Source organism: Castanea sativa, chromosome 6 (assembly GCF_040712315.1).
Source record: "Castanea sativa cultivar Marrone di Chiusa Pesio chromosome 6, ASM4071231v1".
In the NCBI taxonomy this organism is placed as follows: domain Eukaryota; kingdom Viridiplantae; phylum Streptophyta; class Magnoliopsida; order Fagales; family Fagaceae; genus Castanea; species Castanea sativa.
Genome location: NC_134018.1, coordinates 38,648,915 through 38,721,003, shown reverse-complemented (window position 1 = coordinate 38,721,003; position 72,089 = coordinate 38,648,915). Strand labels below are relative to the sequence as shown.

The window sequence follows — 72,089 nt, the reverse complement described above, 5'->3', positions numbered from 1 at the left end:
GGGTGAAAATGCAACAAAAATGAGCACATTTCACTCACTCCAGCACTATCCTGGAATCTAATAAGTTGTATATGAGTAGCAAATAGCAACTTCCCTACACTATGCCTGTTGAAAATCTAAAGTCACCGTCGGGCACTTGAATACTGATAAGCTGAATTAATAAGTGGTGTTGAAAGAGAGAGAGTTAGGGCAAACTTTTTACGCAGTTATATAAGTGAGTGAGTTCTTAATTTATAGGAAAATGAAATAATAATTGATACAAATATAGAGAGATTAAGATTGGTTTTGGCGGAGCAGAGAGAGAGAGAGAGAGAGATAGAAACTCACTTGCTACGAGTAAAACGACGACGTGCTGTGGAATTTCCTTTCTCCTAACCCGGAGGGAGCCAAGCTTTTTCTTTTGTGTATCTCTCCTCTGAAGAAGGCTCCGATCTTATTTATTTATTTATTGTCTACGACTACGACCGCCTCTACCAATGAAACGACCACGGATTATCCAGCTCTGTTTTCTTTACGTATAAACCGGCGTCGTTTCTTATACACTTCTCCACACTCTCTCTCCTTCTCTTTTTCTTCAATAACTTGCACACCGCAGTTTATTCGTCCCTCACTCACCACGGCAAAGAATTTTTTATTGTTTATTTTTTAAAATCACCGAGATTGAATATAAAAAAAATTTTTTCCTGGATTTTTATTTTATTTTTATTTTTTATACACACAACAACAAGAATGGAGATGTACATGGGATTGGCTCGAAGGTGTGATATTGTGTAAGCCCAATTACTTTTTTTTACATAGGCCAAGCCCAAACCTATGAAATGGAAATTTTGAAGGGAAAGAATAGAGTATGGCCTATTTGAGCTTATCCATAGCCCCAGAGGTGGGTTTTGCCAAGTGGATTTGGATCAGGTGCAATACCTCTGGTGCAATTCACTTATTTCCTCTCATAATTTTTTTTACTTTTTAACTTTAACTCTTTAACTCTCTTTTAATATATTTTATTTAATAGTTGAGATTGAAAGTTACTTTTTTAACCTTCAATCTCAACCCTTAATTACAATTGCACCTGATCTGAACCCTTGCCAAGTGGGCTTAAAATACTTAGCAAAATCCATGAGCCGATGAGTAGCCCATTTGCAAGCTACAAAACGTGAAAAAACAACACATATATAACCTTAAATAATCTGTTATATGTCCCTCAAATCTGGGCCTAATTACCCAAGCCATGAAAAAAGCTTTCTAACTGACTATGCCCCCCAATTCAAATTTCATGGGTTCCAAATGAATGGTTTTTCCTGTTTCAGGCTCAACAAATCTAGATTGACAGAATTTGGTAACAACTAGATTGTTGCAATTAAAAAAAGGCCATTGCTCAAGGTAGTTGTTCTCTCACGTTTATAAGTATTAACATGGAGCCCATGCATATGTATAGGTATAATTAAAAATAATCACACTTATATATTTTTTATTTTTAAAAGAGATTCAAATTATACATAATATTAGCTTATATTTTTTTTTAAATCATATATTTCTAAAATATATAACGGTTTCTCATTATATATATATATATATATATATGATCTTAACTCTTTAGTTTTTTTTTTCCCAAAAATTAACTTGCCACAAAAATTAAAAAAATAAATGGAAACTGATAGTACTGATTTTGCCTATCTCCAAGTCGTCCATAACCCGGCTGAAATTGTAAACACCCTCGGAAACCTACCTACAACTACCTCGTCCAAGGAAAGAGAGCTCTGGACGAGATAAGCACCACTAGAGAATGAGGCACTCGTCCAGAGTGCTGACAATCTCGTCTTGAAGGGATTTGTCTGTTAGACGAGACAGCCCCTGCGCATGTACCAAAGCACACTCAACTAAGGAATTTCAGGACGAGGGTATCATACTTAGGAAAATCTCCGAATATGATGTGATGATTCCTTATCCCATGCATAACCGCCAGGTATCCGTTGTGAAATAGAAGCATAACTCCTAAACGGTTATGCAAGTTACGTTTAATTCCTGCGCCTCTTTGAATCCAGGAGAGGTTCCAATTTCGATAACCGTCTATGAGAACACTATATAAAGGCTGATTCAGACAAGGCGAATGTATGTTCATTTTTTACTCCCAGAAAGTTGGAACTCCAATAATATAGAGAGAAAAACTAACTTTGTCATCGGAGGGTTTTCGGCCAGTAGCCCCGGTCACCTTTGATTCGCTTTTCTTTCTTTCTTCAAGCTGCAGAGAGAACAAGTAGTCCTTTCAAGTCCGAAGCATCCAGCCTACTGATCTTCTTTACATCATCAAAAACGTAGCAAAAAATTAGACTCCAATTTAGAATCTAATTAGATTAGGATTCTTTAATTTTCACACTCAATAATTCAATTGGCACAAAATTAAAAATTAAAAATTAAATAGGACACGTGGTGCAAAATTGAGAATTTAATTAAAATTTAATTGAATTTTCTCTCTGTTTTGCCTAATAATATATAAATATAAATTACTAGAGGTGTGGAACTTTACAAACATAATATGTTCCAATGCTCGAATCTATCCTGTGTGGATGTGGTAAACCAAACTATAAATGAATTAAAAGAGCCAGAAATTACAATGTTTTTTGCAACTGACTCGATGATTTGGTCATTTGGAACAAGTAGAATGAAGCTCTCCTAGGCATTCCAAGGCCTGACCCTACATCCCTAACCAGAAACGCTACTTCTCATTGCTTTAGAATATTTAGAGGCTAATTTTGTTGGTCTTACTTGAGTTTCTAATATTTTATAGGAATTCTTTCTTTTTTTTTGTTCTTTTTTTTGTTTTCTATTTTAGCTGTATTAGAGAATTAGATGGATATAACAGCTGCTTTAGATATAGCAGAAGCCTTTGTATTGTTGTCTCTTTTGTTGGTTTCGATTGGAGGTGTTTCCTCTAGCTTGTACCGGCTGCTCTAGTTGTATACTTTTTGTGGTTGAATGATGACGATTTATCCTCAAAAAAAAAAAAAAAAAAAAACAATAACAACAACAACAAAAATTGAGAATCTAATTAAAGTAAAACTTCGACTTTAATGGTGAATTTTCCTTTGGAGATAGGGTTTAATTCCTGATGTGTGTTTTTTTTACCTTTGATTGCATCCATTAATTTTTTACATTGTTATCAAAAAGACTTGTGTCAATCTTTATTGCTTTATTGGTCATTTTGTAACATATTTTACTGTGGTAAATCAACTAGAAATTAAATTTTGATCGTGTAATCAGGTAATGTACAAAATCGATTTTATTTATCTAAAATCAACTAACGAGGTCTAGTCTTTTCAGCCACAATTTGACAGAAGCAGCTCTTCAGAGCTTTTGCAAAAGTCAATGCGCGTTCACAATATTACCATTGAGAGGCTGTCTTCAATTACCAAATTGTCCAAACATTTTATTGAAAACCCAATTTTACCCTTTGATAAATCAAGGGATAACACCTCTCTGTAGCTCACCTCACACCAGATTCCTCTCATCTCATACTCTCAACCAGTGTTTAAAGAAGTACATCTATAAGAAAAAAAGTGAGTACATGCATGGGATGACTAAACCCAGCCAATTGATTTGATATTTGGCAAGTAAGATAGGGCATTAATCCAATGAATGGTTTATTCAGCAAAAATAAAAAGTACAATGAATGTTTTAGAAAAATATAAATCCCACAATAAGTTATGTGGTGCAACAATAACTTACTTTTACAAGTATGATCGATTAAACTTGCCTCCATAAGAATGCGCCAGTAGTTTTACAAAAAACAGAGGCAATGTATTGAGAAGAATCTCCACAAGAGTAATAACATCCTGGGTAGGCATTGTGCACAAATTGTTCTAGAAGTTGCAACCTGCTCTAGTTAGGCACTGTAAAATTGGAGGGAGAAACACTGAAAGAAGTCAGAAGGGCTCACTAAAAGAATCGTCAAACAAATCTACTGTTAATTAAAACAAAGAATACTGATATATTATCTGCATAGACCTAGGTTTTAAACCAATCACTTAGAAACCAGAATGATCGATGCAAGAGAACAGAAGCAGTCTGTGCTTCTGATAATGCACAATTGCACAATAGAGAAATTAATTTTACTTGACACGGTTATGAGGAAAGGTGTTGCATACTTACCTAACTTTCCAACATTGAAGAAATGGTTTTGATGAAAGTAACTTATTTTTTAGCAAATTGTGATAAATAATTAACAAGCTTGACTTCAACTAGGAGTTCCTTATGGAAGATTATTATACAGGAATAACCCATATCATTGACAGGCGCAAACATCATCATAATAGTGGCAAGAAAAAATATAATCCTGGAAACAATTCAACAACTAGGGATCACATTTATTGAGAGAAAAACAACTAGGTTAAGCACAGCTAGCTAAAAAAATAATGGTATTTCAAAACCCTTCTTCAAATCTTCCCTCCCCTAACTATCGAATTATCCAAAAAAGAAATGAAAGGCACATCCAACCTCTAGATTTTCTCACTTGACACCATTTGTTCTTCTTGGGATAATAATTGACTACATAAAATGCACAAAACAACACTTTAAATTTAGCAACAGAAACCACAAAACAAGGTGAATACAATAGGCGCCATGAGACCTGAAAATGAAACTTCAAAAGTATTAACAAAGATTGAGCAATGCTCTAATGGAACACTAAAATGATTTCATTATAAAAGGGAATGTGGGAGGTTCTTCTCAAAGCAATTGCCTCTAGAACCCGCAGTCCTCAGACATTATATACCAATAACACTGAAAGTCTCTGGGCATTACTTATTTCAGGGAAAAAAAGATGATATTTTTTCTTAGCTGTACCTGCCATGTTTAAATCTAGTGGTGTAGAGATAATGGACAAGCAAAGAATGGACCAAAGATTCTGCCCCAACTTCCCATGCCACATCCTTTGGGAATCACCCATTTCTTAAAGGCAAAGTGCACTCTTCCCTTTTTCTTAAAATTTCAACCAAGATGAGAACATTGCCATAATCGCATTAGGGAAACATGAGAAGAATTTGAAGCCAACAACTAAAGTTGCTTGATGATTATCTTCTAATGTCTTGACCTGAATTAGCTTTATTACTAGATAGTAGATAGCAACCATTGGTAGAGTTTGAGAAGGATGTAGCCAAATTGAGAGAAAATATTTTTTGTTAATGAAAAATTGATTTTATCCATAATGATGCTTAGCCATGACTCCGTGAAAGACATACAATATAGAGAAGAATCTCTCACACACCAAGTGGACTCAAAGACGCTCTGGAAACATAAAATAACTCTATAACTGGTAGCTAGAATTAAATTCTAATATAAACAAAATAACAGAATTTTTCAAAAATTCATTTCTAACAATTATAGCATAGTGATGAACCTCAAATAGCACACTATACGAGAAATGCCTAATAGTCAATGTCTGCTAATTAGAGAATGAGATTGTAATTCACGTGTTAGTAAAATGGCCAATTGCAGAAGCTGTTTGGAATATAGGGAACCTGTTGCTATTGGATGGCCAGATGGAGGATTTTACTGACCTTGCTGAGCAGATTATGAATTCAAATTCTTCAATTCAGAGGCAGTGGGATCTTTCTTATTTATAGCTAGGGCACTATGGAAAAACATGAACAACATAGTTCATGAGGATGGAAGTGGTTTACCACAGCAGATACATAGTGAAGTGCAAGTGCTATTGTGTGGATTATGTCCTATGGTAACGCAGGCCCAACCTTTCAGTATCAATCAGGGATGTTCTTGGAAGCCCCCTCCCTTGGATTGGTATAATGTATACATTGATGGTTCTTTATATGAACATGATCAATCTTCTGGTATTGTACTGGTATCATTGTTTGATTCCAAAGGAGATGTCATGGCAGCTATGTGTAATAGAATTAATGGGGTTTTCCAAGTACCAGAAATTGAAGCTCTGGCAATGGAAATAGGAATGTTGTTCGCTTATTATATGGGTTTTCGTCGTATCATGATGGAAGGTGATTGCATTTGCACAGTGAGGTTTTCTCCGCTGTAAAAGAATTTGGAGAATGTAGGAGCAAGCTACAGCCATCTAGTTTAAGGAATTAAAAAAGAAAAAAAAAAAAAAAGCAGCTTCTTCTGCATTTTCTTTCAATCTGATATGAAGGGAGGCTAACCAAGCAGCATGACTAATAGCCAAGCACATACAGTATGGAAACAGGGAGAAAGTATGGCCTGAAGACACACCACCTTGTATTGATCCACAGATTTTTCATGATAAAGCTCCGTGTATTTCTGCATAAAGGGCTGCTATGATGTGTTGTATTTCAGTTTATGTTTAATGAAATTATAAGAATTTTATTGCCAAAGAGAGAGAGAGAGAGAGAATCAGTCACGAACACCAACTAGAATAGCACCAGAAATCCAAATTGCAGACCAAGTATCTGATGTCTCCATGGTCAGAGACTTTGACACAATTGTACTCCAGGAGGCCATTCACTATTATCTATAGAGCAATTTGAGCATAGTCTTCTACAAGCCACAATGTTGCAGACCAATGCCTATGCAGATCCTAACTGATGTGCATTACTAAAGCAATTATTATTCTATGCCTCATCTCCAGGAAATATTGCGTTCCCTTAGCTAGCATGAGAGACAGAGAGAATATGTTCTCCCAAGCAACTAAACCACATTTGATCTCTGAGATAAGGTAAATGTTCAAACCACCATTTCTATAGCAATTATGTAAAATCATAACCCTTTTAAAAAAAATCTAGTCCAGTTTCATAAATGAGATCAAGTCTCCTAAAGAAATCTATAAGCAGATATCAGCAAAATTGCCAAGCTGTTGTCTTTCTACCCTGACTTTGAACCATGTATAAACACAGTATGCAGCTCATTGTAAAGCTTTGTTCATATAGCATCTATAATGTTATTGACCTTTCATTGGCTAGGACTTGTTTGCAGGGAAAATATTGCTTCTCGATATTGTTTAATTCAAATCAATGTTATCATTCATCAACAGAAGCTTAATCAAATGGGTTTGTACAAATTTGGACAAGTCACAAACGTCAATTGCCAGGGCCCAATAAATTCACTATAGATATATGAAACTGCCAGCAGAATTTATTTATATTCGGCCACAACAATGAATCCTTGTCATTATACCTATCTTATTTCTGCCTCCGAACCTTATATACAAAAGCAATTGCCAATCTAAAAAGCTACCAATCCATTCGTTCACGCATAACTAAGCAGATATAGTTAATTTCAAGGCCCTTACTCAAACAAAACAACAATGGCACAAATCAAAATTAAAAAAAAAAAAAAAAAAAATTAGAACCAAATGCAAACCAAAAGAAAAGGGCATGAATGAACCATTTACCTCAGGAATTATTACCCTCCTCGATTGAAATCGAACTCTGCATGTAATCTAAAACTTGTAACGATCCCTTTACGCCATCAACATGAAGATTTCTTACTCTTGAGTGAAAGGGTCACACAAAACCAGCTGCGCCTCTCTGTTCTCCACAAACAACTGTCCGTACTTCCAAAACCCCAATGGCCTTTCCAAACCAAAAAATCCTTCTATCCTCACAAGCCTAGTCCATGACTCCTTAACACCAAACTCAAACAAAACCCATATATCAAAAAAAAAAATCTCCTCTTCTTCCTTCTTAGGAAAAATTATCATAGCAACCAATTCATTTAGCACCGTGAGAGTCCTCCCATACTCAAAGCGATTCCCAGCAAGGCTAATAGCATCCGGCAACGGTGTCGTTTCTCGTCGCTCACGTCGAAAGCAACAACCTTCTCGTCGTTAAAACCACACCAGAAACAAACCCCATTTGCATAAGCCCAGCTGGGAGTTGAAGAGCAAGGCACCTCATCATTGTCTACCACATTGATAAGCTTTCTCCATGAACAACCACTGTTTAGACTATACACCTCGGCTTCCCGGTTCAGACGAAGAACCTGAACTTCCCGGTCCGTTTGAAGAACCGGCGGTTCACGTATTGGAACATAACGAATCCTCATGACCTTAAACTCGTTACGTTTGGAATCGAAACCGAAACAGACATTGTCCACGTAGGACGCGGGAGGGAGTGCCTTGAGCTCTGACGTGGCGGGGTTATAGACAAAGATATCATGGTCAAAGAGACAAAGCAAGCCATTACAAGAACCCACGATCTTAGGCTCGCGTGGGGTTTGTGGAAGATCAAGAACTGTCTGAGACAACAAGGCAAGCGTGTGGTAAGAGCGAGTTTGAGTTCTGGGTGTGGATTCAACAGTGCGTTTTACGAGGAGGAGTTGATGGGGCGTGGTGTTTGTTGTGGTGTTGTTGATAATGGAATGGTTGAAAAGATAATTGGAGAGGAAATCTGGTGCGCCAATGAGAAAGAGCCAAGATTTGCATACGCGTCTGAATCGGAGAAGAGATTTTGCGGGTAACATGGAGAGTATTTTGAGGACCATATCCTCGGGAAGATACGTGGACATGGCTCCGCCACTCCCCAGGAGCCACCACCTCTCCTCCGATCATCCAAATTAAATTGAAACAGAGGGAGAGTTTTATTGCAGAATTTTGCACAAATGTCACTCCATTATTGATTTTTATACCGCTGATGTGATGTGGTATTTTAGAGACATCATAATATTTTTATAATATGAAAAAATTTAACAACTATTATTATAAAAATATTGTAGTATTGTTTTTTTTTTTTTTTTTGTACTAAATACTTTCCCATATTTGGACACAAAGTCCCATCCTCGATCCACGTGAATATAATTGATGATACTATATTAGAAAAGTTGCCAGCTTCACTGTTTCATAATTTTTTTATTGGATTGTTATTTGTTATTTTTTTCAAAATATATTGAGATTTGAGAGGAATGAGGATTTTAATTATATTATCCTGTTTTGTATTTGATACTTAGCAAAATATTTAAAATGATTGGGGATTTTTTTTTATTGGATTGTTATTTGATTTTTTTTTTTTTTAAATATAGAAGATTTCAATTATCTTATCTTGTTTTGGATTTAATAAATTATGTTGTAACTCTTTAGAGTATTAGCATCCACTATTTTCAAACTATTATATTTTGTTATTTCAAAAGCAACTTTATTTATTACTAGCCTCATCACATGCGCTTCGTGCGTGCGATGAGATTTTTTTTGTTAAGTAGTCCTATTTTGTAAAAAATAAAATAAAATAAATTTGTTTATTTTATATATATACTTTTTATTTTGAAAATGTAATTTATAAATAAATAAGTCAATTTAAAAATTAATAGGAGAGTAATCTTATTTTTTAGGCAATATTTTAGTAGGAGTTAGAGTTACATTTTTACCGAATTGTCTTTTAATTTCCTCTTTACTTAAACATAGGGGTGTAGGAACATTTTTGAACTAAAAAAATGAGGAATCCAAACAGGAGAAGCCCCTTAAATAATAGTATAGATATCATACCATTTTACAATACACTCAACATCCCAACTTTTATTTTAACATAAGACACATTAAAATAATATAAATTATACAATAAAATAATAAAAACACTTTCTGTCACTGTCTCTCTCTCACAACCACACCACCACCACTGACAAGGGCACCACCACACCAAAACCCACCATCATAGCAAACCCACCATGACCCAATACCTATATAAAACCCAAAAACCACCTGCCACTATCATCACCACTGTGAACAATCCCCCACCTCCACCATTAAGAACCCACAGATGACCTATAACAAAAACCCACCCCACCACCACTACTAGTCTTCCACGGCAACCCCCACCCTTACCTCCACCACCATGAGCCCACAAAAAAAATCCATCCCACAATCAAATCAAACCCATAACAAAATTATATGTAAAACATAAGTTTTATAATATGTAATAATTTTTTCACAAACTTGGTGTAAATTAAATATTATATATGGATTTAAAAATAGTATTTAATTAGTACATTACTTCTTTAGCGACTCATTTTCATTGCATATTAAAGTAATATTAAAATATTTATAATAAAAATTAAAATACTAACAAAATTATTCTCCAACTTGATACTATAACTTTCTCTCAAAAAAAAAAAAACTTTGATACTATAACTTTATTATAATTTATTAATAAATATGTAATAAATCATATTTTTTTATTCAAATGTTATAATTGTAAGTGCACAATTGCACCTGGACCCAAAGAAGATTATGGGCTCAGGCCCAATGAGCCTTAAACAATAAAATTCGTAGAGTGTGGGCTTGAAACCTAGGTTAGAAGTGCTGGGAGCTTGATAACAGGCTTTTATAAACAAATACAGATAAATAACGAACGAAAATTGCAAACAGATCTCCTCGGACCCTAGCCGAGGACTACTTCTTTATTATTTCTCTTTCTTTCTTATAGGTTACAATCCTTAATTTCTTTTCTTGTTCTTTAGAGAGAGAGAGTAAACGAGAGAGCCAAAAAGAGAGATCCCCCTATTCTTTTCTATTCCTCCCCCTTAAATACCCCTTTTTTAGATGCCTTTTGGGACCCTGACTAGAAGTTTCTGCCCTACTGTTTAGGGGTCACTTCCCCATTAATGCGGCCAGGGAGGTAGGTGCAGAGTCTTTAATGCGGAGGTGGCAGCCTTTGCTCTAGATATTTTCCTTAATACTGGTGTATCGAGAAGGTTCAGGGTTTCCCCCTCTAACCATTAGTCTTTCTAGAGTTGAGCTTTGACCTTCATAATGAAGCTTTGAATTCTCTTGGGCTTGTCTGAGGAGAAGTTCGTCCTCGGCTCCACCCTTGGACCCTCGGCGTATTGGCCAATTCGTAGAGTTTAATTCTGGAGCAGGTCGGCCCCTTATGCTACAGTCCAAAGGCCCATATGCCCATTTGGGTCCTTTCACCCCCCACAATAGCCCCTCAAAACTCTATTTTTCATCATCCGAGGAGAAAAAATAAAGTTTTGATCCAACGGACACTTTACCCACACTTTCTATAAATAACTACACAGGTGAAAACCGTTTCGCATTCCAGAGGATGCCACTTGGCGGTTTTATTTTCAAAAACGCGCGCATTTATCACCGTAAGTTATACCTTGTCTCTCACGTTCAACGGTGAGATGAGCATCCAACGGTTCTTGTTACTCCATGAAAATTTGGGCGGGACAAATGTAATTTCAAGGCCACTTCCCGCACGTCGTGACGCTTCGGGAACCTGCGCCTTCATTTATTTCTCCAGAGGCTAATCCCATCAAAACATCAATGACTACCTTTTGTCTGCACAAATCCGTGGAAACTCGCACAACTTCAAGTCTGTAAGTTCCTGTTCCTTTTTTTCTCATAACCCTTTCTCCTCGGACCCTGTCCTCGGCTAACCTTGTAACCATTCTCTTTCTTAGTACTTAGCCTTTCATTTCTTTTCGATGGGTAAATTTAAGTGTCTAGTTGATATCGCCGCGGGGATGGAGGGTTTTAGAGCCAAATATCATATTCCCAGCGACGAAGGTCTAGAATACTGCCCGGTGGAAGCCGTGGCCGGTGCTAGGAAAACCGGAGAGGTCATCATTCCAATGGTCGCCTTCGTAGAAGGTGGGATGACCCTCCCAATGAAACCCGTAACCAGGGAGTATCTTCGCAACCACCGATTGTGTCCTGATCAGTGCGCTTCAAACGTTTTTAGAGTTTTAGGAAGCGTCGATGCTCTAAATGAGCAGATGGGTCTGAACCTCACCTGGCATGATGTCGTTTTTATGTACGAATGCCACAAACTCACTGGAGTAGGTTATTACATCAAATCCCGCTCCAGCGTAGTTAGGTTGATCTCTTGTTTGCCAAAATCCAATAAAGGCATGAAGGATGACTATCTAATCGTCTCTGGCAACTGGCACGACGGCCCCCACTGTCCTGTTGAGTGGGGAGATCCATGTGCGACACCTTAGGATTTAACTTCCCCTAACTTCCTAAATAATCTAGGAATATGTATTGACATTTACTTGAGCGTCTGACTTTAATTTATTATACGTTCTACGTATCTGACCATGTTCACTTATTTTGATGTTTCTCTTTGCAGAAAAGCAAAACGTGCGCCCCCGCTTAAGCCACTGCAACGTTGCCGATTTGAATCGAGTACTACGCTCTGAAGTGTTCGTCAACGAAGACTTACAACTTAGGGCGGCTCATTTGATTCTTGGGTACAAGCCAGTCTCCTCGGATTTTCAAGAGATCGAAAACGCAATAATCGCGGGTGACCGAAGGCGAAGAAGGATCCATGTGGCCAGGCCGCACTTCTTAGCTGACCAAGAACTTCCCGACGACCCCAACACCATTTTGTACAACCGTCCTATCGCGGCAACCCCCCTCTCAACACACTCCCAAGCAACTGCCATCCCGAAGGAGCAGGTGTCCTCTTCACATACACTCGACGACGAAATAGACAACTTCAACCTTGAGGACATCGAAAGACCTCGAGGAAATCTATTCGTCGTACTTTCTGACAAGGACGAAGAGCCCACCGAGGCCTCAGGAGTTGAAGGGTTCGTTGTTGCCCACCCCCCAGTCAAATCCGAGGAGGACATGGACAGACTTCACGGCCTTCTGACCAAAAGAGGCGAAAAAGTCGCCCAGAAGAAAACAGGAGGGTCCCAAGCTCTTCCGTCCTTGCCACCTCCCCCTCCTCCAGCCGAACCCAAGCTTCCAGCTGAAGAGCCAAGAAAGAAAAGGAAGGGGGAGGCCGAGGAGACTGCCGGCGAAAAACAAAAAAGACCGAAACAACAGCCGCAGCCAACTCAAATAGCCAGGCTAGATAAAGGCAAAGGCAGGGCTCGCTCGGTTGAGAGTGGGAGATCCGTGATGTGGCCGAAGTGCGCCGAGCACCGGCCACATGGTCTCTCGACCTTAAACCGGACGGTGCACAATTTCTGCCGATCTAGTATTAGGGCAATCCAACAATGCCATGCCCACCACACAGCCGATGCGTTGGAGCGCCCACTTCGCCCCGCAAGGATACGGAAACCTTGGAGAGAATGAGTCAACCCCAACAATTCTGTCCTTAAAAAGGAGTTAGCCACAGTAAGTTTTAATTTTTCATGAACATTTCCTTCTTCATAATACCGGATCAATGAGAAGTGTTTTGCTACATCTAATTTCTTAACACTTTATGTAGGCCGTTCAAGAAGTCTTTGTAGCCGAGAAGTTTGTAGAAGACTTCTCGGAAGAAGGCCGACCGGAGCTTGACATTCGAATGGGCGAAGTCCCTAGGCTAAGCCCTTGCAGAAAATGAGAAACTCGTCTCCTTAGGTGGCTGATCTTAAAAGAGAAAGAGATGGTGCCGAGGCCAGCCGACGAAGACGATGAAGACTCAAATAGAAGGGCAGCGCAAGCTTCTCCGGGGCAAAGATGACGACTAGCCCAAGCCGAGAGGGAGCGCTCGGAATTGGAGAGGGAGCTTGCGCGCCCGAAGGAAGAAGCCGGCGCATTCAAACGCTCTATGGAGGCCGCCAAGCGGGCGAGTTATGAAGAAGGGGTAGCTGCTGCAACGAGGAGGAACACTGGACGGAGGCTTTCGCGGCTTTGTGCCGGGAATGCGTCGGCAAGTCTACGGGAAGCCCTAAGTGTAGCGGTGTTCCTTCGGCCTCGGAGGCCGAGGAAGTCCGAGAACATTTGGCTTCCCCCGGAAATACAGGAAATAGAAGAGACTCCTACTGTTGCTCCTGCCCCTGAGGCAACTCTTCCTGCTCTTCCTCCTACTGCCCCAAAGCTCGTTCCAGATCCTACAGAGCCTTCAGGTTCCAACAAAGAGATGGAAGGGAGTGGGGATGCCGAGAAAGGCTTAAGCCAAATTGTGGAGCTCAATGCCCCTCCAACAAATGCAATAGACAAAGGGAAACAAGTTTTGTCTTCCTTTGAGTTGGAGCTAAGAAATATCGAGGCGTCCAGCACTTCTCAGCAAAATCCCCCTCCAAAAGTTTAGGGGCTCGCCTAGGACTTCTCTTTCTTTATAACCAGAATTTAGCATGTAATGTATGCCAAAAATTATTAATAAAAGACAATCTTTGTACAACTTTCTTCTATTTTATATTTGTTCTACCCCCTTTTTTATATTTATTTATTATTTTTTTTTGTCATGAGAATTCTCATGAAGACACAGTTAAAGGCAGGGATTGCACAATTATAACCCCCATACATTCATGCGCATGTTTGCCTGGCATAGAAAAATACTTAAGAACCTGATAGAGGGTGACTTAGTTTGGATACCAAGCAATGCCTTAGTTAAACAATGCCTTATAATCTGTGGCATCGTTTTTAATGGGATGCAAGGTCCGAGGACCATTCCTTAGATAAATTTACTTAACATTTAAAGACACAGAACTTAAAATCTGAATTATTGAATAGTAAGATGCTGATTTCCACAAAACATGTAATAGAAACAAGAACCGTAACAAGATATTAAGAATAGCAACTTTAACTATTAAATTTATCAAAGTAGAAAGTCCGAAGACCCGGTATAACTAAAGTTCTGGCTGACAGATGCTAAGATATCAATTTCCACAAGGTTTGTGGTCCGAGGACTATAGTTAACCAAGTTTCTGTTTGATTCTTAAGAACAGTAACTTCAAATGTTAATTTCCCCAAAGTAGGAGGTCCGAGGACCCGGCATAACTAAGGTTCTGTTTAACAAATGACAAGACATCAATTTCCACAAGGTTTGTGGTCCGAGGACTACACTTAACCAAGTTTCTGTTTGATTCTTAAGAACAGTAACTTCAAATGTTAATTTCCCCAAAGTAGAAGGTCCGAGGACCCGGTATAACTAAGGTTCTGTTTAACAAATGACAAGACATCAATTTCCATAAGGTTTGTGGTCCGAGGACTACACTTAACCAAGTTTATGTTTGATTCTTAAGAACAGTAACTTCAAATGTTAATTTCTCCAAAGTAGGAGGTCCGAGGACCCCGCATAACTAAGGTTCTGTTTAACAAATGACAAGACATCAATTTCCATAAGGTTTGTGGTCCGAGGACTACACTTAACCAAGTTTCTGTTTGATTCTTAAGAACAGTAACTTCAAATGTTAATTTCCCCAAAGTAAGAGGTCCGATGACCTGGCATAACTAAGGTTCTGTTTAACAAATGACAAGACATCAATTTCCACAAGGTTTGTGGTTCGAGGACAACACTTAACCAAGTTTCTGTTTGATTCTTAAGAACAGTAACTTCAAATGTTAATTTTCCCAAAGTAGGAGGTCCGAGGACCCGGCATAACTAAGGTTCTGTTTAACAAATGACAAGACATCAATTTCCACAAGGTTTGTGGTCCGAGGACTACACTTAACCAAGTTTCTATTTGATTCTTAAGAACAGTAACTTCAAATGTTAATTTCCCCAAAGTAGGAGGTCCGAGGACCCGGTATAACTAAGGTTCTGTTTAATAAATGACAAGACATCATTTTCCAAAAGGTTTGTGGTCCGAGGACTACACTTAACCAAGTTTCTGTTTGATTCTTAAGAACGGTAACTTCAAATGTTAATTTCCCCAAAGTAGGAGGTCCGAGGACCCGGCATAACTAAGGTTCTGTTTAACAAATGACAAGACATCAATTTTCACAAGGTTTGTAGTCCGAGGACTACATTTAACCAAGTTTCTGTTTGATTCTTAAGAACGGTAACTTCAAATGTTAATTTCTCCAAAGTAGGAGGTCTGAGGACCCGGCATAACTAAGGTTCTGTTTAACAAATGACAAGACATCAATTTCCACAAGGTTTGTGGTCCGAGGACTACATTTAACCAAGTTTCTGTTTGATTCTTAAGAACGGTAACTTCAAATGTTAATTTCCCCAAAGTAGGAGGTCCGAGGACTCAGCATAACTAAGGTTCTGTTTAATAGATGACAAGACATCAATTTCCACAAGGTTTGTGGTCCGAAGACTACACTTAACCAAGTTTCTGTTTGATTCTTAAGAACAGTAACTTAAAATGTTAATTTCCCCAAAGTAGGAGGTCCGAGGACCTGGTATAACTAAGGTTCTGTTTAACAAATGACAAGACATCAATTTCCAAAAGGTTTGTGGTTCGAGGACTACACTTAACCAAGTTTATGTTTGATTCTTAAGAACAGTAACTTCAAATGTAAATTTCCCTAAAGTAGGAGGTCCGAGGACCCGGCATAACTAAGGTTCTGTTTAACAAATGACAAGACATCAATTTCCACAAGGTTTGTGGTCCGAGGACTACACTTAACCAAGTTTCTATTTGATTCTTAAGAACAGTAACTTCAAATGTTAATTTCCCCAAAGTAAGAGGTCCGAGGACCCGGCATAACTAAGGTTCTGTTTAACAAATGACAAGACATCAATTTCCACAAGGTTTGTGGTCCGAGGACTACACTTAACCAAGTTTCTGTTTGATTCTTAAGAACAGTAACTTCAAATGTTAATTTCCCCAAAGTAGGAGGTCCGAGGACCCGGCATAACTAAGGTTCTGTTTAACAAATGACAAGACATCAATTTCCACAAGGTTTGTGGTCCGAAGACTACACTTAACCAAGTTTCTGTTTGATTCTTAAGAACAGTAACTTCAAATGTTAATTTCCCCAAAGTAGGAGGTCCGAGCACCCGGCATAACTAAGGTTTTGTTTAACAAATGACAAGACATCAATTTCCACAAGGTTTGTGGTCCGAGGACTACACTTAACCAAGTTTCTGTTTGATTCTTAAGAACAGTAACTTCAAATGTTAATTTCCCCAAAATAGGAGGTTCGAGGACCCGGCATAACTAAGGTTCTGTTTAACAAATGACAAGACATGAATTTCCACAAGGTTTGTGGTCCGAGGACTACACTTAACCAAGTTTCTGTTTGATTCTTAAGAACAGTAACTTCAAATGTTAATTTCCCCAAAGTAGGAGGTCCGAGGACCCGGCATAACTAAGGTTCTGTTTAACAAATGAAAAGACATCAATTTCCACAAGGTTTGTGGTTCGAGGACTACACTTAACCAAGTTTCTGTTTGATTCTTAAGAACGATGGCTTGAATGTTAATTTCCCCAAAGTAGGAGGTCCGAGGACCCGCATAACTAAGGTTGTTTAACAAATGACAAGACATCAATTTCCACAAGGTTTGTGGTTGAGGACTACACTTAACCAAGTTTCGTTTGATTCTTAAGAAACTCAAATGTTAATTTCCCCAAAGTAGGAGGTCCGAGCACCCCATTATAACTAAGGTTCCGTTTAACAAATGACAAGACATCAATTTCCACAAGGTTTGTGGTCCGAAGACTACACTTAACCAAGTTTGTTTGATTCTTAAGAACAGGAACTTCAAATGTTAATTTCCCCAAAGTAGGAGGTCCGAGCACACTGCATAACTAAGGTTTTGTTTAACAAATGACAAGACATCAATTTCCACAAGGTTTGTGGTCCGAGGACTACACTTAACCAAGTTTCTGTTTGATTCTTAAGAACAGTAACTTCAAATGTTAATTTCCCCAAAGTAGGAGGTTCGAGGACCCGGCATAACTAAGGTTCTGTTTAACAAATGACAAGACATCAATTTCCACAAGGTTTGTGGTTCGAGGACTACACTTAACCAAGTTTCTGTTTGATTCTTAAGAACAGTAACTTCAAATGTTAATTTCCCCAAAGTAAGAGGTCCGATGACCTGGCATAACTAAGGTTCTGTTTAACAAATAACAAGACATCAATTTCCACAAGGTTTGTGGTTCGAGGACTACACTTAACCAAGTTTCTGTTTGATTCTTAAGAACAGTAACTTCAAATGTTAATTTCCCCAAAGTAGGAGGTCCGAGAACCCGGCATAACTAAGGTTCTGTTTAACAAATGACAAGACATCAATTTCCACAAAGTTTGTGGTCCGAGGACTACACTTAACCAAGTTTTTGTTTGATTCTTAAGAACAGTAACTTCAAATGTTAATTTCCCCAAAGTAGGAGGTCCGAGGACCCGGCATAACTAAGGTTCTGTTTAACAAATGACAAGACATCAATTTCCACAAGGTTTGTGGTTCGAGGACTACACTTAACCAAGTTTCTGTTTGATTCTTAAGAACGGTAACTTCAAATGTTAATTTCCCCAAAGTAGGAGGTCAGAACCGGCATAACTAAGGTTCTGTTTAACAAATGACAAGACATCAATTTCCACAAAGTTTGTGGTCCGAGGACTACACTTAACCAAGTTTTTGTTTGATTCTTAAGAACAGTAACTTCAAATGTTAATTTCCCCAAAGTAGGAGGTCCGAGGACCGCATAACTAAGGTTACATTTAACAAATGACAAGACATCAATTTCCACAAGGTTTGTGGTTCGAGGACTACACTTAACCAAGTTTCGTTTGATTCTTAAGAACGGTAACTTCCAAATGTTAATTTCCCCAAAGTAGGAGGTCCGAGGACCCGGCATAACTAAGTATATGTTTAACAAATGACAAGACATCAATTTCCACAAGGTTGTGGTCCGAGGACTACACTTAACCAAGTTTCTGTTTGATTCTTAAGAACAGTAACTTCAAATGTTAATTTTCCCAAAGTAGGAGGTCCGAGGACCCGGCATAACTAAGGTTCTGTTTAACAAATGACAAGACATCAATTTCCACAATGTTTGTGGTCCGAAGACTACACTTAACCAAGTTTCTGTTTGATTCTTAAGAACGGTAACTTCAAATGTTAATTTCCCAAAGTAGAAGGTCTGAGGACCCGGCATAACTAAGGTTCTGTTTAACAAATGACAAGACATCAATTTCTACAAGGTTTGTGGTCCGAGGACTACACTTAACCAAGTTTCTGTTTGATTCTTAAGAACAGTAACTTCAAATGTTAATTTCTCCAAAGTAGGAGGTCCGAGGACCCGGCATAACTAAGGTTTTGTTTAACAAATGACAAGACATCAATTTTCACAAGGTTTGTGGTCCGAGGACTACACTTAACCAAGTTTCTGTTTGATTCTTAAGAACAGTAACTTCAAATGTTAATTTCCCCAAAGTAAGAGGTACGATGACCTGGCATAACTAAGGTTCTGTTTAACAAATGACAAGACATCAATTTCCACAAGGTTTGTGGTTCGAGGACTACACTTAACCAAGTTTCTGTTTGATTCTTAAGAACAGTAATTTCAAATGTTAATTTCCCCAAAGTAGGAGGTCCGAGGACCCGGCATAACTAAGGTTCTGTTTAACAAATGACAAGACATCAATTTCCACAAGGTTTGTGGTCCGAGGACTACACTTAACCAAGTTTCTGTTTGATTCTTAAGAACAGTAACTTCAAATGTTAATGGTACTTATTACTTTGAAATGTTAACCAACAAAAGCACGTTTTATTAATAATAATACCTTCTAAGGTTATTTACATTCCACGGACGTGGTACAATTCTTTCATCTAGGTCGGCTAGCCGATATGACCCTATGCCTGCTACTGAAACAATGCGATAGGGGTCTTCCCAGTTGGGTCCTAGCTTACCCCAAGCTGGGTTCTTAGAAGTCCCTACAACTTTTCTTAGTACAAGATCACCAAGTGCAAGTGGCCTTAGCTTCACATGGGCATCATATCCCCGTTTTAGCTTCTGTTGATAGTAAGCCGTTTGGACCATAGCTGCCTCACGTCGTTCCTCAAGTAAATCAAGACCTTTCTCCAAGAGTCAATTGTTATTCTCAGGGCTAAAAGAGCTCGTCTTTAGGGTGGGAAAACCATATTCCGAAGGTATCACCGCCTCGGCTCCATAAGTCATAGAGAATGGCGTTTCTCCCATGAACCTGTGCGGTGTGGTCCTATACGTCCACAGAACATGAGGGAGTTCTTCTACCCATCTGCCTTTCGCATCGTCCAACCTTTTCTTGATCCCGCTGACTATGACCTTGTTAACGGCCTCGGCTTGCCCATTTCCCTGAGGATAAGCTGGGGTGGAGTATCTATTTATGATACCCATGTCACCACAATATTGCCTAAAGGCCTTGCTGTCGAATTGAACGCCATTGTCTAAGATAAGCGTGTGTGGTATACCGAATCTAGTGACAATATTTTTCTAGACAAACTTCTTGGAATCAACATCTCTGATATTTGCTAAGGGCTCGGCCTCAACCCATTTAGTGAAATAGTCCGTTCCCACAAGAAGCCATCTTTTGTTTCCTGCAACTCTCGGAAATGGCCCCACTATGTCTAATCCCCACTGCATAAAAGGCCAAGGACTGGAGAGAGGGTTAAGAACTCCACCAGGTTGATGAATATTAGGGGTGAACCTCTGGCATTGATCATACTTTCTAGCATAGTCCTGAGCCTCTCTCTGCATATTGGGCCACCAATAACCCTGAGTAAGAGCTCTATGGGCTAAGGACCTTCCCCCAGTGTGGCTTCCACAAATCCCCTCATGCAATTCCTCCAGTAATGCTTCCGTTGATTCAGGGTGCACACACAACAAATACGGTCCCGAGAAGGATCGTTTTGTACGACACGGTCCTCGGACAACCAGAAACGTGGCGCCTTTCGACGTATATTTTCGGCTTCAGATTTATCCTCAGGAAGGATATCATTCTTAAGAAAAGATATGACCGGGTCCATCCAACTAGGTCCAAGCCTTATTAGATGGATGCGAGCCGCCTTGGCGGGGATAAGAGTTGGTTCTAGCAAATCCTCCACAAGGATAATCCTGGGCAAATCCTGAGCCGAGGACGTTGCTAACGTAGCCAAAGAATCGGCGTGGGTGTTTCCACTCCTAGAGATGTGAGCTAAGACAAAGGAGTCAAATTCTGCTTGCTGACGCTTGACCTAAGCCAAATATTCCTGCATTCTTGGGTCCCTGGCCTCCATGGTCCCCATGACCTGGCCGACTACCAACTGAGAGTCCGAGAATGCATGGACTTCCTTTCCACCCATCTTACGTAACATGTTCATGCCTACCAGAACGGCTTCGTACTCGGCTTCATTATTAGTAGCCGAGAATGACAGCCTTAGAGATTTTTCAAAGATAATTCCCTCAGGGGATATCAGAACAAGTCCGACACCAGCCCCTCTCTTATTAGCTGCCCCATCCACATACAGCTTCCAAGTCGAAGGCACTGCAGCTGTGATCACACCAACTGATTTTTCATCCATGTGTGCTTCTTTAAGAGTTTCTTCTAGCAATGGTTCAGTAAACTTTACCACCAAGTCAGCGAGGACCTGGCCCTTGACCGAGGTGCGAGGCTTGTATTTAACGTCAAAAGCTCCTAAAATGGTTCCCCACTTTGCCACCCTACCAGAGTAGTCGGCGCTGCGTAACACTGCCTTGAGAGGCAATTGGGTCAGAACCATTACAGTGTGAGACTGGAAATAATGAGGAAGCTTGCGCGTGGCATGAACTATGGCCAGAAGCGCTTTCTCCAACAGCAGATAGCGCACCTCGGCCTCATTCAAAGACTTACTAACATAGTAGACCGGTCTTTGCACCCCGATGTCATTCCTTATAAGGACCAGGCTGACCGCGTGGACGACGGCCACGCAGGATAAGCAAACAAGACCTCGTCCGCCTCGGGGCGAGACAAGATGGGTGGCCGAGAAATATATTGCTTAAGCTGCTGGAAAGCTAATGCGCAGTCCTCGGTCCATTGAAACCCTTTCCACTTATTCAACAATTGGAAGAAAGGACGGCATCGGTCAGCTGACCGAGAGATAAATCTATTCAACGCAACAATCATTCCGGTCAATTTCTGGATCTCTTTTGGGTTCCGAGGCGGCTGCAAATCCTGAATAGCCTTGACCTGTGCTGGGTTCACCTCTATGCCTCTGTGAGTAATCATGTATCCCAAAAACTTTCCGGACCCCACGCCAAAAGAGCACTTTGAGGCGTTAAGGCGCAGCTTGTACCTTCTTAGCACCTGGAAGGTGTCGGCTAGATCTTTGACATGTGAAGGTATCGTTTTGCTCTTTACCACCATATCGTCAACATACACCTCAATAGTCTTCCCCAATTGCTGTTCGAACATCCTGGTCATCATTCTTTGGTAAGTAGCCCCAGCATTTTTCAACCCAAATGGCATGACCTTATAGTGGTAGTTCCCCGTTGGAGTAATGAAAGCCATCTTCTCTTGATCCTCCACCGCCAAGGGAATCTGATGGTAACCCTGGAAGGCATCCAAAAAACTCATCCGAGGATGTGCGACAGTAGCGTCCACTAGTTGATCAATACGCGGCATTGGGAACGAATCCTTGGGGCAGGCCTTGTTCAAATCCGTGAAGTCCACACATACTCTCCATGTTCCGTTCTTCTTTTTAACTACAACCATGTGCGCCAGCCACTCAGGGTAGAAAACTTCTTTAATAGCCCCAGCCCTCTTAAGTTTGAGCACCTCTTCCTTTACAGCCTCGGAATGTTCTTTAGAAGAACGCCGAGGTGGCTGCCTTCTCGGAACAATGGCAGGGTTGACATTCAAACGATGGCAAATGAAGCTCGGATCTACACCTGGAGCCTCATACGGGTCCCACGCAAAAACATCAATATTGCCCTTCAGAAATTCCAACAACTCAATTTTTTCCTGGTGTGGCATATGTATGCCGACTTGGAAGAACCTCTCTGGATCATCGACTATTAAAAACTTCTCTAATTCCTCACAATGAGCCTCCTCTCCTGTCATCATTCCAGATGAAACAAGAGCGGTTAACTGCTATAAGTCTTTGGTGATCGAAGCCGACAACTCGGCTTCTGCCGCATGCGGTCGACATGCTGCCCGGCCACCGATTGCCGAGGATTTCTTCAACGATTCCCCGAGGGAACTTAACCTTAACATGCAAGGTAGAGGAGACGAGGGCCAGCGTACAGTATGGCACAACGGCAAGGATGGCTGTGTATGGAGAGTACGCGTCGACCACAATGAAATCCACCTCAATCGTTTCTGAGCCGGATTGAACGGGCAAACGGATCTGTCCCTTCGGAGTCATAAGGAGTAAGATCTTCCAGCTTCAATTTTAACCCCTTAAATAGATCAGGGTACATGATATCTGCACCGCTGCCCTGATCTACCATAACCCTCCTCACATCATAGTTCCCTATCCTAAGTGTAACTACAAGAGCATCATCATGGGGTTGGATAGTCCCCACCTTATCCTCTTTGGAGAATCCCAAGACGGGCAAATTTAGCTTCAACCTCTTCGAACTGCAGCGCAAATCCTCGACCTGAGGATGTGAAACTGTCAACACCCTGGTGGGAGCCGAGCCGGTCCTGCCAGGTGCAGCAAAAATAACATTAATTGTTCCTAACGCCGGTCGAGATGAATTATTCCTCTGATTGTTTGAACCGGATTATTGCCACGCCCCGCCGAGGTTGGCACGGAGTCTTCGCCGATTTTCCTTCAACCGACAAGCTTGCTCCAAGTGGTTCCATAGGGTCCGACAGTTCTCAGTAATGTGGCCCACATCCTGGTGGTACTGGCAAAAGAGGTTCTGATTCCTCTTCGCAGGGTCTCCCGCCATCTTATCAGGCCATCTAAAGAAGGGCTCCTTACGAACCTTCTCCGAGCCGATGTCTTGGTTCTCGGAACACGGTGTTCACCGCACGAGGTGCTGCCGAGCCGGATCGCCCAACTTAATCTCGCCTCGGCTTGTTATTGTGGTACTTGTCCGACCCGAAATCCCTTCCTCTGCGGGATAACCTTCTCCTTACCCTTTCCTTCTGTTGGTCTTCCTCCACTCTTTTGTACTCGTCAATTCGGTCCATGAGGCGACGTACGCTGCGGACAGGCTTTTTAGTCAAAGACTTTCTCAGTCGTGATCGCAGGGAAGACCTACCTTAAAGGTATCGAGCGCCACCTCATCAAAGTCACCATCTATTTCATTAAACATCTCCCGGTAACGGTCGAGTATGCTTTCAACGTCTCTCCATCCCTCATAGTCATGGATAACGAGCGAGTCCAATGGCTTTGCGAGGTACTGCTACACGTAATGAACCGCGAGCGAATGCTATAAGCTCCCCCAACGAACCTATAGACCTTGATTTAAGGCCGTTGAACCACCTCATAGCAACAGTCCCAAGCGAGGGAAAACTTTACACATCAGGGTCTCGTTGTGAGAGTGCACCGCCATCCTCTGGTTAAAGTGACTCACGTGCTCCACCGGATCAGTCCGGCCATTATAGATGGTAAAAGTGGGTTGAGTAAACCTCCTGGGGAGCCTCCCCTTCTCAATCCTCCGTGAAAACGGAGATTTGGAGAGTTGGTGCAACGCCCGACTCATAGCATCGTTACCTAAGCCCCTAGAAGGAAGCTTCTTGCGTCTGCGAGCTGGCTGGTCATCCTCCTCACAAGAGGACATTGCACTGGGGGGTGAGCATGACCTTGAGCTATAACTACCTCCCCGGGCTTCCTCTGAAGAAGGATCAGATGAGGACGGCAAAGGCTTATGTCTGGCGCGGCGTAGCTTTCTTTTCAGACGACCAATCTCCCTCTGCATGGCCCTAGCACCATCCTCGTGGGTGGTGCTCCTCCCGCCCTGAGTATGGCTAGCCCCAGGGTATTCTGTATGGACACTTCCCTCACGATCCCTTTGACGCTCAAGGCGCTCGAAATGATCCTTCGGTTGTGATCCCTGTGACTCTGCATGGTGAGAATCTAGGCCTGCCATGGTATCCCAACCTTTTCTAGACTAGATTCCCCACAGACGGCGCCAATTGTAAGTGCACAATTGCACCTGGACCCAAAGAAGATTATGGGCTCAGGCCCAATGAGCCTTAAACAATAAAATTTGTAGAGTGTGGGCTTGAAACCTAGGTTAGAAGTGCTGGGAGCTTGATAACAGGCTTTTATAAACAAATACAGATAAATAACGAACAAAAATTGCAAATAGATCTCCTCGGACCCTAGCCGAGGACTACCTTTTTATTATTTCTCTTTCTTTCTTACAGGTTACAATCCTTAATTTCTTTTCTTGTTCTTTAGAGAGAGAGAGTAAACGAGAGAGCCAAAAAGAGAGATCCCCCTATTCTTTTCTATTCCTCCCCCTTAAATACCCCTTTTTTAGATGCCTTTTGGGACCACGACTAGAAGTTTCTCGCCCCTCTTGTTTAGGGGTCACTTCCCCATTAATGCGGCCAGGGAGGTAGGTGCAGAGTCTTTAATGCGGAGGTGGCAGCCTTTGCTCTAGATATTTTCCTTAATACTGGTGTATCGAGAAGGTTCAGGGTTTCCCCCTCTAACCATTAGTCTTTCTAGAGTTGAGCTTTGACCTTCATAATGAAGCTTTGAATTCTCTTGGGCTTGTCCGAGGAGAAGTTCGTCCTCGGCTCCACCCTTGGACCCTCGGCGTATTGGCCAATTCGTAGAGTTTAATTCTGGAGCAGGTCGGCCCCTCATGCTACAGTCCAAAGGCCCATATGCCCATTTGGGTCCTTTCACCCCCCACAATAATGTTAAAGGAAAGTATAAGTGGGTTATAGTTAATTTAACTGGTAAAGTTTTTAATGATTAAATAATCAATAGGTTGAAACTCAAAAAAAAAAAAAGAGTATAAAATTCATATTTATTATAGTTTGATCTAACCTAGGATTCCGCTGCACATATACGGTGAACACCTACCTTTTTAATTCAAAAATCATATCAAAATAATGGTTTCAAATTGGAAAGACCAAGAAGTAATACGTTTTTTTTGTTTTTGGTATCTATCCATATAATTGGAATAAAAATCTTTTGCGTTAGTTTTAGATATTTCAAAAATAATTCTATTACTAATTGATTTTTTTTTTTTGTGGAGAATCTATGACTAATCTATGACTAACTGAGAGAAAATTCAATTAGATTTCAATTAAATTCTCAATTTTATGCCACGTGTTCCATCTAATCTTTAATTTTTGAGCTAAGTGAATTATTGAGTATAAAAATTGAAGAGTTAAAATTCAATTAGATTCTAAATTGGATTTTAACTGAAGTCCAATATTGTGCCACATGTGCATCTAATCTATATATAATAAGAGAATACATTCGGTCAGGCTGTGGCGTAAAACTAGTGTTTTACGGCAGCCAATAGAATCCTGCCACGTGGACAATATTAACTTATCACTTAAATCCCTCTCCAAACAGACTCCAAATAGAGAATGAATTAAGAAAAGAGAAATGATATGTTCACAACATTTTTACAATATTTTCACAATATTTTCAAAACAAATCATAAGTGGCAAATTGTTACTGATTGTTATTGTTGGGATAAAAAAGTAATCTTAGTGTTAAGTTCAAATTTGAATCAGTAACAACTAACTACTTATAATTTGTTGTGAAAATATTGTGAATATAGCACCTCTCAAAAGAAAATACATTCCTCAGAAAAAAGCTTCCTCCCTCTTCCATCTTTACTTGCCCAAACCTCCACCACACCACACATCGAAGCTCACCGCCACAAAGTTTGCCAAAGCTATGTGTGAGAACAAATTAAGAAAACCCACAGCCCTTAGACAAAAGCTTCCTCTCTCTTCTATCTTTGCTTGCCCAAACCTCCACCACACCACACATCGAAGTTTACCGCCACAGAGTTCGCTAGAGCTGTGTGTGGAGCTTGGAAACAAACCAAAGCCGCCGTGAGCCACGATCTAAAGGTTTGTTTTCATGATTTTCCCTTTTCCCCAATTTGAATTTCGAATTATTGATGGGTTTTTCTAGGTTTCTGGGTTTCTTTGGAGCCTCATGAATTATTTATGGTTTTTTTTTTCTTCTGTATTTTTGTTTCAAACTCGTTTGGAAAGCAAGTTGCTTCAACATCTATAGATGTTCCAAAAGGCAACGTAGGATTTGGATTTGAGTTCCCAAGTTTCTCCTTTGGTGGATCTATGGAGCTTATGGCTGTCCCCAAGAGGAAGGTACCTTCTCACTTCCCACTTCATTTTCATTTCAATGAGTAATATATCAATCTCGGTTTGTTGGTTTGAATTTAGGTTCATTATAGTTGTGTTTGGTATTTTGGGTTTTGGAATTGAAATTTAAGGGTTCTGGTTATTGCTAGTTTTGCGCTAATATTACTCATTACTAATAGCTTGAGGCTTGTTCCTCAAAAAAAGAAGAAGCTTGAGAGTTTTTTTCCATGAATCTATGAACTGGGATTACCTTTTGTGTTCTAAATTATTAGTCTTTGAATTGTTATTGCTAGGTGTGATTTTGAGAAGCTTTTATGAATCAGGGTATAGTTTCAGTTCCATAACATTGGTTAGGAGGTTCATTTTCCTGTTGGCTGTCCCATCCACTTCCTTGTGTTTTAAGAGCCACAATTTTGTTAGGAGGTTCTTACATTCTCTTCTTTCTCTAGGGGGTCTACTGCTTTGGCCACCCAAAATGGTCACCAGAAAAGAGGTTTTTTAGTTTTGTTAAGATGGCCAAGAACAAGAAGAAGAGACTGTGGAAATGCAATAACGTGGACGTTTCAAAGCTTAACATTGCTGAATCCATAACGATTCACATTACCCAACAACTTTAATTTTGGTCATTGTTATGTTGGTGTTGCTTTTTTTTTTTTTTTTTAAATGTATTTTGGTTCTCAGTTTGATGTTGGGTCTGGGCTTTTAATGTTTCTTATTCAAGTGTTTATGTCTGTTCATAAAGATATTCTAAATGCTCATCAATAAAGACGGTTTTTTGGCAATTTATTTTTGCCTAGACTTTTTCGTTTTTGGTGGGGGGCAAGTATTATGAATCATGAATCATGGTCATGCCAAAGAGCTTTATTTTGGGAAGTATATGAAAGTTTGAAATTTGAGATGGGTTTTGCTTTTATAACGAATGAATATTGTGTGGGTATTGATTGGTTCTGGGTTGAGTGTATTTGATGGTGGGTGTGAGTATTGGTTGGTTATTATGGTGTTTTTCTTCAAGATGTTTTTGTTACTTCATAAAGCTATGTGAAATTTTTAGAAATGAGTGTTTTAATTTGTCCTTTTGTTCTGAAATTGAAAGAAAAAGAAGGTATGAAAAACTCAAAAACTTCTATCCCCTCCGAACTACATATGGAGACTAGTAGTCTATCTTAGTGAATGGATATGACTGGAATATACTTGCTAGAAAAAAGAAAAGAATTGAGAATGTTTTTTTCTTCTAGGTATTGTTTTTGAGAAATTCATTTATACTTGCTATTGATCCTATTGCAAATTTGTGATCATTTTATCTCTCATATTAGAAAAATTATTACCAAGTATTTTTATATTATATTGTGGACTTTTGGATGGTACAAGTTTGAAGATAACCTGTCAAGTTTGATGGGTTAGGATTCTTAGGAGAATGCTTGTGAGTATATTGCCAAGAGATCATTTCTCATTACATGAGTGAAAACCTAATCCTAATTATAATATTTGTATCAATCAAATATATCTGCTTTAATAACTAATATTTTATGTCATTAAATGGTTCAATTTCAACTAATCTATATTTTTTGCCTTAATTTATTTTTTCTCACATTCATTGCGTTTCTTTCTAGCAGCTTGGCCTGTATTAGTATCTGTAACGTCAGCATCGAATCCCAAAGTATCATATGAAGTAGCTTAGAGATGGGAACGGTTGTGGTATGCATTAGAGTAATTGGAGAAGGAGAGCATGCATTCAACCTGTATATCGTTGGACGTTAGATGCATTCAACTACACCTGTATACATGCATGGATTCGCTTTAGGGTAGAAGTTAGGACCATTTATTTAAGCTTTAAGCTTTCCATAGGCTGTACCTGAATTTATACATGGATTTGTTTTTGTTGGGCTGTACTTGAAGAGATAATAGTACTGGGCAGTAAACTTTCAATTGTTGGTGAATATGAATTGAACTTAGTTTCTAATAAATTGGTCTTCATACAAATACAATTAATTGCAAATGAAATGCATACATGCAGATATGCAAAATTGCAGATATGAAGTTTTCTGTAAAAATGAATTTTGACCCCTTGTATCTTTTGAAACTCTTTCAGCAAATCTATCTAGATTGAAGTCCTTTGCATCATAATCCCAAATTTACGTATTTTTTTAAGCTTTAATGTGTTTTATGGTCCTGGATGGCCTTTGCATTGGGTTGAAATCCTTGGTTTTTTATTTTTTAAATATGTATCACTAATTGTGCACTTACTAGACTTTGTATCACTAATTGTGCACTTATTATAACCAAAATTTGTTAAAATAAGCAAAATAAAAGACATTTTAACAATCCTTTTATAGAATCAAAATTACATGAATACTTGTTTAAATTCATAGACAGTTCATGAATTTCCAAATAATACAAGCCAACTAATACTTTTGTACCATACAAACTAAAATTTGACATAATAACAACTCAATTTAGAATAAAAATTGAAATAAAACCCATCACAATTTAATTTAGAATAAAACATGTCATGATTTAGAATACAAAAAGAGGATTATAGGATTACAAAGACATTTGAAATAAAACCTGTCACAATTAATTTTTTTTTTTTAGAAAAGTTTCTAATTGAGAATACATTTACCTAAAATAAAACCTTTCAAATTTTTTTATAAAAGTTTCTAATTGAGAATACATTTACTTGAAATAAAACCTATCACAATTTTTTTATAAGAATTTCTAATTGAAAATACATTCACTTGAAATAAAACCTGTCACAATTCAATTCATAAAAGATCATATGATTGACCATAAATCTTGAAATAAAATTTGTCAATTGAGAATACATTTATCTAGAATAAAACTTGTCATAGTTCAATGTACAAAAAAGAGGAACCTATGTTGGGAATACAAAAAAGAAGATGGTTCTATGTCTATCCACCACAATTTATTCATTATATAACCTCAAAATATTTGCTTCCCAATCCATTCTCTTGGACACAAAACTTGTTTGTACATCAACTTTCTTGGAATTGTTGTAATGGATCCTACATAAAAGAATGTACAACAAAATATAAAAAATAAAATTAGAATGAACACAGTTAAAAAAAATCATTATATTCTAGTTAAATGCTAAGTGGTCATACTGTAAATAATGACTGGTTAGGATGTATATGCATAGTAGACAGGGACGAAACCAGGATTTGAACCTAAGGGGGGCCAAAGCTTGAAACAATTTTTTTTTTTTTTTTTATGAAAATAAAAACTAACACCTATTTCATATTCAATAAATTACTACATAAAAAATAAATGTTTCTTAAACATTTGATATTATAAAAATATCGACAAAGTATAATATACAAAATAAGTGTTTTCTAAACATTTCAACACATTTATCAAAATGGAACTCGATGCTCTATTAAGTCTCGAAAGTCGTCTATGATTGATTCTGTACCAAATTTTGCAGTAATCTCCTTCTCAATGTACAAAATCATAGAGTCCATTAGAAAATCATCTTCATTCTTATTGCGAAGCCTATTCTTGATAATATTCATGGCTAAAAATGCTCACTCTGTAGTTGCAGTAGAAACTGGAATAATAATCACAAGTGTAATCAATCTATAAATATATGGGTAAAATAATGATTTTCGGGTTTTTACCAACCATTGGCACAACTCAGACATACTTGATAGCTTCTTGAAGTCTGAATGCCGAACTACATTGTGCTCATAATGATCAACTTCTATCTTTAAAAGTGTCATTTCTTGATTTGTGAATTCTTTTGGATAAAACTTGCTTACTAACAACAAAATGTCTATACTTCTAAAGGACTCACGTGCCTCTTTAGGATCAAGAGCTAAACTAAGATTAAGCAATTCCACCGCATGCTTACTAAACCGATGATTTAATTCTTGTAATATAGAATCTATTGCAGCATAAAAAATATCTACCCGATAATGATGTTCAATTGTGAAGTCATCTTGTTGATAACGAGCTAGACCTCCTCTCTCAACATAACGAGCATTCATATCAAGGACATCTATGTCACGTGCCTCACAAAATGATTTCACAGTGGTAAGTAAATTATCCCACTCTTCATCTCTGAATTTTTGAATAAGTGCTTTAGTGGATGAAACAAAATTCATCGCATTTAAAATGTCTTGAGATTGACACTGCAAAGCTTGACAAAGTGCATCAGTGATCTTCATAATTTCTTTCATGAGATGCAAAATGAACACAAATCAAAAGAAATCATAACATGATAACATGAGTATGCTCTTCTCGTTAGGAAGTGGTATTTCCTTCATTGATGATCTTAAGTAAAATTTCGCATGTTGGACTAAATATATTTACTAAGCTAGAAATCGATCTCAAGCGAGAACCCCAACGAGTATCTCCAGCTCGTTGTAATGTGCTAATCTGATTAAGTCCTCTTCCAGTTTCAAGCTCACCAATTTCAACAAAATATGCAATTTGATCAGCATAAGCTTTTTTTAGTTACTCTGTACGCTTGCATGGAGCACCAACAACATTGACAATAAATGATAATCTATTAAAAAAACTTTGAACAAGAATAACTTCTTTTGATGCTGCCACTAATGCTAATTGCAAACGATGTGTAAAACAATGAATGTAGTAAGCATATGGACAATCATTTGAAACCAAAGCTTTTAATACATTCCACTCACCTCGCATATTGCCTGCACCATCATATCCTTGCCCTCGAATATCTTGAATATCTAGACTATGATGTGACAAGATAGAATATATTTCATCTTTTAGGGTTAATGCTGCAGTATCGAGGACATGAACTACCCCAAAAAATCGTTCTCGAACAAAACCATCTTTGTCTACAAATCTTATAACAATAGCCATTTGCTCCTTCATTGACTCATCACGAGCTTCATCAACAATTAGGAAAAACTTTGCATCACCAATTTCTTCACGAATGGCCTTCTTCACCTTGTTTGAAAATACATGTAAGATTTCCTTTTGGATTTTTGGTGATTTGTAAGAGGCATTTTTTGGAGTTTTTTCTATCGCTTCTGCAACATATTCATTATATGATACCACCAAATCCAATATTTCAAGAAAATTCCCACGATTAATCGAATCAGAACTTTCATCTCATCCTCTAAAAGCAAGTCCTTGAAATGCAAGCACTTTGACAACATCAATTGAGGTCTTCAACCGCAATCGATTGCTTGCAATTTGATCAAAATTAAAATTTTCAAGCACCTTTTGTATGTGTTGAGACTGGTTCATAAAATCTATCATGGCATGCTTGAAAGCTCTATGAAAAAAGTTAGGTTCTTTCCCCATATGATTCAAAAAGGAACAATTATTTCCATCATTAACTTTCTTCAAATTCCGAAATCCATCCTTAGTGAATACATGACTTCCAGAATTCCCAGTTGGCTTGTCAAAGAGAAAGCATGGTAGACAAAAAACAACATCTTTACTAGGTGAATATTCAAGCCATATACTAAATTCCTTAATTGCAAACCATGAATGTTTAAATTTACGAGAATGACTTCTAAATTTAATTTTCTTGTACTCATCTAGTTTAGGTTGGTATGGACCAAGCTTAGTGTAAGCTCGTCAAATTTCATCCCATTCATTAGCATCATATTCCCATATTTGCTTACGCATTCCAAGATCACGAACAACACCTGTACTTTCGTCAATAATGACATTTAGAACTTCTGTTTGGAGATTTTTAGAAACTAGGACATCAACGCTAGGGGTTGGCAATTTTTCATCATCAGCTATGACTTTAGAATTATTTATATTTTTTCTTTTGAAAAAATTTAATATTGTGGTGGACTTACTCATGATCAACAAATTTATAAATAAAAAAAAAAGTTTCATTATTTCCATATTTCATAGTTCTATACACCAACTAAAAAAAAGGGACTTCTCAACCAAAAAAAAAAAAAAAAATCTAAAACCAAAATAATCACAAACAGACAAGCATAAGTTTATATATATTACTAATATTAGCCACATCACACAAAGTGACAAAGTCAAAGTTCACAAGTTCATATATATATATATATATATATATATATATATTACTAATATTAGCCATATCACATAAAGGGACAAAGACAAAATTTTTGATAAAACCAAAACAATCAGACCAAAGACTTGGTCAATTGGTCTTACAAAAAAGTCATTTAAGACTTACCAAAGACTAGTCTTCACAGTTAACAGTACTCACAAATGACAAAACAGTGATGTAGGGGTATTGGGCCCAATAGCATATGAAGGATGGCCCAACGAAGTATTTTGGGCTGGAAACCCAAAATCCGAAGACATCAAAATGGCCGTGGACTATTTACATATCCAAACACGTCCGAGGAGTAGATTTGTCCTCGGATTTCAAGGCCGAGGACATAGAAAGAGAAGTTTGGTATCCCTGGGTTATATTATAATGAGTCCTACAATTATGGGGATGCACGGTATACGTGGAGGGCGAGAGAAAGAACGGTGGAATGTCTAAAAATAAAGCTGCTACCACCGCCCATACATTAAAAGCTCTGTAAATTGATACACTGACTGTATAGATGGAAGGATGGGACCTGAACATCGAGCTTGGAACTTGGTCCCTAATCCCAGCGGGCTTTAGGGAAGAATGGATGGGACAAGTATCCAAAAAGGGGGATTGCAACCAGAAAAGTGGAAGGTGATGAAGGGAAAGGAAAGGATATAAATAGGAGGAAAGGCATACGAAGAAGGGAGGGACTTTTCTGAGTAAAAGAGATAGAGCCAATAGTAAATGATAATCAACACTTGTATCCAAACTTGAGAAATATCATTAGAAACCATCCTCGGACACAATCCGAGGACGATTTCTCAGTCTTACTCTTTGCAAACGATTCTTTGTTCTATTATTGGGCCCAAAGCCCGTTCTTTTTGTAATTGTCTAAACCATCCTTGAAATCTAAATTACAAGCCCATCCTCTACAAATTCATTGTAAAGAAAGGTCTTTCAAGCCCATTTTTCTCCCAGTCGTAGTTTGGGAACTTGAATTGTGTCCTTACAATTGGCGCCGTCTGTGGGAATTTAGTCTTTAAGGAAGTTTAGGACATCATGGTAGGATCAGGACCACAACGCAGTGCGGAGTCCGTGGGCTCTCAGCGTGAGGATCTCTCCTTGCATCCTGATCACGGAGAGAACCGAGAGGGAAGTGTACATACTACACATACCATCAGAAGTGCAAGTCATTCGCAAGGAGGAAGCAGAGCTCCTTATGAAAGAAATGCCAGGGCCATGCAGAAGGAGATTGACGGCCTAAAGAGGAGATTGCGCCACGAGAGGCGAAGGAGAACTCCTCCGACCTCTGACCCCTCTTCGGAAGGATCCGAGGATGACAATTACGGGCAAAGATCCAGAACTCCCCCAGGTGAATATGCCTCTTCAAAGAAGACAATTCTGCATGGGAGACGTGGCGGAGACTACCCAGGTCTAGGGGCTTAGGAAATGACGCAATGGGAAGAGCATTGCACCAAATCTCCAGGTCACCCTTCGCGCGCAGATTGGAAGAAGGAAGGTTGCCTCGGCGCTTCACACAACCGGCCTTCACTCTTTACAATGGTCGGACGGATCCTGTAGAGCACGTAAGCCACTTCAGCCAGAGAATGGCAGTGCATTCCAGGAATGAAACTTTGTTATGCAAGATTTTTCCTTCTAGCCTAGGGCCCGTAGCCATGAGATGGTTTGACGGCTTAAGGGCAGGCTCTATTGATTCTTTCAAAGAGCTTACTAGAGCATTTGGTTCTCGCTTTATCACGTGCAGTAGAGTTCCTCGTCCATTGGATTCTTTACTATCCATGGCCATGAGGGAAGGGGAAACCCTGAAAACGTATTCGGACCGATATTGGGAAATGTTCAACGAAATTGACGGAGACTTTGACGATGTAGCAATAAGGACCTTCAAGGTCGGCCTGCCAACAGAGCATGACTTGAGGAAATCCTTAACGAAGAAACCTGTCAGAAGCGTACGTAAACTGAACTATGGATCGCATCGACGAGTACAAAAGGGTTGAGGAAGATCAGCGAACGGGGAAAGGGCAAGGCGAAGGTTATCCCACAAGAAAGGAGGGATTTCAGGTCGGAGCGATACAACAACAATATGCCTACGCGGGATTTTTCCAGGCAGGCTGGCCACATACCCCCACAAGTGGTCAACACCGTCTTCAGGGAGCCGTGCGGCAGTCTTGGAGAAAATAAGGCATGAGCCTTTTTTCAAATGGCCAAATAAAATGGCGGGGGACCCTTTGAGACGCAACCAAAATCTACTGCCATTTATCACCGGGAGAGAGGTCATACCACCGAGGGATTGTCGCACTTTGTGGAATCATCTCGGAACAATTGGTTAAAGAGGAAAGCCGAGCGGTTTCTACCAACCCAACGGGCGAGGAAACCAATCGGGAGTGGCAAACCACGACGGTCCTTCATCCAGACCTCCTCTAGGCACTATCAACGTCATTTTTGCGGCACATCGTAGGGCATCACTTCCTTTCAGGGTAATGTCAGTTGCTCGAACATTGGCCGAGGAGTCACGGGATCGCCGAAGAGGATCAAGGCAAGTATCCATGCCCAAGTCCTAAGTTTCTCGAAGAGGACAAGATGGGGACCATCCAGCCTCATGATGATGCCTTAGTGGTAACCCTCAAGAATTGGGAACTATGATGTAAAGAGGGTAATGGTTGATCAAGGTAGTGGTGCAAGAATATCATGTACCCTGACCTATTTAGAGGCTTGAAGTTAAGAGTTGAAGATCTAAAGCCATATGACTCACCCTTGATAACCTTCGAATGGAGAGCTGTCGTACCGAAGGGACAGATTAGACCGCCACTGTGATCAATGGTCCGGAGGTAGTAGACGTAGATTTCATCGTAGTCGATGCCTACTCTCCCTATACGGCTATTGTGGCGAGACCTTGGCTGCATGCGTTAGGGGCTGTTTCCTCAACCTTGCATGTCAAAATCAAATTTCATTCTGGAGATCAGGTGGTGGAGTTACTTGGGAGTCAGTCTGTGGCTCGACAGTGTGTCACGGCTGCAATTCTGCGTCGACCAGAACCAGACTCCCCGTCCTCGGCTAACGGTGAAGCATAGCAATCAAAATCTCTTCCCATAGCCGAGGTAGATGAAGCAACGTGTGAAGAATTGGAGAAAATTATCATAGACAATGATCCTGAAAAGTTCTTCCAGGTTGGAGTTCAATTGCCGCAGGAAGAGAAGACAGAGCTGATTTTATTTTTAAAGAAAAATATGGATGTATTTGCTTGGAACGCGTATGAGGCCCCTGGGGTTGATCCGAACTTCATATGTCATCATTTAAGGGTCAATCCAAATGTAGTGCCGAGGAGGCAACCACCTCGGAGGTCCTCAAAGGAACATTCGGAAGCCGTCAAAGAGGAAGTGCTCAAACTCAAAGCGGCAGGCTATCAAAGAAGTGTTTTATCCTGAATGGTTTAGCCCATCCTGGTGGTGAAAAAGAAGAATGGGAAGTGGAGAGTATGTGTAGATTTCACAGATTTAAACAAGGCTTGCCCAAAGGACTCATTCCCGATGCCTCGGATTGATCAACCTGGTTGACGCTCCTGTTGGACATCCTCGGATGAGTTTTCTTGATGCTTTCCAAGGTTATCACCAGGATACCTTTAGCCGTTCGAGGACCAGGAGAAGACGCATTCGTCACTCCTACGGGAAATTATCATTATAAGGTAATGCCTTTTGGCTTGAAAAACGCAGGGCTACCTACCAAAGGATGATGACGAGGATGTTTGAGGCACGGCTAGGAAAAAATATTGAGGTATACGTGGACGATATGGTAGTAAAGAGTAAAGAAGTTTCTGGCATTCCTGGAAGATCTTCAGCAACACTTTTCGAAGCTAAGAGTATAAATTGCGGCTCAATGCCTCTAAATGCTCTTTCGGTGTGGGGTCGGGGCAAGTTTCTAGGATATATGGTGACTCACCGAGGAATTGAAGTGAATCCTGCTCAGGTTAAGGCAATAAGCAGCTTACACCCACCTCGGAATCCTAAAGAGGTGCAAAGACTAACAGGTATGACTGCTGCTCTCAACCGATTTATATCTCGGTCCGCGGACAGATGCAGGCCTTTCTTTCAGTTATTAAATAAATGGAAGGGTTTTGAATGGACCGAGGAGTGTGCAACAGCTTTCCAACAGCTAAAAGAATATCTCTCGCGACCACCAGTTATGTCTCGACCAGAGGTTGATGAGATTCTGTTTGCATATATTGCGGTGGCTAAACATGCAGTTAAGTTTGGTTCTTATCCGAGAATGACAATAACATCCAGAGACCGGTGTACTATGTAAGCAAATCTCTACTAAAGGCCGAGCTGAGTTATTTGCCATTGGAAAAAGCTATCTTGGCTGTGGTACATGCTACACGAAGACTTCCCCATTACTTCCAAGTCTAATACGGTTGTTGTTCTTACACAACTCCCTCTCAAATCAATTTTGCGAAGTGCGGATTATATGGGAAGAATGGCCAAATGGGGAACTGTCCGAGGAGCTTTCGATATCAAGTATATGCCTCGCACCTCTATAAAGGAGGGTAGTCGCGGACCTTGTGGCGGAGTTTCCTGAGCCTTCGTTAGAAGACTATCAAGAAGGCATGGGTAAAAAATCAGTAGGCATGATTTCGTGTGAAGGGCCTCCGTTATGGAAAGTCCATGTTGATGGAGCGAACAAATCAGAGGGGATCGTATCGGATTAGTTTTGATATCCCCGAGGGTATTACTTTGAGAAATCCCTGAGATTAGGATTCTCGGCCACCAACAACGAAGCGAGTATGAAGCGGTCCTCGCGGGATGAACATGGTTCATAACCTTGGAGGAAAGGCGGTGCACATGTTCTCGGACTCACTATTGGTGGTAGGCCAAGTAGAAGGGAAGCTAGAAGCAAGGGATTCCAGAATGCGAGAATACCTAACCCAGTGTCGGGTTTATGCAATCTAAATTTGAGTCTTTTCTACTATTGCATGTATCCAGATGTGGCAATACCCATGCCGACTCATTAGCCACGCTCGCGACGTCCTCGGCACAAAGTCTACCACGAGTTATCCTCGTTGAAAACTCTGAACCCACTGGGACGGATGGTAACTCCACTCAAATTCTTCAAATTAGGGCGGGACCTAGTTGGATGGATCAAATAGTAACATTTCTAAGAAAATGACATCCTACATCGAGAAAAAGCTGAAGCGGATAAGGTTCGCAGAAAAGCCACTCGTTCAGTTCTCAGAAGAACCAAAAATTGTACAAACGTTCCTTTTCGGGACCATATTTGCTATGCATACACCCCGAGGCAACAGATATACTTTTGGAAGATCTACACTAAGGGATTTGATGAAGTCACACAGGAGGAAGGTCTTTAGCTCAAATGTCCCTTAGTAAGGGCTATTGGTGGCCAAATATGCAAGAGAAGCGCAAGATTATGCAAAGAAATGTGACCAATGTCAAAGGTTCGCTCCAAACATACATCAACCAGGTGGAGTCCTAAATCCTCTATCTAGCCCATGGCCTTTTGCCCAATGGGGCTTGGACATTGTTGGACCCTTCCCCAAAGCAACGGGAAACCGACGGTGGCTTCTCGTGGGAACGATTACTTTACCAAATGGGTTGAAGCGAGCCATTATCAAACATCAGAGACACGGAAGCAAAAAAGTTTGTATGGAAGAATATCGTTACCAGGTTCGGCATCCCTCATACTCTCATTTCAGATAACGGTTTACAATTTGATAGCAAAGCCTTTCGGAAATACTGCTGTGATCTGGGCATTACGAATAGATATTCCACTCCGGCTTATCCCCAAGGAAATGGGCAAGCCGAAGCTGTCAACAAAGTAATAGTGAGCGGACTCAAAAAGAGGTTGGGTGACGCCAAGGGGAGGTGGGTGGAAGAACTGCCACATGTCTTGTGGACGTATAGAACTACACCACGAAGATCCACAGGTGAAACACCCTTCGCCATGACTTATGGAGCCGAGGCAATAATCCCCTTAGAAACTGGGTTCCCAACTCTGAAGAAAAGCTCCTTTATTTCAGATAGCAATGATGATCTATTAATGAGAAACTTAGACTTAGTTGAGGAACAGCGAGAAAGCGCCATGGTTCAACTAGCTTATTATCAACATAAGCTCAAGCAGGGATATGATTCTCATGTGAAACTTCGACCTCTTGGACCAGGTGACTTAGTATTAAGGAAAGTTTTGGGCACGATGAAGAATCCTGCGTGGGGAAAATTGGGGCCCAACTGGGAAGGACCTTATCGTATTACTTCAGTCGCAGGAATAGGGGCCTACAATCTGGAAGATTTGGACGAGAATGTTGTACAACGTCCCTGGAATGTAAATAATCTACGAAGGTACTATTACTAAATAAAGGGCACTTCGGCCGTTCTTTGTTGTAAACTACATTATATTCGTTATCTTCATTCGTCTAAGTATCAAGCTGAAACTTGGTATGCCTGGATCCTCGGACCACATACCTCGTCTAAATTGATATTCTTTACTAAGTGTTAAACAGAACCTAAGTTACGTCTGGTCCTCGGATCATCTACTTTGGGAAAATTAACATTTTAAATTTATTCAACTAAGTGTCAAGCTGAAACTTGGTATGCCTGGATCCTCGGACCACATACCTCGTCTAAATTGATATTCTTTACTAAGTGTTAAACAGAACCTAAGTTACGTCTGGTCCTCGGATCATCTACTTTGGGAAAATTAACACTTTAAATTTATTCATCTAAGTATCAAGCTGAAACTTGGTATGCATGGATCCTCGGACCACATACCTCGTCTAAATTTATAGTCTTTACGAACTGTTACACAGAACCTAAGTTACGTCTGGTCCTCGGATCATCTACTTTGGGAAAATTAACACTTTAAATTTATTCATCTAAGTATCAAGCTGAAACTTGGTATGCCTGGATCCTCTTACCACATACCTCGTCTAAATTGATATTCTTTACTAAGTGTTAAACAGAACCTAAGTTACGTCTGGTCCTCGGATCATCTACTTTGGGAAAATTAACACTTTAAATTTATTCATCTAAGTATCAAGCTGAAACTTGGTATGCCTGGATCCTCGGACCACATACCTCGTCTAAATTGATATTCTTTACTAAGTGTTAACGAACCTAAGTTACGTCCGGTCCTCGGATCATCTACTTTGGGAAATTTTACATTTTAAATTTATTCAAGTTAGTGTCAAGCTGATACTTGGTATGCCCTGATCCTCGACCACATACCTCGTCTAAATTGATATTCTTTACTAAGTGTTAAACAAACCTAAGTTACGTCTGGTCCTCGGATCATCTACTTTGGGAAAATTAACATTTTTAAATTTATTCATCTTAGTGTCAAGCTGAAACTTGGTATGCCTGGATCCTCGGACCACATACCTCGTCTAAATTGATATTCTTTACTAAGTGTTAAACAGAACCTAAGTTACGTCTGGTCCTCGGATCATCTACTTTGGGAAAATTAACATTTTTAAATTTATTCATCTAAGTGTCAAGCTGAAACTTGGTATGCCTCGATCCTCGGATCAATTACTCGATCCTCCTGGAGTATCAAATTTCAATTCAAGTTGTTGCTAGTAACTTTGGTAAAAGACGAGAAGATGATATTTATGGAATGATATGATCAGCATAAAAACAAAAAAAAAATATATGTATAAGAATCATCTAAAAAACAAACATTCATTCTTGTATTAAATTCCAAAAAAGTACTTTTGCACCTATACTTAGGTATTACACTTGGAGACAAAATAAAAATAAAGAAAGGAAAGACAACAAGCAAGTCACTGTTTCAGCTTAATCTTCAGAGGGCCTTTGGAGTCTTGAGGAGATGGAAGCTGAGCCGAGGACTCAACGGCAATTCCTTTGCCTTTGGGATCATCTATCAAGGTTATTGGGTTAGCTTGATCACCCAACTCATCCTTTGAAGATTCCCGAAGATCACTTGAAGGCTGTACGTCTTCAATTGCCTTTTCTTGTGCAGGGTCAAGTTGTTCAGGGGCATCTTGGGAAGAGTTGAGTCTTCAGCCAATTCACCCCCCATATCCTCGGATGATCCCAGGAGGCTTCTGTGCGGTGTTAAGGAATGGAAGAAGCGCGAATTGCAGGAGGATAGTAGACACTCTTCTGCTTTCCAAAGAGTGGAAGAGGCATCAACCCCAAGCTTGGGAAAGCGCCTCAGTCCACACTTGGAGGCAGTCGTGCCTACATACCTCGGGAACCTGAGCCTTGAAGGTTTCAGTGACCTCCTTCACGCCTATATCATAACCGTCTTGTTCGGCTTGGTCCCTCGAGTTCTCGGCCTCTTCCTTTGCTTTCTTCACCTTTTTCTTCTCCTCAATGGCTTCTTCTTTGCCCTTGATGGCTTCTTCTTTGGCCTTCTCAGGACTCGTGCAGATCTTTCTTAAGATCCTCTTACGAGCCTTCGTGCTACTAAGAGGTTATCCTCGGCTTGGCGAAGCATTAGGCACTGATCCTCGGCCTGTTTAGTCGTGGTTTTCAGTTCGGCGTCTAAGCCCGCCTTGGCACTCTCAAACCTTAGCCAATTTTGCTGTGACCTCCTCGTTTCTTCTTATGAAGGTCCGAGATCTTTGAGCGGTTTCACGCCTCGGACTCCTCGGCCTCAGAGACTTATAGGAATTAATGGCAATCTCTTCCGCCCTATGGGCAGATTGAACGGCCTACAAACAAAACATATAAACCTTAGACGTATAGATATATATAGGAAATAAAAACAAAAGTCAAGGTTTTAGAGAAAACTCACCATTGCAAGCTCCTTCTTCAAAGTCATGAAGACGGTGTGGTCCCTTTTCTTTCTCAGCTCAATCATATCCTCGGGGAGTAACAGTGCTTGCTCCAAAGCATCTGCGACGCATGCCGCTGTCCCTTCATCGGAATTTCTAATGGACGCATCCACGGTAATGACCTCATCGTCCATAGAAAGGTCGGGAGCCATACGGGGCGCGTACGACCGCCTGTTGGTCGGTTCTTCTTTCGAACCTAGTCTGTATGGTGAGGGCTTGCTTTGAACCCTTTTCAACCTCGGGCTCCTTGGATCCAGAACCCTTTCCTACCTCCACAACTTCCTTCCCCTTTCGGCTGATCCCTTTTTCTTTTGAGATCAGCTATGTTGGCACGTTGAGTTTGGGAGGATGGAGGAGGAGGAGGAAGCCTAGCTTCAGGGCGTTTGTCAGCACCCTTTTCTTGAGTCCGAGGGCGCACCTCTTTTGGAGGTTCTTGGACTCTAGGGTCCTTGTCAGCGCCCTCAAGGACATCTTTCAGGCTGGGTTTAATCTTTCGTTGAATGCCCATAACATCAAGTTCTTAGATCATAACCTTTGAGATTGGGGGAGAAGTGCCGAGGATGGAAGTTGAGTCTTCGGGGAGAGTAGAGTTGATTAAAAATCGAACTCGTCCTCTGACTCTTTTACGTCAACTTCTTCTTCTTCTTCTTCTTCCTTTACAGTAAGGTAGGAAGATGCAGCTTCACCAGAGGTTAAAATTGTGGAGAAAGGAACTGTGGGAATCCCAACTGGAACAAATGGTGGCGGTTGGATTGGTTGGGTGACCAAGGTACCTTGAGGAATGGTAGTCCCCCCCGGTAGCAAAAAACCCTCCACAGCAACGCTAATCCGAGGAAGACGAGGATCGCGGGCTTTAATCACGCACTTCGGCGCCTGAAAGGCTTTTGATATTGGAGTGTAGCCGAGGATCAGATGAGCCGCACGGAGTTGACCGTCGGTGTGCACGAAGATCTCGGCTTGTAGGATCCTATCCAATCGCCCGAAATCCACAAGGTTAGGATGACGATCCGCTGCGTGTGGATCTGCAGAGTTGTCCAAGTAAAAGTGGGTAAGAGTAAGTAAAAAGACGAAAGATAAAAGTATGTAAAAGAAACTTCACCTGGAGTCCCTTCCCTTGTCGGACAGGGGAGGCCGTCGTGCCAATTTCCTGATATGATCAGGAAGTCATTTTTTAGGCCCTTATTTGATTCGGAACATTTGAATTAGCCTCGACTTCTGGGTGTCTAGACTTTCGGTAATATTCATCTTTTTTGCTTAGGTGATGGAGGTTATCCACCCAGTTCACGTCGTGGTGAGTGAGCCCTAGGTTCATCTTCTCATTTAAAGCGTCTATGGAACCTAAGATCCTAAAGACATTTGGGGCACACACTGGGTGGGAGCCAACCTAAAAGCCCTAAGATAATCCCTAGTCAGTTCCATGGGGATTTTCATTCCCCTTCGATGAACGCAATCATCGGGATTACAACTTCCCCGTTTTTCTTTTTGTATAAAACTCTTCCACGTAACAGTACATAATGGATACATCCGAGTGAATTTTGTACTTAACCTTAAACCTGTTCTATTTTTTCGTTTGAATCCACAACGCAAATCTACCCATTCTTTTTGAAAAAAGGCGGGGTGTGGAGAAAAAATAACTATGCCGAAGGATGAAAGACACAAGTGAAAAAGAGAAGATGGGAAAGAAAAAGAAACAAAAGAAACAAAAAAGCTGATAAGGAGGGGCAGGTATTGAAGAACTTACTTTTAAAAAGGAAGAAAGCACGGTCACCTCGGACAGGGTACTTGATAGACGGAGAGAGTACGGGGAGATGAAAAGTGTGGCAGGGTGATTTATGAGGTTTCGTAGTGTGAAGAATTTTGAAGAAAATTAGTATTTATATGTCAGAAGATGTTTTAAAGCGGGCGAATTCCCGCCTCAACCCAAGAATCGCTCTCGACCGTTGGATATGTGTCATATTAATGAAACGTGGGGGACATAGAAGCTCCAACAATCAATTCGGGGGCGGTTCGCATACCGAAGCATTGGGAACACGCGATGGGTGATTCGAAGTTATCTGTCTCAACAATGTTGCCAAAAGTCTCCAGGTAACGGGGTCTTTTTTAGTCGAGATTCTATTTTTCTCCCGAGAGTGAAAAAATAAAGAAACTCGAGGGGCTATTGTAGGGGTATTGGGCCCAATAGCATATGAAGGATGGCCCAACGAAGTATTTTGGGTTGGAAACCCAAAATCCGAAGACATCAAAATGGCCCTGTACTATTTACATAACCAAACACGTCGAGGAGTAGATTTGTCCTCGGATTTCAAGGCCGAGGACATAGAAAGAGAAGTTTGGTATCCCTGGGTTATATTATAATGAGTCCTACAATTATGGGGATGCACGGTATACGTGGAGGGCGAGAGAAAGAACGGTGGAATGTCTAAAAATAAAGCTGCTACCACCGCCCATACATTAAAAGCTCTGTAAATTGATACACTGACTGTATAGATGGAAGGATGGGACCTGAACATCGAGCTTGGAACTTGGTCCCTAATCCCAGCGGGCTTTAGGGAAGAATGGATGGGACAAGTATCCAAAAAGGGGGATTGCAACCAGAAAAGTGGAAGGTGATGAAGGGAAAGGAAAGGATATAAATAGGAGGAAAGGCATACGAAGAAGAGAGGGACTTTTCTGAGTAAAAGAGATAGAGCCAATAGTAAATGATAATCAACACTTGTATCCAAACTTGAGAAATATCATTAGAAACCATCCTCGGACACAATCCGAGGACGATTTCTCAGTCTTACTCTTTGCAAACGATTCTTTGTTCTGTTCTATTGGGCCCAAAGCCCGTTCTTTTTGTAATTGTCTAAACCATCCTTGAAATCTAAATTACAAGCCCATCCTCTACAAATTCATTGTAAAGAAAGGTCTTTCAAGCCCATTTTTCTCCCAGTCGTAGTTTGGGAACTTGAATTGTGTCCTTACAAGTGACTACCAAAGACAGCTCTCACAAATTCACTATCAAATATTTAGTACTCACCTCCTACTGTCTTGGTCCCACTTTATTTCTTTAATTCTTTATAGATAAAATCAAGTAACCGGTCCACACAATCACAAAAAGCTACAAACAATTACACAGTATACAAAGCCACAAACACAAACAAGTCTACAGTCCACACATGACACAACACACCAGTCCATTGTCCATAAAAAGCATAGTTCATAAAAATACGCAGAGGGCACAATCCATTGATTCATATACCAGTTTTTTTTTTTTTTAAATTGAGGGGGAAGGGGGCTATTAGGATGAAAATTTAATATACTAGCTTTCTTTTTTGGGGAGGGGGAGGGGGCAATGGGCCCCCCGCCCTACTATAGCCCCCTCCCTACTGTAGGTCCATCCCTAATAGTAGATGATGATGTAGAAGGAAATATCATAGTTGGCAAAGAGTCCTAAAGATGATTGACAAATAAAAAAATGAATAAATAACAAAAACATCTATTACAAAACAATTTATACTAAGTAAAATAATCAAATACATTATATACCTATAGAAAACTTGTGGAGTACAATGTATTTACTATGACTAACTAGTTCAACCTTGCCATCGAAGACTCCTAATTTAAAAAAGTAAAGGTTTATTTTTGAAAATATTAGCAAATGTATGTATTATCTTGAAACTAAATATATTGTAATTAAATAACCTCAGTTTGACTTTGTTGATGCACTGACTCTCAATGTGGTGTCAAGCTTGTATTCGCAAAATCCCTACAAGAAGTAATTTTATAAACCAAAAATTTAAATACTAACTTAATACTACAGCTCAATAAGGTCATGTAATTACCCGGAATGTTTATGTGTTGGATAATTGGTTTTCATATGGCCCGTTTCTTTGCAAATGCTACATTTTCTCTTCTTCATCAATTGTTTTTCTTTTGGATGCTTTTGTCTCAAACCTTTAGGCCTTCCCTTTGATGGAACATGTTGAGGGTCTTGCAAAGTAATTAGAAGATTTGATAATACTTGATTGTTTAATATAATATTATCAGAACTTCCTAAATCATCAATATCATAAACATCTTGCATGGCTAGAAGCTCCTTGTGAACTTTTCGTAAAGTTTGTCCAAAATGCTTGTATTGCTTCTCTGATTGTGACCCTACCTTTGCAAATTCCAAAAAATGAAGCATCAAACTATTTCTCATCATGGTAGAAGAAACTAAAGGCTCCACATGTATGACATCACTAGATATATCATGTACAATGTGCTTCTTGGCATTAATTGTTCATGTTTCTAAAATATAATGTGATGAAAGAAAGTGCACAAGAGATTTCTTCACAAAAACAGCTAGGATATGCCTACAAATAATACCAACAAACTCAAACATATGGCATGTACAAATAGCTTTTGTCTCAACAATATCAAGGGACGCTTCATAAAATAGACCTTCTTTCCTATGAGCTACCACCTTATATATCTTCTTCACTACTTCTTCATAATATTTGGATGCCTTGTATTTTTTATTACAAAATAACTCTTCTTGAAATTTCATAAACATCTTTCTTGTATAAACTTTTGCTGCCTCTGCTTCCATCTTATAAACATGTTTTCAAAATTAACACTGAATTTTTTGTCTTTACATCTTGTTCTTTCTCTTTAAGATAACGTGCATTCAAAGCTAGTTCATATTGATATACAGAATCACTTATCGTTGTACTCGAACGAGCATTATCTTTAAAAAATTTATTCATGCTTTCACTCATTTGAGTTGTAGACATCCCGGCACAAAATGAGCTTCTTAAGTAAGCTGGAACCCATCTTTCACGCTGCATATAGAGATTTCCCGACCAATCATTATCCCCCAATCCATATTCTTCCATAATCTTACTCTATTCTACCTCAAACTCTTCAATAGTGACTATATCATGGATGCTATGGTAAAATTCTTCCTAAAAATGTGGATATTTATTATATACATGGGATAACTGTTCTGGAACTTTTTGTAAAAGATGCCACATACACAATCTATGGGTTGCATTTGACAATAGATCTGCAATTGCCTTAGCCATAGCCTTGTCATTGTTTGTTATAATTGTAGAAGGAGGATTTCTAAGCATTGCATTAAGGCAAGGCTTCAACAACCATGTATAAGATTCTTCTGTTTCATTGACAAGCAAAGCACATCCAAGCATCACAGATTGATGATGGTGGTTAACCCCTGTGAAAGGAACAAAAGGCATCTTATAACGATTTGTTTGGTATGTAGCGTCAAAGGAAACGACATTTCCAAAATATTGGTATGCCATTCTTGACCTAGCATCTGCCCAAATGCAATTACCCATGCACCCATATTCATCAACTTCAATTGCATAAACAAAACTTAGATTTTTACTTTGACTCTCAATAAAATATTTGTACATTCCCTAGGCATCTCCATCTTGAAGTAGCTTTCTTCTTTTACTACCTAAATAATTTTGAATATCAACTGAAATACATCCAACATTATAATCACCACTAGATTCTTTACTTAACATAGACATTATCCTGCTTGGGGCTATACCTGACTTATTGAGTGTATCTATAAGATTTTTTTTGGGCACTTGTTATTACTCTATGCCCACGAAGCAAACTTGTATTCTTAGGGGTAAAAAGCTCATGATTATGACCCTCCACAAACTTACATACAATCTATGTATCATCAACTTTCTTTAAACCTATCATTGCTTTGCATCCCACTCTTGTTTCTGCGCGCTTTGGACCTGTTCATTCATTGTTTCCATTACATTGACGACAGAATCCTTCCTTTGAACAAACATATTCAATTCCAACCCTTATTTTATCTTTACTCTTTCGAGTATGATTTACTCGTATACTAAAACTCTTTCGCCTTGCATTTGCATTATAATATGCACGAGCAACCTCTAAAAGTTTTCAAATATCATATCAAGACGTGGTTCTAAATGCCTATTGCATGCAAAAGGTTGATTTGAATCATCCAATGACAAGTCCGCATTATTTTGATCTTCGTTTATTTCTGACTCATCATGTACTAAGTCATCCACCATATCACAAAGTGAGATTGTTTCAGGTTCTTTGTTGTTCGCACTCATATTTTCAATTCAAGTAATTTTATATTTCAATATGACCTATAAAAAACAAAAGAGAAAAAAAGTTCATAAGCAACAATTAAGAATAAATTTAAAATTTGTGCTATTACAATACTAAACTTGCTCAATTTGGCAAATTTGTTCTACTACAAAATTAAAATTTAATTGGAAAATTTTACGCTAATATTACAATTATCATTAAAAAATGATCATTAAAAAACGATCATTAAAAAACGGTAACGTTTCAACTCAATTTAGGATACAAGTAAAGAGTCAATCCAACCATTTAATACAAAACCAAACAACCAATTTGATTGTTTGAAATTCAAACTAATTCCACAAAAGCACAACAAAGGCATGGTACATTTGAAGATCCTGCTCAACAACTCAATAAACTTTATTACATAAAACAAATCCAAATACATCCTTATTTGCACTTTGGTACATATAGATAGTAAATTGACATTACAAGTAGGAGAAAATTGACATTACAAGTAGGAGTAAATTATATTTGAAACTAAAAATATTTTAATAGCTATTAAATAAATGATACCAATTGTGTCCCAGAGGCTAAAGTTGACAACGGAGAATTCAATAACCATAGTAAGTAAACTTGTCGGAAAGGCACCTGTAAGAAAAAACAAGATTCTCATTCAATTAAATTCATTTCGTGGTTGAACTAATATACAGACTAAAAATATAGAACCTTTCAGTGTTGGATTCCTAATTGAACAAGATCCCAAGAGAAGCAAATCCAAAACTTTAAGTCAAGGTTTAAAAAAAAAAAAGGAAACACAAGTTGAAAAATTGAAAGAAATATATATAGGAAACAATTCAGCAATCCTATCATACAATAAGTAACATTCTTTTGAATCTTCTAAAACTGGGTTAGGTAACTACCATCCAAAAAAAAAAAAAAGTCAAAATCAATTTAGTCAAGCAAAATTTTGTATAATCTATGTTAAATGACAATCATCTCCTACACCTTATGCCATGGACTTGAACATTAAGTTTTCATAGCAAAGCCATACACAACAAACAGGACTGCATAAAGATATAATGATTTGCATAAAAAAAAAAGCAAATAGGATAGCATATGGATATTTGAGCAAACATACACATGGTATTCATTAGCAGATTATAGAAACTATGGTCAAAATTTTCCTTGCAAAATTTTCATTGGCAGATAATACTCTCCTAGGTATCAAATTAGCTAATTACACTTCATTTTTATCAATGTTTTGTATCAGCATAACATTTTTTTTTTCCATTTTATACGATTGATTCCCAATCTACAATGCAACTATAATATAAAACAAATAGCTGGTAAAATAAAGAATCCACATAGCAATTTATTTATTGCAATCAAACATGACAAACAACTCGCAATATGATATGACCAAAGCAAAAGCTCCATTATCTTTAATTAGGAACAACCTCCATCATCTGATTCAGGTATGTAGGTGCATGGATTAAACGCAAATGGTGGAATTGGTGCTCCATTCTGTGAAACTGACACATTGAGTGACTCAAGCTTTGACTTCATGTCATACAGAGGCCTCACAGCTTTCAAGAGTCTTTCTATTAAGTATCATCAGTAAGGCCAAAGACATTGCCACCTTTACAATGTTGGAGATAGATTTCCCCCGTAACATTTTTTTCTTCATCAAGAAGGAGGTGTGTATTTCGAATGTATGTTTTGTTAATGAGAAAATGAGTATTTTATAGATAAGAAAAATTTGACCGGAGTCCTTGTATTGTATTGAGCTACATTCATTTACAGGTTGAACCCTAACACTTAGGAATCTAATCAAAACCCATTAAGATACCAAAATACAGAAAATAAAAAACCATAAACAATTCATGAGGCTCCAAAAAAACCCATAAACCCAAAAAAAACCCATCAATAATTCGAAATCCAAATTGGGGTAACTCAAATCTGAATCCTACATTGCCTTTTGGAACATCTATAGATGTTGAAGCAACTTGCTTTCTAGATGAGTTTGAAACAAGAATACAGAAAAAAAAAAAAAAAAACCATAAATAATTCGTTAGGCTCCAAAGCAATCCATAAACCCGGAAAAACCTATCAATAATTTGAAATCCAAATTGGGGAAAAGGGAAAATCATGAAAAACAAACCTTTGGATCGTGGTTCACGGTGGCTCCGGTTTGTTTCCAAGCTCCACGCACAGCTCCGGGGAACTTTGTGGCGATGAGCTTTGGTGTGTGGTGTGGTGGAGGTTTAAGCAAGCAAAAATGGAAGAGGGAGGAAGCTTTTGTCTGAGGGCTGTGAGTTTTCTTAATTCGTTTTTATGCACAGCTTTGGCGAACTCTGTGGCAGTGAGCTTCAATGTGTGGTGTGGTGGAGGTTTGGGCAAGCAAAGATGGAAGAGGGAGGAAGCTTTTGTCTGAGGAATGTATTTTCTTAATTCGTTCTCTGTTTGGAGTTTGTTTGGAGAGGGATTTAAGTGATAAGTTAATATTGTCCACGTGACAGGATTCTATTGGCTGGCGTAAAACACTGGTTTTACACCATAACCTAACCAAATGTATTCTCATATAATAATAGGTAAAACAGAGAGAAAATTCAATTAAATTTCAAATTGGAGTTCAATTAGAGTCTAATTTTGCGTCATGTGTCACATCTAATCTAAATTTTAAAATTTTGCACCAAGTGAGTTAATTTAGTGTAAAAATTGAATTTCAATTAGAGTTTAATTTTGTACCACGTGTTTCATCTAATCTAAATTTTAAATTTTTGTGCCAAATTAGTTAATTTAGTGTAGGAAACAAGGAGTCCAATATAATAAACCATAAAGAAACATAATCATATAACTAAAAAAAATTCAAATTTATAATTCATCTCTTTCTTTTTTGAGAAAGTTTCAACCTATAACGTCTGCTCCTGATTAGCGCTCTTTGTCATCAGACTAAGACACCAATCAGTTTTTGGTGTAGGCGGAGATTGAACTTCAGATCTCTTATTCAACCATCAGATTAAATTTAATTAGAATTTGAAATTATAATCCAATTTTGCGCCATGTGTCTAAATTTATGTGGGAACTACACCATAATTATCCACTTAAGCTTGTGTCATGTGTCTACTTAAGTTTTTAATTTTTGTGTTAAGTGAGTTAATTAGTGCAAAATACTAAGAATCTAATATTAATGAACTATAATTTTTTTTTTAAAATCACATATTCTCAATAAAAATCACATGTTTCTTAAAAAATAAATAAAGTAAAAATCACCACATAACAATAATCACTACACGTTCTATCTTATTAAAAATTAGAAAAAAAAAAGATCATAAATAGTATTATATTTAGGTAAGAATTTTAATATGTGACTAATTACGTTACTTTAAAAAAATAATTTGACTAATTATCTATATTTTATGATAGAAATTGTGTTTAATTTTTAATGTATCTATATGTATGCATGAATACATGTGTTACATGCTTTTAAAAATTTTAATTTAACTAATTATTTATATTTTTATAATAAAAATTTTGTTTAATCTTAAATGCATCCATGCGTTTGCATGGAGTTACATGTTAGTTTTTTTAATATTTGTGGCAAGTAAATTAATGGGTGCAAAAACCGAAGATTTTAAATCAGATTAACTAAATCATCTATATATATATATATGTGTGTGTATATATATATGAGAAACCATTACATTTTTAGAAATGCATGGTTTAAGAAAGTGTAAGCTAATACCATGTATAATTTAAACATATTCTAAAAAAGTATAATTTGAACTATATAATTATGATTTTTTTTATTGTACATGTGCATATGCATATGGTTAGACGCTAATTGAATATAAAATAAGAATATAAAGCTAAATTGAGAAATATAAAAGTTTACATCACATTCTAATATGACTTACAACTCTACATATACACCCTCATAATAAAAAATTCATATTTTCAATATAAAATTTGGTTAAAAAATAGAAGTAAAAAAAGTTTAAATATTATAAAATTAGTACACATGTTTTATTTTTAAACTATAACTACTTAAAAATGTTATATTTTTATTAAAAATGAAAGTTTCTAAACACACGCATAGGACATGTGATGAGATTAATTTTTATTATATCACTGTGTTTTGATTTAGAAATATAAATATGAAACAAGTGTTTGGTATAATACAAACACAATGATAAAGTAATTTTTGAAAAATTATAATACAATAAAACTACAAAATAAAACATATTTTCTGGTTTATCAATTTAAAATATATATCATAATTCATAGGCATTGAAACATTTAAAAAAGTAATAAAATCATACACGTGAGAAGGTAATATTTTAGTATTTTGACTAAACTCTATGACTAGCTTGGAATAAACAATGATACTAAGTCCTCACATACAGAAACAACGCAATGGCAATAAGCCCCCATCACCTCGTTTATTTCACCTATTAGGGCCGAGCGCCACTATGGGCTTGTGCCCATGTACTTCCACCACGACAGTCTCTCCCATCACCACCACCAATCACACTATCATTATTGTCAAAATTTGAATTGTAATGACTTCCAATATCTTGACTATCGAACCATAGAGATAGCAAAAAATAGCACTAAGTTAGAGCTTAGAAGTCTTGACAAATTGTTTTTTTATTAGAATGAATGTTGTCTTCATAAATGAAGAATAAAAATAAAAAACAAGTGCAATTCTATATTTGTATTTTCTTTTGGTTTAATTTTAAGGGAGGTAGATCCAACCCAAAAGCCTACTGGACTATAAAATGAACACCAACCATCAATTGAAACCAACGGGTATCAGTTTCCAAAGGTGACGTAATTGCGTTTCCTTTGGCTTCAGTTTGCGGGGAGTTTTCAAAGACTTGAGCTAATAATTAATCATTTATGGGCTTTCCTTTCGGCCTTCAATTTGCAATGATTTTTAAAGACTTGAGCCCATGTGGGCATTCAAAGCTCAATCCTAATATTATTAGGTCCATGCAAAAAAAGAAAGAAAGATATATATATATTGAGATGCGAGAATTAGCAAAAAATCAGTAAGACAAAGACCATGTCGAAAACTTTCAAGTAAATCTAAAGATCCGATGGTGTAAAAACTGAAACACGCCTACCACAGATTTGTTGCTGTGAAGTTAGTTATTGATTAGAGATCCATGAACATCAAAAAAGGTTGCTAAGGAGAGTAATCCAACCAAGCAAATCAGCGAGAGAAATCATGGAAGTTACTAGCTCATTTGAAAACGTATGTGGATGGACCATGAATTTGTATTGGTGACTTTAATGCTTTCCTCCATGCATCAGAAAAACAAGGCAAGTGACCTGCACAAGCAACACAGGTGGATGCGTTTAGAGAAGCCTTGGAGTTATGTCAACTTGAAGATTTGGGTTATAGAGGCCACCCATTTACTTGGAGTAAAAAGAGGCTGGGTGATGCGAACACAAAAATCCGCCTTGATCGAGCTGTAGCAACTAAGGAGTGGAGGGAGAAATATCAGTTGAGCACGGTTACTCATCTTTATTCCCATGCATCAGATCACATGCCTATTGTTCTTCAAACTCAGAGTTATCATAGGCAGAGACAGAGAAGGGAAAGGTCGTTCAAATTTGAGGAATCTTGGCTTATGTGGGAGGAATGTGAGGCGGTGGTGAGTGAAGCATGGCATGCGAATGGAAACAATGAGGTGGGGTTGGCTTCGGTCAGGGAGAAAATTAGTTCATGTGGTTCGGACTTGATTGCATGGGGGACATCCAAAGCTGATTCAAATGATGGGGAAATTAAAAAATATCAAAAACAGCTTGAGAATCTCACTGAGGCTGAAACTACTGAGGGGACTAAAGCATAATACTTGGAGGTTAGCAAACGGTTGGATGATTTATTGTTGAAGCAAGAGATTTATTGGACCCAACGGTCAAGAATTCCCAGGTTGAAATATGGGGATAAAAATACAAAATAATTTCATTCCAAAGCAAACCAAAGGAGGAGGAGAAACCATATAAAGGGGATTCAAAATGGGGAGGGTCTATGGGTGGAGGACATAGAGGATATAGTCAATGTAGTTGTAGGGTATTTTGACAATTTGTTTTGTGCAGGTTCATGTGATCAGATGGAAGAGTCTATCAATGCAGTTTTTAGAAAGGTGACCACTGAAATGTAGCAGATGTTGTCCAGTGATTTTATTGCTAAGGAAATGGAAGTGGTGTTGTTCCAAATGAGACCAACAAAAGCTCCTAGACCTGATGGTATGAATGCTTTTTTCTACCAAAATTTTTGGCATGTTATGGGTGACACTGATACTATGGTTGTGTTAGATTTTTTAAATTCTGGTAGCATGGTGCCCGACATTAATCATACCAATATTGTTCTTATTCCTAAAATTAAGAACCCTGAGAAGATGTCTAATTTTAGAACTATTAGCCTGTGTAATGTCATCTATAAAATTATATCTAAGGTCTTGGCAAATAGATTGAAGCAAGCTCTCCCACAGATCATTTCTTTAACTCAAAGTGTCTTTGTACCTAGTCGTCTCATCACAGATAATGTGTTGGTGGCTTATGAAACTTTACACACCATGCATTACAGGAAGAATGGTAAAAAAGGGTCTCTAGCATTGAAGCTTAATATCAATAAGGCTTATGATCGTGTAGAGTTGCCTTTTTTGAAGGAAATTATGCATAAGTTAGGGTTCCTTGAAAGGTAGATTGATAGGGTGATGAGTTGTGTCACAACACCTTTTTTTTTTTTTTTTTCCTCATTAACGGCAAACCACATGGCAATATACACCCATCTAGAGGAATCCGTCAAGGAGATCCTTTTTCACCATATTTATTTTTGTTGTGTGCAGAGGGTTTCACTTCTTTACTAGCTAAGGCAGAATTGGAGGGGAAAATTCGTGGTGTGTGTGTTTGCAAAAGAGCACCCAAAATCACCAACCTATTATTTGCTGATGACTCATTGCTATTTTGCCGAGCAACTCAAGCTGAAGTGGAAGTGGTTGCTGAGATACTTCAAACATATGCTCAAGCCTCGAGTCAAAGTATCAATTTAGAGAAGTCATTTATATACTTTAGCAGTAACACCCAAAATTGTCAAAAAGAGGAGATCAAGCAGATTTTAGGAGTTAAGGAGGTGGATCGATTTGAATCCTATCTGGGGCTGCCTACATTGGTTGGAAGATCAAAATATCATTCTTTTTCTTATTTAAAGAATAGGGTATGGAAGAAATTGCAAGGGTGGAACGGTATGTTGTTATCAAGGGCGGGGAAAGAGGTTTTCATCAAGGTTGTGGCATAATCCATTCCTACCTATACGATAGGTGTATTCCAACTTCCGATGAAATTATGTGATGAGTTAGAGGCTTTGTGTGCAAACTTTTGGTGGGGACAATTAGGGAATGAAAGGAAAATTCATTGGAGAAAGTGGGACAGATTAACCACTCTTTAAAAAGAAGGTGGCATGAGGTTTCGTGATTTAAGAGCATTAAACATTGCTATGCTAGCAAAGCAAGGGTGGAGATTGCTTCAGGAAGATGAATCTCTATTATACAAGTGTTTTAAGGCTAGATATTTTCCAAGGTTTAATTTTCTTGAAGCTGTTGAATCACCTAATTGTTCTTTTGTATGGAGAAGCATAATGGCGGCTCTACCTATCCTTAAAAATGGGTGTTGTTGGAGAGTTGGGAGTGGTTATTCCATTAGAGTTCATGAGGATAGATGAATTCCAAATTATCCAACCAATAAAATATTATACCTGGTGTCGGGGGCGAAAAAGTTTTCTTTTTGACAATGAGATTTATGTTGAGTCGGGGGCCTAAACCGAAACTCAACGATGGGCTTGATGCACGGCCCAAAGGCTATTAGTGAAGATCCAAATAATTCACTGTATTTTTATGCCTTGAACCTAGATTGAAACTTACAAGAACGGCCTGTAAACAATCCCTACAACAAACACGTTAGCGTGGTTAAAAAGTCTACTGTAAGAAATAGCCCAACAGTAAGATGTTTTTGCAGAAAATAACCCAGCAGTTAAATGTTTCTACAGAAAAGAGTAACCTAGTCGTAAAATGCTTCTGCAAAAAAGAGTAACCCAGCTGTGAAGTATTTATACAGAAAAGAGTAACCCAACTGTAAAGTACTTCTGCAGAAAAGAGTAACCTAACCGTAAAGTGCTTCTGCAGAAAATAACCTAGCCGTAAAATATTTTTGCAAAAAAGAAGCCCAATAGTAAAGTAAAACGAAACAAACTTCTAGCTACTGAGCATTTCACAAATTAAGGGAAACATCCATATTTTCATATTCATCATCCGTTAGCTCTGGAGAAGAGTTTTCTAATACAATAATATGAGAGAAAAATTCTATGGTAACAGTTACATCTTAACCATCAATAGTAAAAGAATAAGTAAATATAATGGGTTCCATAATAACAAATAATGAGGAAAGCTTAGTGTGAGATGAAGGGAGAGAGAGAGAGAGAGAGATCCTAGGTAGTGTAACAAGATCATTATGGTGTCAAGGCATGCTCATGGATGTAGTATATATAATGAGTAGAGAGAGTCATTTGCAAGTAATATGAGTAATGAGTGAGAGTGTATAATAGGGATGCTAGGACTTTCTATGCGGGGAAGCTATGTGTTTTTAAGTAGAGGTATGAGGGGTGTTTTTGAGCTAAGAGTTGGAGAACTCAGTTTCCATGCTTGAAGCTGAGAGCTTAGTGACTTAGAACTTTGCTGGAATTTAGAGAAAACTAAACAGGAGGGTTTTGTGAGAGTTTTTCTCTATGAGTATATTTCTTGGTATGTTCTTGTTCTCTCCCCTTGAGGCATTAATGGAGAGTTCCATTTATAGTTGAGTTTTAGGGGGTAATTAGTAGATAACTTCTACTAAATCTTTCTCAATCTTCAGAAAATCCTTAGAGAATCGTTCTTAGGATTTTAACTAAAAGTGGTAAGCTTAACTTTTGGAAGATTCTTGCTGTTTGACTTAGCATTGAATGTTGATTGGCCTTGGCTAATGGGATTAAATCATGCATTAAGCTAATGATCTTGGTTATGCTGCTATTAGATTCAGAGCTCCCTAGGGCAGGTTGTATCACCCCAAGCTAGGTGTCAACCTTAGAGCCTTTGCTGGAAACTCTGCTGGGATCCCCTTGGTGCCCTCCAAACCACATTTCCCTAAGTTTCCCCATTTGGAGTTCATGTGTTTGGTCCATGAATTAGAGAATACACATTTTTAGCATGAAAATGAGCTGATTTCAAGTTGTTTCAGGAGCTTTAATAGCCTGGTCATGGCTATCTTTGATGCTTGACTGAATGAGTTGGAGGAGAAAGAAGAGATAGCTGGCTGAAGCCTTTCAGCTTTCTGTCAAGTCAGCTTCAGCTTTATGTCACATGAGTAACGATAAAATTTCAGCTTGTGAAGGAAGGGTTCAACCTCTGATGGACACATGTCCCCTTCTGACCTGATGGCAGTGGGCTCCAACTGTTAACTTATGCTGAGTTTTGGCTGATTAGCTCATGTGAGCTTCAACTGCTGGGATTTGAGTATGGGTTGGGTTGGCCCAGTTGGGCTTTATATTTGAGCTTCTTTGGGCTTGATTATCCCTACAAAATGCAAAGTTTCGTCATGGATGATATACATGGGCTTTTATAAATTTTGTAAGAGAAGTATTTCTTGAAGAATGAGTATTTATATTTCTCATGAGTAAGGGATTTAGTATATATGAAATGAGTGTTAAGATAATATTTGAGTTTTGTAAATATGTGCCAAAATAGCATTTGGGCTTTATAAAATAGTTGCCAAAATAATATTTGGGCTTTTAGAAATAGTTGTCAAAAATAACATTTGGGCTTTTAGAAATAGTTTCCAAAACAATATTTGGGTTTTATGAAATAGTGCCAAAATAATATTGGGCTTTTAGAAATAGTTGCCAAAACAATATTTAACTTTATGAAGTAGTGCCAAAATAATATTAGGCTTTTAGAAATAGTTGCCAAAACAATATTTGGGCTTTATGAAGTAGTGCTAAAATAATATTGGACTTTTAGAAATAGTGCCAAAATAATATTGGACTTTTGGAAATAATTGCCAAAACAATATTTGGGTTTTATGAAATAGTGCCAAAATAATATTGGGCTTTTAGAAATAGTTGCCAAAACAATATTTGGACTTTATGAAATAGTGCCAAAATAATATTAGGCCTTTAGAAATAGTTGCCAAAGTAGTATTTGGGCTTTGTAAAATAATTTGCCAAATTAATATTTGGGCTTTGTAAAATAGTGCCAAATTAGTATTTGGGCTTTGTAAAGTAGTTTGCCAAATTAATATTTGGGCTTTGTAAAATAGTTTGCCAAATTAATATTTGAGTTTTGTAAAATAGTTTGCCAAATTAGTATTTGGGCTTTGCAAAATAGTGCCAAATTAGCATTTGAGCTTTGTAAAATAGTTTGAGATTTTGTAAAGATATTGCCGTGTAGCAATGGATTTTGTAAGATTGTCGTGTAGCAACGGACTTAGAGGTACCGTGTAGCAACAGGCTTTGTAGGGTGCCGTGTAGCAACGGTCTTAGCAAAGGTGCCGTATAGCAAGGGACTTAGAAAATGTACCTTGTAGCAACGGGCTTAGTAAGGTGTCGTGTAGCAAGGGGCTTAGAAAATGTGCTGTGTAGCAACGGGCTTAGTAAAGGTGCCGTGTAGCAACAGACTTAGTAAAGGTGCAATGTAGCAACGGGCTTAATAAAAGTGTTGTGTAGCAACGAGATTAGTAAGGTACTGTGTAGCAAAGGGCTTAGTAAAGAGTTTTGTTGGGCTTTGCGAATCTTGCCCACAAGATAAATGATTTTGGGCTTTTTTGTGGAGGAAGTATAATTTGTGGCCCAATGTTGGTAGCAAGGTGATGGGTATTTTTGTGAAAACCCAAGTTGAATAATATGTGGAATATAATGGGTAATATTTGTGAGAGGGCTCAAGACAATTTGTGGGGCTTATATATATAGGGAATATTTGTGAGAGCCCAATAGGATAGAGAATATTTGAGTAATATGTGGGAAATATTTATGTGGGCTTCAGAATAAGTCTTGGGCTTGTGTGAGTATTTTTTGTGAGTGGGCTAAAGAAATTAGGGCCCTAAAAAAATTTGTACCTTAACACCCGGCCAGTGAAGAAACTGATGGACTGTTGGTGGCTGATCTCATTGATCCGGACCTACATTGGTGGAGAAGAGAACTGATAACATCAGTGTTTCATACTGATGATGCGGAGGCAGTATGCAGAATTCCATTGAGTCATCGACATGTGCCAGATACACTAGCTTGGATGTATAACAAGAATGGAAGGTTCTTAGTGAAATCGGCTTACAAGGTGGCTGTGTTGATTAAAAAATGTGAAGAATGGACCAAGAATTCCAGTGGCTATGCAAGGAAAAATGTATGGACTGCTCTGTGGAAATTACAAATTCCTAATAAGATTAAAGTGTTTGGGTGGAGGGCATGTCAGGAGATTTTGCCAACACAATTGAACCTTGCAAAGCGAAGAATTACTCATGATAATGTATGTTTGAGCTGTACCAGGTTTCCTGAATCAACGATACATGCATTATGGGATTGTGGGGTTGCTATGGATGTGTGGGCTGGGAGTTTGTTGAAGTTGCAGAAGTGTTCGCATGGCCAAGTTGATATGCTAGAGCTGATGGAGTATTTGCTGAGTAGTCTCTCTATGCAGGAGATGGAATTGTTCTTGGTTCAGGCGTGGCTAATTTGGAATCAATGAAATAAGTTGCTGCATAGGGGGAAGATTCAAGATCCAAAGCTGTTATGCAAGAGAGTTGTGGAGTACTTGGAGGAATATCGGACTTCTCAAAGAAATTTACGTGTTGATGGTGTGGTACATTCAGTTGGTTATGTGTGGAAACTACCCCTATATTCTGTCTTCAAATTAAACTTTGATGTAGTAGTGTTTGTGGAAGCTAAAAGGACTGGATTCGGTTCTATTATACGGAATGACAAGGGTGAGATTATGGCAGCGATGTTAGCAAGAGGGCCACCTGTGAGCAGCAGTAAAGAAGCAGAGCTGTTAGCATGCAGAAAGGCAATAGAGTTCGCCACTAATGTTGGCTTTTTAGAGCTTGTGATCGAAGAAGATAATAGTAATGTAATGAGAGCATTATCTTCTTCATTGACTGATCTATCTCTATTAGGCAATGTGGTGGATGATGTGTGCCACTTGGTTCTTGGGATGCATTGGGTTACTCACAACTGTATTAGGAGAGGGGGTAACCGGGTAGCTTATGCTCTTGCGCAGCATGCTAGGAATATTTCTGAGGATGTGTTTTGGATGGAGGATTCACCTCCACCAGCTTTGAATGCCTTGTATCATGATTCTCTTGTGCTATAAATAGATGAATGCTCCATTTTCAAAAAAAAAAAAAAACCAAGTTGAAGTTGTGCTTGGATAACTTAGTACGTTCTACTATAGGTATGTACTTTGGGATATGGTGCATTCCATGTACTTGTAATCTCAACTTTTGTTAGTGGATTATTCAAGGAGTTGTGACTTATATATCACCCGTTGGGGTTTTCTCTATCATAACCATATTATCATGCCTTGGAATTTATTTTTTGCTACATTAAATTCTAGATTGGTGATGTGGTTGTGCCTATATTGAATCTTGCATAAATTGGACTAATTAATTAACTTGTGTAATTGGTGAATTTAATTAAGGTCAAAATAAATCCAACATATCTTAATGCACATATAGTGAGTTACGTAACAGAGATATGTCATACACGTGTAAAACTAACACTAGACCATATTGCATACCGACAACGTGTAACACCTAATATTTAATGTGTAATATATGATATGATTGGTTTGAGTTGAACTCTTATTTATTTATTTTAAATTTTATAATCACAGCCCACTTGGTTCTCTCGCTGTTTGTTTGAGAAGCGACATACTGGGAAAAAAAAATCAATAAGAAAAAGCCTGATTTTGTATGTCTAATTTGAATCTATCTCAATGGATCGCCCATGACAGGAGAGTCCACGAAGAGATAATGAAAACCACATATTTAATGTCAAATCACCTAAAATTAGGTCCATTTGGTTTGTAAGACACTCTTGAGAAATATGTTTCATTAAAATCGATGTCTTACACAAAATGACTAGAGCATAATATGGGGAGGCCTTTGGTTAAAAAAATAATAGTTTATTTAAAAAGTAAAAATGTAAAATAATTCCAAAACTGTTTAAATGTATTGTATATTTAAAATTTTTCTGAAAAGTACAGTTTGGGTAGCATAACTATTATCATGTTTTAAAAATATAAATTTAGATGAAATTTTATTATCAAACATGATATTATCTCAATTACTAAAGTTTTTTCTTCTTAAAAGATCTAATACTATCGAATTATTCAAATAAGTTATTAAAAATAGGGAAAACTAAAAAAAAAAAAATCCTATACTTAGTATTAAAATCAAATTGACCCCTAATCTTCTGATATTTCCAAATTGATCCTCTGGTCTTGGTGAGATGAGCTAGCTAGAAGAAAAAAAAAACACTCTTAATCAAATTGTATATAAATTTTTTGTTGAAATATATTCTAAAATGAATTGTTAGTAACAATGAACAAGAGGGAAATAGAAATATGTATGAAATCATCAAATTGCATACTTCTCAAAGTTCAAGAATCTTTAATTTCAAATTAGAATAAAGATCAATTTGATTTTGACTTAAATTTTCTTTCCCATTAAAAGTATTTTTCTTTCACTGAAAGGCAGGGTAAGGTACTAATGTAGCAAAGAAGTCCGTACATGCAAAAAGGTTTAAATTAAGAATGAATCCCCCCCCCCCCCCCAAAAAAAGAATAAAAAATCAATCTAAAATTGTTATCTTGTGATAAATATCTGTGCATCTATCTTTCCCTACTTATTTAATAGAGCTTAACATCAAGTTGGGCACTAAGAGAGATACCAATAATCTATTTTATTTCTTTCGTTTGAAACCCTTTTAAATCTACTTTTTATTTTTTTTTATAGGAAATGCATTAACTTTTCATTACTAAGAAAACACAAAATTTACATCATGGATGAGGGCTTGCTTGACAAAGCAAGGATTCTCTTCAACCCATACAATATCTACTTTTTATTTGAACCATTCTTGTTATAAACAAAGTGGACCATTTTTGAATGTTCCAACTCGTTAGTGAAGAGGCTTTGAACAAGTCTTCCATATGGTCTTCCAAAAATAAATAAACAAAGGAAAGTAATAGAATAATTTTTCTGCTCTTCGTAAGAAAGAGTTGGAAAATGAAATTCTGAGTTAAAAAATGATTGATTTTAAAAAGAAAAAAAGGAAAAACAAAACTAGTTTTCTTTCTTTCATCCCCATCTAATCTACCAATAATTCAATGAGTTAATTATAAATGATTCAGTCGCCAACAGAATTATTCTCGTATTGCATGTGTGTTCTTTTCCGTAGTGGAACTTCAGTGCTCTTATAATTTGATGGTAACCTTCCCATCCAAGCACCATTTAATAGAAGAAAAGGCAAAGATGATGGTGACCTAGATTTCCCTTAATACATTTTTTTGATTTAATGAATATTTAAGTCTTTGTTTGGGCATTATTTGGACCATCTCTTTTTCTCTCATGGAAGAAGGATGGTCCCTACCTCTTCTCTGTAAAAGGATTAGCCAACGTTTCATTCACCATATTATAATAGAGAGAGAGAGAGAGAGAGAGAGAGAGAGAGAGAGAGAGAGTGCTTTAGCTTTGCTTTCCAAGCCAGAAAGAGAATCTATAATCTTCTTATATGGCATTGCTTGAGTAGAATATGCTGTGTTATTTGAGCTCGTAGTGGGAGGTTCTCTTACAATACCCCATGAGAGTTGTACAAGAGTACAAGACCACCAAAGCCCTAAAGTGCGTAGAAAACCAATATCCAACCAAAACAATTCTTGTTAAATAAGTTTTGTTATATAAAAGTTTGGGAGCTTATTACACATAGGACATTGATTATTGTACACTCATTAGCGTGCATCCTCTATACATATGCATAACTCATTTCATTTTTCAAATGTGAACATGCGAACATGTGTGAAATTATCACAATTATGTAATGAGTATGTAAAAATATTTTATCCCACAATCATGAAAATGTAGATATCTCATGAGACATCTTTCACAATAAATAAATATATATATATATATATATATATATATATATATATATATATATATATATATATATATATATATATATATATATGAAATTAGGCAAAACTACAATATTTGTTCCTTAAGTTTACCTTGTGTGCGCAATTGGTCTCTTAACTTTCAATGAAGCACAATTAGTACCTTAAGTTTTAAAATTAAGTTGTATTAGTCCTTTTATTAACTGATGTTAGTTGTGTTACTTATGTGACTAATAAAATAATGATTTGACATTTTTTTTAATGATGTGACATTTTTTTTATTGAAAAATTACAACAAAAATTTACACGTGAGAAATTCACAAACCAATACCAAATTAAAACCGATATTGCGACTGATTCATAACATGTCTCCACTATTTATTTTACGATCAAATGATAAAATTGAGGAATACAATCAATAAGATGCACAAATCCAAAACCAAAACCAACCTCTTATTACCCTCTGAGTTGCAACAACAAAACAAAAACAAAAAAATCAATACAGAAGGTATGAGGAAAGCTCAATCCTTTTGCCTGTGACATCCATCTCAGGAAATGTAAGATAAGGTTACAAAAGAATACATTGACAAATGACTATTCTTCAAGACTGTTGATGAAAATCAAAATCTTAGGGAAACCCTATACACGACATGATAAATAACTCAAAAAGAGGAAAAAAAAAAAAAAACCCCCTCTAAACATATTTTTCCTAAATTCACAAACCCACACACGAAAATTCACAAAAATATTTTTTTAAAAATTGTTATATTGTAGCAAGCTGGCATAAGTTCGATGTCAGATTCCTGCATACATGGATTCATCATTTGGCACTACAAAAAAGGGGTCTATAGCCACATTTCAAAAACGCGGCTATAGACCACAAAAACGCAGCTATAAGATATAGCTGCATTTTCTATAGTTGCGTTTACAAACTAGGCCTATGCTTCACAGCAATAGCCCCTGTGGGTCTATAGCTGCGTTTTTAAAAAAACGCGGCTACAGACCTGCTTTGAGCTACGTTTTTATAAACGTGGCTATAAACTTGGATCTATAGTTGCGTTTAATTATAAACGCGGCTGTAGACCTGCTTTGAGCTGCGTTTGAAAAAAGGCGGCTATAGGTTGAGACCTATAGCTACGTTCATAAAAAATGCGGCTTTAGACCCTCTTTCAGCTACGTTTACTAGCCAAAGCCTCCTACGTTGGTAGAAACTATAGCCGCGTTTTAAAAACGCGACTATAGCCCCATTTTTTTTTTCCTATTTTTTTTTTTTCCATTTTTTTTCCTACTATCACAACTTAGGAATTTTTTACATCCCAATATCACAAGTTCCATAAACAAGTTCCCAACACTTAATTGCCAAAATAAACAAGTTCCCAATACAAGAGTACATATATTTCATGTATATCACAAAATATATACAAGAGTACACTTTTTACATTCTAAACTGCCCTCAAACAGCCATAGCCAGCAAGTATCAACATCACAAACCGGCTGTTAACAAAAAAATATGCAAACGTTTGTTCATCTCTATTCACAAAAAACTTCACAACATGCTTAGAATGACAACATGTTGTGAGGCCTCAGGAGTTTCCTCAGTGGCATTTGCTTCCATTTTGACATACTTCTTAGCATCTTTCAGTGAATGGAAACACTTTCTTGTCCACTTCGTGGTAAAATTGCACAAATTATTTTTTGTCAAGTTAAACTTGCCAAATTTTTTGCTTGCAATACATAATACTCTAAACATGAATTCAAATTCAAACATTTGTATCAAAAGGCATGATCATGGAGCAATTTGGCAAAACAATGTTATGAGGGAAAGAGACATAATTTGACATTATTTTTGCCTAATTATGGAGTGATTTGGCTTTTCAAATGCCAAAATGGAAGGGATAAAAATAATTAGAAATAGGGAGAGCTCATTTGGGTTAAAAAAAAAAAAACAATACAACAAAAATATAGTACCACAAATCAATCTCTGCCCCAAATCAATTATGTTGCTTTCATCAACTTAGTAACATGAGAGGAAGACTAGTTGTGGTTCAACTATTCGTTAATAATTTAACAAGAGTAGTGTAGTAACATACTTAGTCAATTTATTAGAATTAAAACATAGAGAGAAGAAAAAAATCTAGTCAAAACTTCCAATTCAATCAAGTTCAGCAATACATTATTGAGATTGATAGTGAGAGCTATTGTTTTTTCCCTTTACATTACGCATTTTGCATGTGTCTAGTCATGAAGATGTGCATATGCCAAACAAGTGTGTTCTTCGTGTTTCAGGTGCCAAATAAGAATGCGATACTCTAGAGTAGTCACTATATCATAGACCTTTGAAATGCGTCTTGAATCAACTTATAAGATTTTATAACATATTCACCAGCAGAAAGTTTTCTTTCCTACTGTACTGAGTACTGAGGTTCATAGTTTATCCATCATAGCATGGTATGTATATATGTAGGCTACTGTTTTTAGAGAAATTTTTTGAGAAATTTTGTTTTACCTCAGGATTCACAGTTTCATTCCCATCATTCCCATCAAGCATTGCCACCCTAAAATATATTAAAGGCATCATATTAATATCACATAACAATGCATTGTAAAAAGTAGTGTTTTGCTAAATAACATTTGTTTGCTACCTGAGAAGGATTTGAATCACGCATTAGTGGGCTAAGTTGGTTGAACATGTCTCTCATCGAATTCATCACTTCGGCCATTTGTTGTTGGTGCCTTACCTGAAATTGAGCTAGTTCCGCCCTATGCCTCGCCTCAGATTGAGCTAGTTTCTCCCTATGCTTCGCTAGTTCTCCCTATGCCTCATCTCAGATTGAGCTAGTTGCTCCCTAAACTCTTCATGACTCATCTCCAACTCTAAAATCCTTTGGGTCGTTCTGCTTGACAACAATGGACTCGAGGTAAACAGTGAAAGGTTGGTGACACTTCTTCCTGATCGGGTGATTCCAAAACCTACCCCGCGTACACGTCCGGGGCGCTCTGGACGACCCATCACTCGAGCATACACATCGTCTTTCGACCAGAGGATTCCACTACCAATCTCTCCTTCTAGTCGCATGCCCTGTTCATTCAAAAGTGCTGTCATCCTATTCTGTTTTCCCACAAGAACCAAACAACATATTACACACCATAAACAAAACAAACACAACATACACTATAATTCGATTCAATCAAGTTGTGCTTACCATGTTCTCTTGCACAAGGCTACTAATAGCAACCCCATCTTTGGTGCGGTATACTTGTTGATACACATCTGCGTGCTCGACGGGCGCCCCTTTAGCTTTCGCCTACATGATGAGCAAAATTCATACAATAAACACTAAGGCATTCATGTTGTTAACAACTTTGTCCAGTATAATGTTAACAGCTTATTGCACATACCGTGCACACACGACCAACAAGGCCGATTTTCATTATAAAAAGCAACTTGTCCATATCCCACAAGAGGGTTTAACTACTCAAAGAGACAGATGAAACATAGTGAAGTGAGAAAAAAACTTGCTTCTATGATAGGAAAGATTTCTTGAAAGCTTCCTTAGAAACTAGCTCTCCAGAGCTTGGCTAGAAAATCGAAAAGGAAAGTTTTTGAAGTAGTTCGAAGACAAAGCTTTTCGGGTGAGTGAACTTTTTCTAATAAAAACATATATTATGCTTTTCTTTTTCTTTTAATTGTGGGTTTATTATGTGAAATCCTCTTCATTATGTTCGTGGAAAAAGGATTCTCTTCATTGGAAATAGGTCATTAATAATGCTACTTTGGAGGGCTTATGGAACATACATATTAGGTTAGCTTACTCACAAAGAATCAAAGAAAAACACGTGAAAAAACAAATTATTAATGCGTAAAGAAAGATATATCAATGGCATTAATGCAGCCTAGCTAGTACTCGTCAGCCCTACTAGAATTGAGAAAATGGTGGAAAAGTTGGTTGCCTTTAGACGGAAACTCATAAAAAGAATCAAAATTTAAGGAAAAATTGAATAAAGAAAGTATAGTTTTTGTGAAAGCATGGAACAAAAATGGAGCATGAATATATATTTTATATTTTGCTTTTTCTTATTGGACCAAGGAGGGCCATTGCCCCCCCTGGTCCACGCATAGCTATGTCCTTGGTACAAATCAACAATAAAATTTAATATGGCATAATCTCACAAAAATCTGAATCAATTTGAAAATATTACAAGCAAGATACAATAGAAGTTCAAGATCTAGGAGATTAAATTTTTGAAAAAATTAAAAAAAAATTTTTTGAAAACAACAAAATATCAAAAATCCCGTGAAGAAAAAACTACAAAAAAGTCCATTTAAACCCAAAATCGAAACTCAGAATCAAAAATCGAAACCCTAAAACAAAAATCAAAACCCTAAACCAAAAATGGAAACCCTAAAACAAAAATCAAAACAAGCAATTTAAAAAACTTACTGTTAATCGGCCTTGTGAGAATGGCTTGAGTGAGATTGAGAGTTCAAGAGAGAGAGAGACGGAGAGACCCAAGGCAGCGCCGATTCTCCTCTATCGAGAAATACCTGCAAACCCATATCAAAATCAGTGAATCAAACCCATTGAAACCGACACATACACATACAGAGACAATGCAAAGTGTGTGTATGTGTGTGTGTGTGCGTGAGAGAGAGAGAGAGAGAGAGAGAGAGAGAGTGTGTGTGTGTGTGTGTTACCAGTTCCAGATTCCGACCTTGAAAGGGTCAGACTTTTTGTCTAAACAAGATCCGAAGTTCTCGATTTTTCATTCAGCTACTGTTGAGATCAAAGTAGGAGTAGATGAAGATTTGGTGTTCGTTTTCGCTGCGAAAATTGGAAGAGAATCAATCGATGAGAAGGGAATGGAGAGTAGGAAAGAGCGGAAGGAGGAAGGGGATTCGGAGAGGGTGGAAGTGAGGGAAGGAGGGGAGTGTGTTGGATCGAGAGGTAGGTTGAGAGTTGAGAGCAATCTAAGAGTTTTTCTATAATTTAGGGTTTTTTTCAATGGTGTGGAGTTGAGGGATTTATTTATTTATACTAAATGTTTGAGCCGCGTTTAATCAAACGCAGCTCCAGACATGTATGAGCTGCGTTTTATCAAACGCAGCTCTATAAATGTTTAAGTTGCGTTTGTTAAACGCAGCTCCAGACATTATTAAGCTGCGTTTGATTTAACGCAGCTCTAAGCACCTGTGGAGTTGCGTTTCTTAAATGAAAGAAATGCAGCTCCAGACATATTGAAAAAAAAAAAAAATCCTTGGAGTCGCGTTTTTAAAAACACGGCTTAAGTCCTACCCAGCCAAACGCAACCTCAATACCCCAAAACACGGCTTCAGAGCGGGTCTATAGCCTCGTTTAGTAAACGCGGCTATACGTCCAGGGGTAGAGCTGCGTTTTTCATAAACGCGGTTCAAAATACCCCCTGTAGCTGCGTTTTACAAAAACGCAACTAAAAAATGCGGCCCAAATACGCGTTTTTTGTAGTGTTGTCTCAAGGATACCCCAAAGATCTCTCCAAAGAAATCGATCTCTTGGCGCTTTTGGTAATCTAACTTTTTATATACACATGAACAAAATCTTCAGGTTTAGCAACCACCATGAATTGACCATCTGATGAGAAGTGAATTGATTCGGTGGCACCCAAGTTACCCTTGAGAATTGCAATTGGTGATGATAGCTTCCTTATGTCCCATACTTGACAAGTCTTATCCTGATTCTCAGTGGCAAAGCTGTGTCCATCAGGGTGCATGTAGAAGCAAAAGAGTAATTTTGAAGGACCAGCCGCTGTAGCAACAATCTAGAAATATCAAACAATAATTCAATCTTGTCACCTGCGGCAGCTAGAGCCTGGTACTGGTTTGTGAATTTCGTAAATTTATTTTGTAATTTTTCAATAAAAAATGCCACATAATTAAAAAAAAATTTGTCAAGTAATTGTTCCGTTACCCACGTAAGTAATACCACTAATGGCAGTTAATAAAATATTAATAAAACTTAATTTTAAAACTTGAGGAATTAATTGTACTCCCTTGAAACTTGATAGACCAATTGTGCATACAGAGCAAATTTGAGGGACCAACATTGTAGTTTCTTTTATAAAATTATATATTTAAAACCTACAAAATAGAGGAATATCTTATACCACTCTCATAAGATAATTTTTTCATAATTAGAAAAAAAGAAAAAAGAAAAAAAGATGCATAGTTGATATTGTTATCTGCGCGTGGCACTATCATTTTCTTGAATTATATTACTTTTATAGTCGCACTCACAACTGTCAGCTACTTTAATTTAAAATATTCCATTCAACAAATATGACCCTCTCAATTGACTGTAGTCCACGAAAGACAGAGAATTAATGACGTGGTCAATATAAGTAAAACCAAAAACCGTAAACATCCATTCACTAGGTGACATATACATACTTTAGTCTCATCTAAATTTCCATGACCTTGTGTAAAAGAAGGTTGAATTCATGAAGCTATTTGTCTTGTTCGATATTGTTAGATGGATTGATACTCACATTAATAAATGAGGATCAATGAGCAAGTTCTCTTCCCTCATTCTACTACACGATATGTGCCCTATAATTTTACCTTCTTCATCATGACTATTAAAGGCAACTTGAAGAAAGATAGTTCCAGCATTTCTATAATAACCAATTATATATGACCTATTTTAGAAGTAATTGTTACCATCTTTGGATTTGCGTTTCGATTTGCCACGAACTCTATATTGGAAAATTAAGCAATATATATATGGATATTGTATTAAGAAGATGTACAAATTCTTTTCTTTTTCCTTTTTCCAATATGAAACACTAATATTATATTCATGATTTGTTTAAGAAAGTGTGTCGTGTGTAATACAACTTATCACATCCTTCTTTAAAAATTACCATAGCTTTTGAATAGAATTTGTGATGTGCGTTTGTGTTATAACATCTTTCCCCCTCCCTTGTGCGTGTATTTGTTTCTCAAAAATAAAAATCTTATATTCGTGATGCATGAATAAAAAAAAAATTATATAGATTTAAATTTGATTCAAAAAAATCAATAGAATAATTAAAACTAAATAATAAAATATATAGTCCAAATAAAAGAACAAAAAGTATTTTAAATTCATGACAAATGCACATCATATGAAAAAAAATTAGTACAAAAAATAAAAATTTCATATCTATGTTTTACCATGAGAAAAATTCTTCTCAGCAACAAAAATAATGATTTAAAAAAAAAAAACCTCAAAAAAACATGTAAAAGTTATTATTCTTGAGGCCTTCAAATTATAGTTGGTAATTACGCATAACATACCGTACTCATATCTTACATTTATGTACGTACATAATATTTAGGGTCCGTTTGGATATAGCTAAAAACTGAAAACACTGTAGCGAAATAATTTTTAAATGTGTAAATAGTACTGTAGGACCCATTTTTAATATTTTTTTTCTGAATAAAGTGGTTGTGGGTCTTGTGAACAGTGCTAAACAATGAGTGAATAGTAAATTTTGCCCCTCTGAAATGCGTGCAGCAGAAGGAAAAAAAAAAAGAAAAAGAAAAAAGACGCTGAAGACGCAGACGTCTAATATTTTATCGGTATCCAAACCAAGCCTTAATAAAACTCATGTTTGTCGTTTTGTTTGCATTTGTACAGAAAAAAAAAAAAAAAAAATCACGCTTGCCGTTTTGTTATCAACTATATGAGAAAGCACGCACTATTTTGGAATTCAAAGTTTCTTTTGCATTTGTTACGCACAAAACTTATAAACGATAGTTACATATGGCCTTAAATGATGATAAAATGCTAAAGAGATGGAGAAGTACTACGTCCACAATATTTTTAAAATACTTTCACAACAAATTATAGGTGATAAGTTATTATTGGTTCTAATTTGAATTTACAATTGAAATCACTTTTTGCCCACTCATAACAACTTACCACTTAGAATTTGTTGTGAAAATATTATAGACATAATATTTCTTAGAGAGATAATGTTACTATCAACAATGGCAACAAATAAATTTTTTTTTTTTTAAATCCTAAAAAATAGCCCTATATATATGTAAGAGCCCAAAGTGCCAAGGGTTGCCTAGGCCCACTTAGAACTGTGGTGTCAGGTGTTTCAGGCCCAATGCAATTAATTTGTTAGAGCGTGGATTTGCAACATCAACTTTAATGTTTTGCTATGATCCAAATATGAAATCATGTGAAGTTAAGGCTTGTAAAGTAATAAAGAGAAGCACAAAATGTGGATAAAACACTTTCTCGGGTCTGACTGAGGAGGCAATGTTCATAAAAGATTTGCTTAAGTGTTTGATACAAGATGATACTCCATCCCTTCTAATCTTTCTTCAATGATTTAACCCCTTTCCTAGAGGGATTCTTGTCCTTCATATAGTCCCTCTCATTGCATTTGAATCATCCACTTGTACTTCTCAATGTAGTATTTTGGATGCTTGTTCCATTAGGACTTTGTTCATTTCTTCATTAATGCGGCCAGCTAAGTTGATGTAGCACATTGAATGTGGAAGTGATGGCTACTTTCCCTAGATATTTCCTCTCTTCTTTACTTGCGTGTCTCTAGTGTCTTTCATGATGCCCTGTTCTTTGGTGCAAGTGGCCATTTGAAGAATTCCCAAGGTGCACTTGTTCCTCAGGCTCCTCAAATGATGGGTCTCTATATCTTCCCTCCCTGGACCTTTGTCCACGTGTCGAGCCCGAACTAGTGTGTGAATGAGCCTTTTTCCATCCTCGGACCGGGCCCATGGACTCTATGTTGTGTTTGGATCCTTCCCTCCCACAATATATATATGTGTGTGTGTGTGTGTGTGTGTGTGTGTGTGTGTGTGTTAATAGCCAAAACTTAGAGAAAATCCAATTGAATTTTAATTGGATTCTCAATTTTGCGCCACATATCCTATTTAATTTTTAATTTTGTGATAAGTGAATTATTGTGTGTAAAAATTGAAGAGTTCAAATTCAATTAGATTCTAAATCGGATTTCTATTGGAGTCCAATTTTTCGCCATGTATTCATCTAAGTTTTTAATTTTTATGACAAGTAAATTATTGAGTGAAAAAACTGAAGAGTTTAAAACCAATTAAATTCTAAATTTCACACACACACGTGCGCACACACACACACACACACACACACACATATATATACACATATATATAATGAGAAATTATTA

General features: G+C 37.8%; 3 protein-coding genes, 1 long non-coding RNA gene and 1 pseudogene across 5 annotated transcripts in view; 1 reads left to right on the top strand and 4 right to left on the bottom strand.

Moving 5' to 3' along the window:
* LOC142637846 (uncharacterized) overlaps positions 1-602 on the bottom strand; it is a 5,866-nt gene extending 5,264 nt beyond the window's left edge. Inside the window, exons 1-2 of one of the 2 annotated variants that reach the window (XM_075811800.1) lie at positions 328-602; positions 1-151 (exon numbers count right to left, since the gene is read on the bottom strand). The exon at positions 1-151 is cut by the window's left edge and continues 29 nt beyond it. The gene's annotated coding sequence lies outside the window, so the exon portion shown is untranslated. The remainder of the gene's footprint in view (positions 152-327) is intronic. The other variant, XM_075811799.1, reaches the window with a different exon arrangement.
* A 3,016-nt stretch (positions 603-3,618) lies between these two features.
* Positions 3,619-8,573, bottom strand: LOC142641166 (uncharacterized). The gene is made up of 2 exons (XR_012845317.1): positions 7,370-8,573; positions 3,619-3,884 (listed from the first exon to the last, which is right to left on the bottom strand). It is a non-coding gene; the product is annotated as an uncharacterized LOC142641166 (long non-coding RNA).
* A 21,754-nt stretch (positions 8,574-30,327) lies between these two features.
* LOC142639909 (uncharacterized) lies at positions 30,328-30,969 on the bottom strand. Its single transcript, XM_075814037.1, has 2 exons — positions 30,447-30,969; positions 30,328-30,350 (listed from the first exon to the last, which is right to left on the bottom strand). The coding sequence occupies exons 1-2, from the start codon at positions 30,967-30,969 to the stop codon at positions 30,328-30,330; spliced, it is 546 nt and encodes a 181-aa protein (XP_075670152.1).
* Positions 30,970-31,258: 289 nt separating this feature from the next.
* On the bottom strand, positions 31,259-49,257 carry LOC142639908 (protein FAR1-RELATED SEQUENCE 5-like; annotated as a pseudogene).
* Positions 49,258-52,924: 3,667 nt separating this feature from the next.
* On the top strand, positions 52,925-53,552 carry LOC142639907 (uncharacterized). The gene is made up of 2 exons (XM_075814036.1): positions 52,925-52,951; positions 53,046-53,552. The coding sequence occupies exons 1-2, from the start codon at positions 52,925-52,927 to the stop codon at positions 53,550-53,552; spliced, it is 534 nt and encodes a 177-aa protein (XP_075670151.1).
* The last annotated feature ends 18,537 nt before the right edge of the window (positions 53,553-72,089 follow it).

Bases quoted from the DNA above. Each gene is read 5' to 3' on its own strand.
- LOC142639909 (XM_075814037.1), bottom strand. From the start codon at position 30,969: ATGAAGATCACTGATGCACTTTGTCAAGCTTTGCAGTGTCAATCTCAA. The intron at 30,351-30,446 runs GTATGTCTGAGT...TTATTATTCCAG, and splicing joins AGACTTCAAGAAGCTATCAA to TTTCTACTGCAACTACAGAG.
- LOC142639907 (XM_075814036.1), top strand. From the start codon at position 52,925: ATGGAAGTTACTAGCTCATTTGAAAAC. The intron at 52,952-53,045 runs GTATGTGGATGG...CAAGCAACACAG, and splicing joins TTACTAGCTCATTTGAAAAC to GTGGATGCGTTTAGAGAAGC.